This window comes from Pristiophorus japonicus, chromosome 26 (genome assembly GCF_044704955.1).
Source record: "Pristiophorus japonicus isolate sPriJap1 chromosome 26, sPriJap1.hap1, whole genome shotgun sequence".
In the NCBI taxonomy this organism is placed as follows: domain Eukaryota; kingdom Metazoa; phylum Chordata; class Chondrichthyes; family Pristiophoridae; genus Pristiophorus; species Pristiophorus japonicus.
In genome coordinates, this window is record NC_092002.1 from 24239523 (window position 1) to 24311611 (window position 72089).

Consider the following 72089-nt stretch of genomic DNA (forward strand, 5'->3'; position numbering starts at 1 on the left):
AGTTCGGAGCAGAGGCAGCGAGGGGGAGAGGTTAATGGAGGGAGTCCCAGAGTCTGGGCCCCGGCAACAGGATAGTGGAGTCACCGACCCCGGATAACTGGACACTGACCCCGGATACCGGACACTGACCCCGGGGATACCGGACATTGACCCCAGATACCGGACACTGACCCCGGGGATACCGGACACTGACCCCGGGGAAACCGGACACTGACCCCGGATACCGGACACTGACCCCGGGGATACCGGACACTGACCCCGGATACCGGACACTGACCCCGGATACCGGACACTGACCCCGGGGATACCGGACACTGACCCCGGACACTGACCCCGGGGATACCGGACACTGACCCCGGATACCGGACACTGACCCCGGGGACCGGACACTGACCCGGGGGATACCGGACACTGACCCCGGGGATACCGGACACTGACCCCGGATACCGGACACTGACCCCGGGGATACCGGACACTGACCCCGGATACCGGACACTGACCCCGGGGATACCGGACACTGACCCCGGGGATACCGGACACTGACCCCGGGGACCGGACACTGACCCCGGGGAGCGGACACTGACCCGGGGGATACCGGACACTGACCCGGGGGATACCGGACACTGACCCCGGGGAGCAGACACTGACCCGGGGGATACCGGACACTGACCCGGGGGATACCGGACACTGACCCGGGGGATACCGGACACTGACTCCGGGGATACCGGACACTGACCCGGGGGATACCGGACACTGACCCAGGGGATACCGGACACTGACCCCGGGAACCGGACACTGACCCGGTGGATACCGGACACTGACCCGGGGGATACCGGACACTGACCCCGGATACCGGACACTGACCCGGGGGATACCGGACACTGATCCCGGATACCGGACACTGACCCCGGGGACCGGACACTGACCCGGGGGATACCGGACACTGACCCCGGGGATACCGGATACTGACCCCGGATACCGGACACTGACCCCGGTGAGACCGGACACTGACCCCGGGGATACCGGACACTGACCCCGGATACCGGACACTGACCCCGGGGACCGGACACTGACCCGGGGGATACCGGACACTGACCCCGGGGATACCGGACACTGACCCCGGGGATACCGGACACTGACCCCGGATACCGGACACTGACCCCGGGGATACCGGACACTGACCCCGGGGATACCGGACACTGACCCCGGGGATACCGGACACTGACCCCGGGGATACCGGACACTGACCCCGGGGAGCGGACACTGACCCCGGGGAGCGGACACTGACCCGGGGGATACCGGACACTGACCCGGAGGATACCGGACACTGACCCCGGGGGGAGCGGACACTGACCCGGGGGGGAGCGGACACTGACCCGGGGGATACCGGACACTGACTCCGGGGATACCGGACACTGACCTGGGGGATACCGGACACTGACCCCGGGGACCGGACACTGACTCCGGGGATACCGGACACTGACCCGGGGGATACCGGACACTGACTCCGGGGATACCGGACACTGACCCGGGGGATACCGGACACTGACTCCGGGGATACCGGACACTGACCCCGGGGACCGGACACTGACCGCGGATACCGGACACTGACCCCGGGGGATACCGGACACTGACCCGGAGGATACCGGACACTGACCCCGGGGGGAGCGGACACTGACCCGGGGGGGAGCGGACACTGACCCGGGGGATACCGGACACTGACTCCGGGGATACCGGACACTGACCTGGGGGATACCGGACACTGACCCCGGGGACCGGACACTGACTCCGGGGATACCGGACACTGACCCGGGGGATACCGGACACTGACTCCGGGGATACCGGACACTGACCCGGGGGATACCGGACACTGACTCCGGGGATACCGGACACTGACCCCGGGGACCGGACACTGACCGCGGATACCGGACACTGACCCCGGGGGATACCGGACACTGACCGCGGATACCGGACACTGACCGCGGATACCGGACACTGACCCGGGGGATACCGGACACTGACCCCGGGGATACCGGACACTGACCCCGGATACCGGACACTGACCCCGGGGATACCGGACACTGACCCCGGGGATACCGGACACTGACCCCGGGGACCGGACACTGACCCCGGGGACCGGACACTGACCCCGGGGATACCGGACACTGACCCCGGGGACCGGACACTGACCCGGGGGATACCGGACACTGACCCGGGGGATACCGGACACTGACTCCGGGGATACCGGACACTGACCCAGGGGATACCGGACACTGACCCGGGGGATACCGGACACTGACCCCGGGGATACCGGACACTGACCCCGGGGACCGGACACTGACCCCGGGGATACCGGACACTGACCCCGGATACCGGACACTGACCCCGGGGATACCGGACACTGACCCCGGGGAGCGGACACTGACCCGGGGGATACCGGACACTGACCCGGAGGATACCGGACACTGACCCGGGGGGGAGCGGACACTGACCCGGGGGGGAGCGGACACTGACCCGGGGGATACCGGACACTGACTCCGGGGATACCGGACACTGACCTGGGGGATACCGGACACTGACCCCGGGGACCGGACACTGACTCCGGGGATACCGGACACTGACCCGGGGGATACCGGACACTGACTCCGGGGATACCGGACACTGACCCCGGGGACCGGACACTGACCGCGGATACCGGACACTGACCCCGGGGGATACCGGACACTGACCGCGGATACCGGACACTGACCGCGGATACCGGACACTGACCCGGGGGATACCGGACACTGACCCCGGGGATACCGGACACTGACCCCGGATACCGGACACTGACCCCGGGGATACCGGACACTGACCCCGGGGACCGGACACTGACCCCGGGGACCGGACACTGACCCCGGGGATACCGGACACTGACCCCGGGGACCGGACACTGACCCGGGGGATACCGGACACTGACCCGGGGGATACCGGACACTGACTCCGGGGATACCGGACACTGACCCAGGGGATACCGGACACTGACCCGGGGGATACCGGACACTGACCCGGGGGATACCGGACACTGACCCCGGGGACCGGACACTGACCCCGGGGATACCGGACACTGACCCCGGATACCGGACACTGACCCCGGGGATACCGGACACTGACCCCGGGGATACCGGACACTGACCCCGGGGATACCGGACACTGACCCCGGATACCGGACACTGACCCGGGGGATACCGGACACTGACCCGGGGATACCGGACACTGACTCCGGGGATACGGGACACTGACCCGGGGGATACCGGACACTGACCCGGGGGATACCGGACACTGACCCCGGATACCGGACACTGACCCCGGATACCGGACACTGACCCCGCGGACCGGGACGGGGCGAGCCGGGAGGGGGGCGGTTCCGCGAGGGGCGGGGTTAGTGCCGACCCCGCCCACCTGACCCGTCCTCAGGCGGACGGACCAATCAACGCGGCGCGTCGAGGTGCAGTGTGGGAACTTTAGTTCCGGCTCCCAGCAGCCTTCGCGCGGCGGAAACCATGGCGCCGACAATCCAGAGCGCGCAGCGAGACAACGGCCATCGGTAGGTAGGCCCGGGGGGAGGGTCCGGAGAGAGGGTCCGCGGGGGGTGGGCCCGGAGAGAGGGGGCCCGGGGGGGGAGGGTCCGCGGGGGGAGGGTCCGGGGGGGGTGGGCCCGGAGGGAGGGTCTGCGGGGGGAGGGCCCGGAGGGAGGGTCTGCGGGGGGAGGGCCCGGAGAGAGGGTCCGCGGGGGGTGGGCCCGGAGAGAGGGTCCGCGGGGGGTGGGCCCGGAGAGAGGGTCCGCGGGGGGTGGGCCCGGAGAGAGGGTCCGCGGGGGTAGGGTCCGCGGGAGGTGGGCCCTGAGAGAGGGTCCGCGGGGGGAGGGTCCGCGGGGGGTGGTCCCGGAGAGAGGGTCCGCGGGGGTGGTCCCGGGGAGAGGGTCCGCGGGGGGTGGTCCCGGAGAGAGGGTCCGCGGGGGGTGGGCCCGGAGAGAGGGTCCGCGGGGGAGAGCCCGGGGAGAGGGTCCGCGGGGGAGGGCCAGGGGAGAGGGTCCGCGGGGGAAGGGCCCGTGGAGAGGGTCCGGGGGGGGTCAGCGGGGCTGTGTGAGGGCCCGGTGGGGTTCAGGGAGGGGGCCCAGGTGTTGGGGGAGTGTGTGAGGCCCCGCGGGTGGAGAGACAGTGTGGGCCCGGGGGGCGGGAGAGAGTGGGTGTGAGGCTCTGGGGGTGGAGAGAGTGGGTGTGAGGGTCTGGGGGGTGGAGAGAGTGGGTGTGAGGGTCTGGGGGGTGGAGAGAGTGGGTGTGAGGGTCTGGGGGGTGGAGAGAGTGGGTGTGAGGGTCTGGGGGGTGGAGAGAGTGGGTGTGAGGGTCTGGGGGGTGGAGAGAGTGGGTGTGAGGGTCTAGGGGTGGAGAGAGTGGGTGTGAGGGTCTGGGGGTGGAGAGAGTGGGTGTGAGGGTCTGGGGGGTGGAGAGTGGGTGTGAGGGTCTGGGGGGGTGGAGAGAGTGGGTGTGAGGGTCTGGGGGTGGAGAGAGTGGGTGTGAGGGTCTGGGGGGTGGAGAGTGGGTGTGAGGGTCTGGGGGGGTGGAGAGAGTGGGTGTGAGGGTCTGGGGGTGGAGAGAGTGGGTGTGAGGGTCTGGGGGTGAAGAGTGGGTGTGAGGGTCCGGGGGTGGAGAGAGTGGGTGTGAGGGTCTGGGGGTGGAGAGAGTGGGTGTGAGGGTCTGGGGGTGGAGAGAGTGGGTGTGAGGGTCCGGGGGTGGAGAGAGTGGGTGTGAGGGTCCGGGGGGGTGGAGAGTGGGTGTGAGGGTCCGGGGGGGTGGAGAGTGGGTGTGAGGGTCTGGGGGGGTGGAGAGAGTGGGTGTGAGGGTCTGGGGGTGGAGAGAGTGGGTGTGAGGGTCCGGGGGTGGAGAGAGTGGGTGTGAGGGTCTGGGGGGGTGGAGAGAGTGGGTGTGAGGGTCCGGGGGTGGAGAGAGTGGGTGTGAGGATCTGGGGGGGTGGAGAGAGTGGGTGTGAGGGTCCGGGGGGGTGGAGAGAGTGGGTGTGTGGGTCTGGGGGGGTGGAGAGAGTGGGTGTGAGGGTCTGGGGGGGTGGAGAGAGTGGGTGTGAGGGTCTGGGGGGGTGGAGAGAGTGGGTGTGAGGGTCTGGGGGGTGGAGAGAGTGGGTGTGAGGGTCTGTGGGGGGTGTGAGGGTCTGTGGGGGGTGTGAGGGTCTGTGGGGGGTGTGAGGGTCTGTGGGGGGTGTGAGGGTCTGTGGGGGGTGTGAGGGTCTGTGGGGGGTGTGAGGGTCTGTGGGGGGTGTGAGGGTCTGTGGGGGGTGTGAGGGTCTGTGGGGGGTGTGAGGGTCTGTGGGGGGTGTGAGGGTCTGTGGGGGGTGTGAGGGTCTGTGGGGGGTGTGAGGGTCTGTGGGGGGTGTGAGGGTCTGTGGGGGGTGTGAGGGTCTGTGGGGGGTGTGAGGGTGTGAGGGTCTGGGGGGTGGAGAGTGGGTGAGGGTCTGGGGGGTGGAGAGTGGGTGTGAGGGTCTGGGGGGGTGGAGAGTGGGTGTGAGGGTCTGGGGGGGTGGAGAGTGGGTGTGAGGGTCCGGGGGGTGGAGAGAGTGGGTGTGAGGGTCCGGGGGGGTGGAGAGTGGGTGTGAGGGTCCGGGGGGGTGGAGAGAGTGGGTGTGAGGGTCCGGGGGGGTGGAGAGTGGGTGTGAGGGTCTGGGGGTGGAGAGAGTGGGTGTGAGGGTCCGGGGGGGTGGAGAGTGGGTGTGAGGGTCCGGGGGGGTGGAGAGTGGGTGTGAGGGTCCGGGGGGGTGGAGAGAGTGGGTGTGAGGGTCCGGGGGGGTGGAGAGTGGGTGTGAGGGTCTGGGGGTGGAGAGTGGGTGTGAGGGTCTGGGGATGTGGGGAGACTGCTTCAGAAGGTGTTCAGCCCCCAGCTGTGCGGGACTGGGGTAAGCAGCCCCCCTCGCGCCTCCCTTTCCCTCCAGCCCCACAACCCCCGAGATGTCTGCGTTCCTCTAATTCTGCCCTCCTGAGCATCCCTGATTATAATCGCTCCACCATCTGTGGCCGTTCCTTCTGTTGCCTGGGCCCCAAGCTCTGGAACTCCCTAAACCTCTCCGTCTCTCCTACCCCCTTAAAGACACTCCTTAAAACCGACCTCTTTGACCAAGCTTTTGGTCACCTGCTCTAATTTCTACTTATGTGGCTCGGTGTCAAATTGTGTTTGATAATACTCCTGTGAGGCGCCTTGCTTTAAAGGCGCTAGATAAACACAAGTTGTCCTCCCAGTCCTTTTCCCAAACTCCCTGCTGACAGTATCGGTTCCGCAGATTGGGCCTTCACCGGGTCTTGGTGAGTTCCGGGGTACTGGTCAGCGCATTGGTGAACACCAAATCCACCACCGTCTCTGCTCCAGCGGCATTAGATGTTATTCTCTCCCCCTCCCATATCCTTCACCATCCCCCCCTGCTCCATCCATCCAATCTCCACACAATCCGGGCATCCCAATGTCCTGCAGTCATGTCTGCCCAATCACCTCACCTTGTGCTGGTCTGCAGCAGTTAGCGAGTAATATTTTGCCCATTGCTACCCAGTTGTATTCCAGTGTCTCCGTTCCTGATCTATCCTTGGGAGCAGGACAGACCCCCTCAGCTTGGCCACCCCGTGCTGTCAGCCAGATTTCAGATAGCAGAGGGTGGAATGGCCCACATTTTGCCGGAGCCTGGCATCTTGTGGTGTGCCCAGTTAGTTTGTCCTTTCTTCCTTTCACCTCATACAATTTGTGCCACAAATTGCTCGAGCTTACAACGCAGGTCATGGGGGCGTCTGGCACCACGTCGGGACCAACAGGGTAGCTCCTTAACCAATGAGCTTTAAAGATTGAGGAAAGGAATCATTGGATTAAGAGTGAAGAAAGCGAGAGAAAGGAAAAGTGAAAAAAAAAGTTAAAAAGCTTAGAATTAGTACAAAAGGAGGCCATTCGCTCCATTGTTCCTGTTCCAGTTCTTTGAAAGAATTATTCAATTAATTCCGCTCTCCTGCCCTTTCCCTCTGCGGTATTTTCCCCTTCAATTATTTATCCAATTCCCAATTGAAAGTTGTTATTGAATCTGCTTCCACCACCCTTTCAGACAGCGCATTTCAGATCATTATATCTCGCTGCGTAAAAAAAAAATCTCATCTCCCCTCTAGTTCATTTGCCAATTACTTTATATCTGTGTCCTCCGGTTACCAACCCTTCTGCCAGTGGAAACCGTTTCTCCCCAGTGCAAATTCAACTTAAAGGCAATGAATTTCTTGAGTGTATTCGGGACAGTTTTCTGGAACAATATGTTGAGAATCAGCCAGGTTAAATTTAGTGATGTAATGAGGTTGAATTAAACAACAATCTTAAGGTGAGGGAACACCGAGCCAACAGTGACCATAATATGATTGAATTCGATATTGTCTCGCGAGGTAGAAGGACGCGTCATGAAGCAAGGTTTGAAAATGAGGTAAAGCAGACTTTGGAGGAATGAGGCAGGAACTGACCACAATAGACTGGGCAGAAGTGTTAATGGATCAAAGCACAGATGAACAGAGAGAGGTGTACAGATCAGTATCGGTAGAATACAGGACATGTATATAACCTTCAAGGGCAAGAGCTCTACCGTGGTCAACAAGAGAAGTGAGAGAATGAAACTAAAAGATACGAAGGCAAAGAACGATGGAGATTGGGGGAGATATAAAGAACAGCGAAGGGATACAAAGAAAGTGGTCAGAGCTGCAAAAAGAGAATACGAGAAAAAGCTTACGAGGGATATCAAGCACAACACTGAAGGTTTCCACCAATAAATTGAGAAAGAGGGTAGCTAACTAACTCGATTTAATACAAGTGAAACAAATGGTGATGGAGAAATGATTGAGACTAAAGATTGACCCAATCTCCAGGACCCGATGCTTTCCACCCAGGCCTTTAAAAGAAGTAGATGAGGAAATTATTGTCATGTTAGCCATGATCTTCCAAAACACACTCCATTCAGGAATTGTCCTCTTGGCTCAGAAAACTGGCGGTGCCCCTCTATTTAAGAACGGTAGGGGAGATAAACTAGAAAATGATAGGTCTATTAGACTAACGCCTGTTGGGGGAAAGTCACTGGGATCTGTCATTGGAGTCAGAGTGACTGAGCACATGGACAAATATGAGCTGATCAGAGAGCCAGCATGGATGTGTAATGGGCATGTCATGTCTAACAATCTTGGTTGAATATTTGGGAGATGTCACTAATGTGGTAGATAAGGGAGTGTCTGTGAATGTTATTTTTATGGACTTCCAGAAGGCATTTGATAAGGTTCCACATGAAAGATGAACAAAAATGAGAATGCATTGATTGGAGGAAACCTGTGGACTTGGATAGGGAATTGGTTAGGAGATAAGAGACCGATAAATGGGGATAATAGATATCTACTCCAATTGGCGGGATGTGACTGATGGTATCCTCAGGGATCAGTGTCGGGGCCTCAGCTTCTCACTATTTATCGTTGATTTAGATGAAGAATACAGAGCCGGATATCCAGGTTTGCTGACAACACCTAGCACAGTAAGTGGTGTAGCTGGGAGTGGGAAGTCGCAAAGGGACATTTACCGATTCAGTGAGTGGGCAAACCTGTGGCAGATGGAGTTCAACGTGGGACGTGTGAGGTCATCCACTTTGGACCCGAGAAAGATCGATCCGGGTAGTTTCTAAATGGCACAAAGCTGGGAACTGTGGGGGAGCCGTGAGATTTAGGGGGCCAAGTATAGAATCACTAAAAGCTGCAGGAAACAAGGGCTGGAAAATAGACAACAAGGGAGTTTGGCACCACTAAAAGGTATATACTTCAATTCAAGGAGTATAGGGACTAAGACAGATGAGACATTTAGGAGTACGATATTATAGCTATTACTGATACCTGCCCCTCTTTCAGCCATGTATGACAGCTCAACATTCCTGGTTACAGGGTTTTCAGACGGGATAGAGAGGGGGGTAAAAAAGGAGGGGAGAGGCGCAGTATTAATTAAAGAAACAATTACAGCTGTGAGAAGGGATGATATGAGAGGGGGTCATCAAACAAGGCTGTATGGGTTGAATTGAAGAACAAAAAAGGAGCGATCACACTACTGGGAGTGTACTTATAGACCCCCAAACAGTCAGAGGGAGATAGAAGAACAAATATGTCGGCAAATTGCTGCAAAGTCCAAAAACTATAGAGCTGTAATAGTGGGGGATTTCAACTGGGAAAAAGGTAGTGTGAATGATGGGTGGTGCGGAATTCCTAAAATGCATTCAGGAGGACTTCTTCAGCCAGTATATAACAAGCCCAACAAGGGAGGGGGGCGGTTCTGGACTTGGTTTTGGGGAATGAAGAGGGGCAGGTGGAAGGGGTATCAGTGGGAGAACATTTTGGTGCTAGTGATCATAATTCAGTAACATTTAGGGGAGTTATGGAAAAGAACAAAGATGGACCAGGAAAAATAGTTCTCAATTGGGGTAAAGCCAATTTTGCTGAGCTGAGATGGGAATTGGCCAAAGTGACTGGAAACAGTTACTTGAAGGTAAATCAGTGTCAGAGCAGTGGGAGGCATTCAAGGAGGAGATCCTGAGGGTACAGAGCAAGTATGTTTCCTTAAAGAAAAAGGGTGGGGCTAACAAATCTTGAGCCCCCTGGATGTCGAGGGACATACAGGGTAAGATAAAGAAAACAAGGGAGGCTTATGACAGATACCGAGAACTCAACACTGCAGAGACTCGGAGTATAAGAAGTGCAGGGCCGCAATTAAAAAAGACACCAGGAAAGCAAAGAGAGCATGAAAGAATGTTCGCAAGTAAAATCAGGGAAAACCCAAAGATGTTTTATAAATACATTAAGAGCAAGAGGATAACTAGAGAAAGATTGGGGCCTATTAGAGACCATAAAGGAAATCTGTGTGTGGAGGCAGAAGACGTGGGTATGATTCTTAATGAATACTTTGCATCTGTTTTCACAAAAGAGAGGGGCAATGCAGACTTTGCAATGAGGGAGAAGGAGTGTGAAATATTTGATGAATTAACCATTGTGAGTGAGGAAGTATTAAGAGGCTTAGCAGCTTTGAAAGTGGATAAATCCCCAGGCTCGGATGAAATGTATCCCAGGCTGTTAAGAGAAGCAAAAGAGGAAATAGCAGAGGCTCTGACCATCATTTCCCAATCCTCTCTGGCTACAGGTGTGGTGCCAGAGGACTGGAGGACTGCTCATGTTGTACCTTTGTTGAGAAAGGGATAGACCGAGTAATTACAGGCCAGTCAGCTTAACCTCAGTGGTGGGAAAATTATTGGAAAAAATCCTGAGGGACAGCATAAATCTTTATTTGGAAAGACACGGATTAATCAAGGACAGTTAGCACGGATTTGTTAAGGGAAGGTCGTGTCTGACTAACTTGATATTTTTCGATGAGGGCAGTGCGTATGATGTAGTGTAAATGGATTTTAGCAAGGCTTTTGATGAGGTCCCACATGGCAGACTGGTCATGAAAGTAAAAGCCCATGGGATCCGGGGCAAAGTGGCAAGTTGGATCCAAAATTGGCTCAGAGGCAGGAAGCCAGTGTAATGGTTGATGGATATTTTTGTGACTGGAAGACTGTATCCAGTGGGGTTCCGCAGGGCTCAGTGCTGGGTCCTTTGCTTTTTGTGGTATATATCAATGACTTGGACTTGAATGTTGGGGGTATGATTACGAAGTTTGCAGATGGCACTAAAATAGGCTGTGTGGTTGATGATGAAGAAAGCTGCGGACTGCAGAAAGGTACCAATGTACTGGTCAGGTGGGCAGAACAGTGGCAAGTGGAGTTCAATCTGGAGAAGTGTGAGGTAATGCATTTGGGGAGGTCTAATAAGGCAAGGGGATACACATTAAATGGTACGACACTGAAAAGTGTAGAGGAACCAAGGCACCTTGGACGATGAGGGGAGACCTGATTGAGGTGTATAAAATTATGAGGGGCCTGGATAGAGTCGCTAGGAAGGACCTGTTTCCCTTGGCAGAGGGGCCAACAACCAGGGGGCATAGATTGAAAGTAATTGGGGGGAGATAAAGACGAGATATGAGGGGAAATTTATTTACCCAGAGGGTGGTGGGGGTCTGGAACTCACTGACTGAAAGGGTGGTAGAGGCAGAAACCCTCACCAAATTTTAAAAGTACTTGGATGTGCCCTTGAAGTGCCGTAACCTGCAGGGCTACGGACCAAAAGCTGGAAATGGGATGAGGCTGAATACTCTTGGTTGGCCGGCGCGGACATGATGGGCCGAAATGGCCTCATTCCGTGCTGTAAATCTCTTAAGATTCTATGAAAACCCCTCATAATTTTGAACACGTCTATTAAATCTCCCATTAATTTTCTCTGCTCTAAGAATAATCCCAGCTTCTCTAGTCTCCACATAACTGAAGTCCTTCATACCTGGTACCAGTCTAGTAAATCTCCTCTGCACCCTCTCCAAGGCCGTGACATCCTTCCTGAAGTGTGGTGTTCAGAGTTGGACACAATACTCCAGCTGGGGCCTAACCTGTGATTTATAAAGGTGCTGTATAACCTTCTTGCTTTTCCTATTCCTCGATTAATAAAGTCCCCTCAGCAACTTGTCCTGCTGCTTTCAAAAATTGTCTCAACTCCCAGATCGCTTTGTTCCTGGACCCCCTTTAAAATTGTACCATTTAGTTTATGTTGCTTCCCCTTATTCATTCTTCCAAAGTGCATCATTTCACACTTCTCTGCATTAACTTTCATCTGCTGCGTATCTTCCCAATTCACCAATCTGTATATGTCCTCACTGAGTTTTGTGCCATCTGCAAACTTTGAAATCATGCCCTATACAGGTATACCCAAGTCACAGTTAATTTTGTCCTGGATAATTGTCTGAAAGTTTGTCCACCGCTGACGTTTGGGTCACTGGCCTGTAGTTGCTGGGTTTATCCCCCTTTCCTTTCTTTGAACAGGTGTGTAACATTTTGCAATCCTCCAGTCTTCTGCACCCAGCCCCGTATCCAAGGAGGGTTGAAGGATTGTGACCAGAGCCTCTGCAATTTCCACCCTTGCTTCCCTCAATGCCCTAGGATGTTGAACACTGCCAATCTTTTAAGTACTTCCTCTTTATCTATGTTTATCCTATTCAATATCGCCACTACCTCTTCATTTACTGTGGCATTGGCAGCACCACATCTCTAGTGAAGATGGGTGCAAAGTATCATTTCATAGAATCATAGAAATTTATAGCATGGTAGGAGGCCATTTCGGCCCATCGTGTCCATGCCAGCCGACCGACCAAGAGCTATCCAGCCTAATCCCACTTTCCAGCTCTTGGTCTGTAGCCCTGCAGGTTACGGCACTTCAAGTGCACATCCACATACTTTTTAAATGTGGTGAGGGTTTCTGCCTCTACCACCCTCTCAGGCAGTGAGTTCCAGACCCCCTCATATCTCCTCTAAACCTCTCCCAAATTACTTTAAATCTATGTTCCCTGGTTGTTGACCCCTCTGCCAAGGGAAACCGGTCCTTCCTATCCACTCTATCCAAGCCCCTCATAATTTTATACACCTCAATCAGGTCTCCCCTCGGCCTCCTCTGTTCAAAGAAAACAAACCTCCAATCTTTCCTCATAGTTAATTACCTCAGCCATGCCCTGTGCCTCCACAAGAAGTTCTCCTTTCTGGTCCCTAATCAGCTCCACCCTTCCATTGACCATCCTTTAACTATTTATAAGTTTATAAAATACTTTATTGCTCCCCTTTATGTTACCTGCTAATCTTGCCCCTCTCATTTCCTACTTTAGTTCTCTGCACGCTGTGTTCATAGAAACATAGAAAATGGGTGCAGGAGTAGGCCATTCGGCCCTTCGAGCCTGCACCACCATTCAAAAGATCATGGCTGATCATTCCTTCAGTACCCCTTTCCTGCTTTCTCTCCATACCCCTTGAATCCTTTTAGCTGCAAGGGCCATATCTAACTCCCTGTTGAATGCTTGGTTCTCTGCTGTATTAGGAATCTGACAGCATTTCTGTTTTGTTTTGATCTATATCTTTAGTCATCCAGGGAGCTTGAGCTTTGCATACTTTCCCCCTCATAGATCGCAGCCAGACGAGGCACATTACGATCTTCTTTGTTCATTTACTGTTTTACCTGGCACACTGCTTCCAATCCGGTCTCAACTCTGAGATTGGCCCTCCTCCCGTTGGGTATTTTTATGTTTGATTTTTCCTCCTTTCCAGAACTATACTAAACCTGATATTGTGGTCACTGTTCCAACGCCTCTCCCACTGAAACGTGCTCCACTTGCCCCACTTCATTCCCCAGCACTAGACCCTCATTGGGCTGCAAACAGACTGATCAAAAAGGTTCTCCTGTACACGTTTCAGGAATTCCTCCTGTCCTTTGCCCATTACACTGTTATTTTCACAGTCTGCATTCGGATCATTGAAGTTCTCAAACATCACCGGGCCATTGTCTGAAATGTGCTTTCAGGTTTGCTGCTCTATTTTGTGGTCTATAGTTTACACACAGCAGCAGAATCGCTCCTGTTCTGCTCCTTAACTCGAGCCAAAATAGATTCTGTCTTTGAATCCTCAAGCACGGCATCCCTTACCAGGGCTGAACAGTCCCCGTGTTTGAGCCAGGTCTCCAATAATGCAACTGTGTTATAACCCCATGTGGCAACTTGAGCCTGCAGCTCACCAACCTATTTACCACACTCTGTGCTTTTATGCATATGCACTCTAACCCTGCCTTAGGCTGATTTACATTTCCCCCCTCTCTAATCCCTCCTCTTTTTGGACTGCTCTTAATTCTAATGTTGTTTGTCTCTCCCAGTAGTGGTAATGTAGGGCACAGTATATATCAGGAAATTAGAGGGGCATGTAACAAAGGTAATACAGTAATCATGGGGGACTTTAATCTACATATAGACTGGGCAAAGCAAATTTGCAGTAATCGTGTGGAGGACAAATTCATGGAATGTATACAAGATGGTTTTCTAGATCAGCATGTTGAGGAATCAACTCGGGAACAGGCTATTTTAGATTTAGTTTTGTGCAATGAGAAAGTGTTAATTTTCTCTTGGGCAGTCCCTTGGAGTTGAGGATGATTTACTTCCACACTAATGAGTTCTCAGGTGACTGAGTCCAATACAGGACCTACAGTCTCTGTCACAGCTGGGGCAGACGGTGGTTGGAGGGACGGGTGGGTGGGGGGCTTGGGTTGTCGTGCATTCCTTCCGTTGTTTGCGCTTGGCTTCCACGTGCTCCCGGTGAAGAGACTCAAGGTGTTCGGTGCCTTTCTGGATGCTTCTCCATTTTGAGCGGTCTTGGGCCGGGGATTCCCAAGTGTCGGTAGGATATTGCATTTTTTCAAGGAGACTTTGTGGATGTCCTTGATTAATAACCTTGGTTAATCTCCTTGGTTAATAACTTTGTAGTAAAGGGGCCTTTAGGGAAGAGTGACCGTAATATGATAGAATTTTATATTAACTTTGAAAGTGATTTAATTCAATCCGAAACAAGAGTCTTAAATCTAAACAAAGCAAACTACGTAGGTATGTTTGCGAGTTGGCTAAGGTAGATTGGCAAACTACATTAAAAGGTATGACGGTAGACAAGCAATGGCTAGCATTTAAACAATTGATACATAATTTACAACAAACATACGTTCCTTTAAGGCACAAAAACCCCACAGGAAAAGTGATCCAACCGAGGCTAACGAGATAATATTCGATCAAAGGAAGAGGCTTATAATGTTGCCAAAAAGAGCAGTAAGCTGAGGATTGGGAGGATTTTAGAATTCAGCAAAGGAGGACCGAGAAATTGATAACGAAAGGGACAGTAGAATGAGAGTAAACTAGGGAGAGACAAAAACAGTCTAAAAGTTTCTATAGGTATATAAAAAGGCAAAGATTAGTGAAAGTAAATGTGCGTCACCCTCGAAGAACTCCAGCAAATTTGTCAAACATGATTTCCCTTTCATAAAACCATGCTGACTCTCTTTGATTGAATCATGTTTTTCCAAATGTCCCGCTACTGCTTCCTTAATAATGGACTCCAGCATTTTCCCAACCTCAGATATTGGGCTAACTGGTCTATAGTTTCCTGCTTTTTGTCTGCCTCCTTTTTTTATACAGGGGTGTTACATTTGCGGTTTTCCAATCTTCTGGGACCGCCTCAGAATCCAGGGAATTTTGGTAGATTACAACCAATGCATCCACTCTCTGTAGCCACTTGTCTTAAGACCCTAGGATGTAAGCCATCAGGTCCAGGGGACTTGTCCACCTTTAGTCCCATTATTTTATCTAGGACTACTTCATTAGTGGGTTGGGGGGACGTTGGGGGGGGGGGGGGCGCAGGCAGCGGGGGGTGGTGGGCAAATGTAACCTTCCGCTGAGAGTGCAGTTGGATTTATAATTGATGTAATACGTCAGCAGATTAAAGGTTTTATTATGGAGAGGTAGATTCCGCCTGGCCAAAAACTGAACGTGGCAAAAAGCCACAACCCAGACCAAGTTATGTTTTAGAAATCGGGGCATAAAGTTCAGTGTTAAAGAAGTAATGACAAATGTGTACAAACCATTGGTGACACAACAGTTTTGGGAGTATCATAGAACAGACATTGAGACCATCGAGAGTGTTCTGCAGCTTCACAGGATCAGGCCAGGGATGGGAAACTATGTGGAGAGCCTGGAGATACTGGGACTGTTCCCGGTGGGGCAGGGAAGGCAAAGCGGAGATTTAATGTGTTTTTTTAAAATTCTGACTGGACAAAAGCAAAAGGAGTCAGTGTTGAGGGGTCTTCAATTTAAAACGATCCCCAGAGACGGGTTGGGAGAGATTTCTTTATGCGGAAATGTTTTTTAACTTTGCCACAGTGAGAGGTTGTGGCAGAGCATTGCACGTTTAAAAATTGGTTAAACATTTGAGTCCCAGCAAGTTGGAGGGGTCTGAGGAGAGTAGGGAGGTGTCATTGGTTGGAGGGCTCTGCCCATCCCCCCCCCCTGCCCATCCCCCCCCTCTCTGCCTGCCCCCCCTCTCTGCCCATACCCCCGACCCCCCCTCCTTCCCTGTAGCAAATAGCTGGCACAGGCACTGTGGGCCGAATGGCCCTCTGCAAACCTGTGATGTGGGTAAGGAGCCTCAGTGCTGATGCAACCCGACGGGGAAAATACTGCAGTCCGTGGTGAGCTCAAAGTTCACACCACGTGAGTGAGTGCTAAACATTGAATGAGATGGAATGATTGGTGTTTGCGGAAGGTTTGTAACTGCTGGCTGTTTGCAGGGCCACGACTGCACACTGACTGACTGTTGGCAAACTGAAGCTTGGCTCGATATTTGAGGAGTCTGACTCTTGTGTGTTGTTTCAGGTCCAGTGCACATCGAGCAGCACCCGAGAGGTAAGTGACTCCGTCCAGGCTCTGAGCATTGCCCTTATCCAGCACAACTTCAAGCTGCACTTCCTCACCTTAGCACATTTCTGCACTCCTTCTGTATGACTTGCACACCTGTTGTACCTGTCAGGAAAGGTTGAGGTTTGTTTCTCTAGAAAAGGCATGACTGAGGGGTGAGCTGATGGAGGATTTTCAGATTATGAAAAAGTTTGATCGGGTAGACACAGATGTTTCCTCTTGTGGAGGAGACCAGAACTAGAGGCTATAAAGACAAGATAGTCACTAATAAATCCAATGGGGAATTTAGGAGAAACTTTTTTACCCAGAGAGTGGTGAGAATGTGGAATTCACTACCACATCGAGTGGTTGAGGCGAGTAGCTCGGGTACATTTAAGTGAAAGCTAGATAAACCCGTGGTAGAAGAGAATCGAAGGATATGAAGAGGGGTGGGAGGAGGCTCCTGTGGGGCATAAACACGGCACAGACCTGTTGGGGGGAGGCCCCCAGAAAACAGAGTTGGCAAACTGTAACTAGTGGGATGCCGCAGGGATCAGTGCTGGGGTCTCAGCTATTTACAATCTATATTAATGACTTGGATGAAGGGGCCAGTGTAATGTAGCCAAATTTACTGATGCTACAAAGGTAGGTGGGAAAGCAAGTTGTGAGGAGGACGCAAAGAATCTGCAAAGGGATATAGACAGGTTCAGTGAGTGGTCAAACATCGGGGGATATAGACAGGTTCAGTGAGTGGTCAAACATCGGGGGATATAGACAGGTTCAGTGAGTGGTCAAACATCGGGGATATAGACAGGTTCAGTGAGTGGTCAAACATCGGGGGATACAGACAGGTTCAGTGAGTGGTCAAACATCGGGGGATATAGACAGGTTCAGTGAGTGGTCAAACATCGGGGATATAGACAGGTTCAGTGAGTGGTCAAACATCGGGGATATAGACAGGTTCAGTGAGTGGTCAAACATCGGGGGATATAGACAGGTTCAGTGAGTGGTCAAACATCGGGGATATAGACAGGTTCAGTGAGTGGTCAAACATCGGGGATATAGACAGGTTCAGTGAGTGGTCAAACATCGGGGGATATAGACAGGTTCAGTGAGTGGTCAAACATCGGGGGATATAGACAGGTTCAGTGAGTGGTCAAACATCGGGGATATAGACAGGTTCAGTGAGTGGTCAAACATCGGGGATATAGACAGGTTCATTGAGTGGTCAAACATCGGGGATATAGACAGGTTCAGTGAGTGGTCAAACATCGGGGGATATAGACAGGTTCAGTGAGTGGTCAAACATCGGGGGATATAGACAGGTTCAGTGAGTGGTCAAACATCGGGGATATAGACAGGTTCAGTGAGTAGTCAAACATCGGGGATATAGACAGGTTCAGTGAGTGGTCAAACATCGGGGATATAGACAGGTTCAGTGAGTGGTCAAACATCGGGGATATAGACAGGTTCAGTGATTGGTCAAACATCGGGGGATATAGACAGGTTCAGTGAGTGGTCAAACATCGGGGATATAGACAGGTTCAGTGAGTGGTCACACATCGGGGATATAGACATGTTCAGTGAGTGGTCAAACATCGGGGATATAGACAGGTTCAGTGAGTGGTCAAACATCGGGGGATATAGACAGGTTCAGTGAGTGGTCAAACATCGGGGATATAGACAGGTTCAGTGAGTGGTCAAACATCGGGGGATATAGACAGGTTCAGTGAGTGGTCAAACATCGGGGGATATAGACAGGTTCAGTGAGTGGTCAAACATCGGGGATATAGACAGGTTCAGTGAGTGGTCAAACATCGGGGATATAGACAGGTTCAGTGAGTGGTCACACATCGGGGGATATAGACAGGTTCAGTGAATGGTCAAACATCGGGAGATATAGACAGGTTCAGTGAGTGGGCACACATCGGGGGATATAGACAGGTTCAGTGAGTGGTCAAACATCGGGGATATAGACAGGTTCAGTGAGTGGTCAAACATCGGGGATATAGACAGGTTCAGTGAATGGTCAAACATCGGGAGATATAGACAGGTTCAGTGAGTGGGCACACATCGGGGGATATAGACAGGTTCAGTGAGTGGTCAAACATCGGGGATATAGACAGGTTCAGTGAGTGGTCAAACATCGGGGATATAGACAGGTTCAGTGAGTGGTCAAACATCGGGGATATAGACAGGTTCAGTGAGTGGTCACACATCGGGGGATATAGACAGGTTCAGTGGTCAAACATCGGGGGATATAGACAGGTTCAGTGAGTGGGCACACATCGGGGGATATAGACAGGTTCAGTGAGTGGTCAAACATCGGGGATATGGACAGGTTCAGTGAGTGGTCAAACATCGGGGATATAGACAGGTTCAGTGAGTGGTCAAACATCGGGGGATATAGACAGGTTCAGTGAGTGGTCAAACATCGGGGATATAGACAGGTTCAGTGAGTGGTCAAACATCGGGGGATATAGACAGGTTCAGTGAGTGGTCAAAAATCGGGGGATATAGACAGGTTCAGTGAGTGGTCAAACATCGGGGATATAGACAGGTTCAGTGAGTGGTCAAACGTCGGGGATATAGACAGGTTCAGTGAGTGGTCAAACATCGGGGGATATAGACAGGTTCAGTGAGTGGTCAAACATCGGGGGATATAGACAGGTTCAGTGAGTGGTCAAACATCGGGGATATAGACAGGTTCAGTGAGTGGTCAAACATCGGGGGATATAGACAGGTTCAGTGAGTGGTCAAACATCGGGGATATAGACAGGTTCAGTGAGTGGTCAAACATCGGGGGATATAGACAGGCTCAGTGAGCGGGCAACAATTTGGCAGACGGAGTATAATGTGGAAATTTGAGGTTATGCACTTTGGCAGGAAAAATAAGTAAAATTATTATTTAAATGGGGAGAGATTACAAAATGCTGCGGTACAGAGGGATCTGGGGGTCCTTGTACATGAAACACAAAAAGTTAGTATGCAGGTACAGAAAGTAATCAGGAAGGTAAATGAAGTGTTGGCCTTTATTGCAAGGGGGCTAGAGTATAAAAGTAGGGAAGTCCTGCTACAACTGTACAAGGTATTGTTGAGGCAACGCCTGGAGTACTGCGTACAGTTTTGGTCTCCTTAATTAAGGAAGGATATATTTGCATTGGAGGCAGTTCAGAGAAGGTTCACTCGGTTGATTCCAGAGATGAAGCAAGGTTGTGCCTATACTCCTTGGAGTTTAGAAGAATGATAGATGATCTTATTGAAACGTTTAAAATTCTGAGCGGGCTTGACAGGGTAGATGCAGAGAGGATGTTTCCCCTCATGGGAGAATCTGGAACTAGGGGGCATAGTTTCAGAAAAAGGGGTCGCCCATTTAAAACAGAAATGAGGAAAATTTTTATTCTGAGGGACGTGAGTCTTTGGAATTCTCTGCCCCAGAGAGCTGTGGAGACACGGTCATTGAATATGTTTAAGGCAGAGATAGACAGATTTCTGAACGATAAGGGAGTAAAGGGTAATGGGGAGCGGGCGGGGAAGTGGAGCTGAGTCCATGATCAGATCAGCCATGATCTTATTGATTGGTGGAGCAGGCTCAAGGGGCCAGATGGCTGACTCCTCCTATTTCTTATGTTCTTATAGGCCGAATGGCCTGTTTCTGTGCTTGCATGTTAAGTAATTCTCTGTAATTGTTTCTCTTGCTGTGCACTAACGTGTTTTCCTTTGGGCCGCTGACGGTGTCTTTCATAAGTTACAACAGAGGGTCTCTGGGGGGATGTATATTTACAGGGCTCTGCCACCAGCCTATGTGAAGATTTTTCTCTCGACCCTTCTTCTGGCTCTCAGTGCTGGTCTGATCACTGGCCAGTGCTGAGCGACCACAGGGTGCAGTCTTTTAGTCTGCTTTTGCCTTTGTTGCTGTGGCCACTTGTTTTAATCCCAGCCTTCTACCTTGACCAGTTTACAGTCTCTGCCTGCAGGCTGTTTGAACTGCCCCAAGCTGTTTTAAGCTCCATGCTCGGTTTGACGTGCCCGTCTTACTGTGCTGTGTGGTTTACTGTGGTCCGCAGTGAGCCAACGCAGCCAGCTGCTCGACCAAGGACGGCATCGCTGCTGAGCCTGACCCTATCCTCGCCCCACGTCAACACGCATTTCCCAGCAGGAGTCACTGGATTGTGTTCAGGAGCAGGACACAGAACCAATTCCCCCGACCCAAACCCCCCCCACCCCACCTCATCTTCACTGAGGCCAATTGTGAACCCAGCTGGGAGGAGCTGGTCTGGGAGCTCATGGGTGAGGGCCAGTAATATTCCTTGTCTGTTGGGGGGCAGCAATATTCTCAGTCTGTGTGGGGGGAGGGGTGGGGGTGCAGCAGGGGCAGTGATATTCCCAGTTTCTGATCGTGCGCAATCACACGGGATCTCTCCGGCCATAGCCTCTGAGCTTGTGTTTTGGAAGCTGGGAATGTTTTCGTCGGGCTGTGGGCATGCAGTCTTCATTGCGTCACCAAACCTCTGACTGCACTCTGCACTGCATTCTGTGAGCCTTGGGCGGTCCCAAGGGCCCGAGCCTGGGGATTCCAGTAACTGTATTGTGTTGTGACTGAGTGTTCTTTATATTTATTTCCCAGGTCCGGAGTTGTGTGCAGGGTGAAGTATTGCAACTCTCTGCCAGATATTCCCTTTGACCCAAAGTTTGTGACGTATCCATTTGACCCGAATAGGTACGGTAACAGTTGTTTGTGTTGGTCTGCAGGTTTAACCTTTCTCTCTCCTCGCTGACAATGTCTCTTCCTGCACACCATTTACTGAAGTGGGGCTGCGGACAGCCTCAGGACACTAGCCTGTTGGAGGGGGAGGGAAAAAAGACACTTGGATAGGCCAGCGAAGCGCGCAAAGGACTTGATACACCCCCTTCCCTTCATTGAGAGAAAGCCACTCCTTCCGCAAGAAGAGCAGAGCAGCGAAAGACACCAACAGCGGCCAAAATCTGGGACAGAGAACTGAACAGTGGGGAGCACGGTGGGGGGGCGGGCAGTGCTGGGGGGGGGGCGCAGGGGAGCGCAGGCCGTGTCCGGGGGGGGGGGGGCAACACGGCCCGTGCTGGGGGGTGGGGGGGGAGGAGCATGGGGGGAGGGGGGTGCAGGGGAGCGCGGGCCGTGTATGTGTGCATGTTCTCCTGGTGAACATTTCTCCCTCGACCACCAAAAGCAGATGAATGGGTTGTTCACCATATTGCAGGATGCTGCGGTGTGTCGATTGGCCGCTGTGCTTGTTGCCATTGGTTGTGTGCAATGCGCCTGGCTGATTTTGAGGCTCTGATGCTCTGTGTAACTGTCAGACTGTTCCATTGAGGTTGATTGATTTAAATAATTGCTTTTTTTAGTTGTGTTGGGGCAAGTGCACTAAATAGTTTGAGTGACGTAGACAGGGGTACAGGGCACAATCTTGAAATTGCAGATGACTCCAAACTAAGAAGTGCAGTAAACAGTGAGGGGGATTGTGCTGGACTACAAAAGGACACAGACAGGCTGGTGGAATGGGTGGACACGGGGCAGATGAAATTGAACAGAGAAGTGTGAGATGATATATTTTGAGAGGAAGAATAAGAAGAGACCATACACACTAAATGGTACATTGTGAGGGGTGCAAGAACAGAGGGACCTGGGGGTGCTTGTGCACAAACCTTTGAAGGTGGCAGGATAGGTTGACAAAGCAGTTAATAAAGTATATGGGATCTTGTGATTTATAAGTAGAGGCATAGAGTACCAAAGCCAGGACATTATGCTAAACCTTAGCTCCCAGCTGGAGCATTGTGTCCAATTCTGGGCACCATACTTTAGGAAGGAGGTGAAGGCTTTGGAGAGGATAGAGAATAGATTTACTAGAATGGTTCGAGGGATGTGGGATTACAGTTAGTGGATAGACTAGAGAAGCTGGGGTTATTCTCCTTGGAGCAGAGATGGCCGAGGAGATTTGACAGAGATGTTTAAAATCTTAACTGGTTTAGATAGAGTAAATAAAGATAAATTGTTTCCAATTACCGAAAGGTTCAGATTTAAAATGATTGGCAAAAAAACCTGAGGCGATAAGAGGAAAACGTTTTTACGCAGCGAGTGGTTAGGATCTGGAATGCACTGCCAGAATCAACAGTAGTCTTCAAAAGGGAATTCATCAAATACTCGAAGGAGAAAAGCTAGCGGGGATATGGGGAAAGAGCGGGGGAGCGGGTCTAACTGGATCGCTCGTTGAAAGAGCCGGTACAGACTCAGTGGGCCGAATGGCCTCCTCTGTGCCGTAATATTCTATGACAACACTGAACAATTTATCTTGTGTATTTCCCAGGTTTGTACAGTATAAAGCGACCTCTCTGGAAAAACAACATAAACATGAGCTGTTAACGGAGCCAGATCTGGGAGTTGTGATCGATCTCATTAACCCAGATACGTACCGGATCGATAACAATGGTAAGGCCCGGGGCTGTCTACAGCAACACAGTGTTCATATCTCTGCTCCCTGTCCATCTGCTGCTGGGACTGTCCCCGGCCCCACACTTCGGCACCCAGCACCAGCTGCTGTGCATTGCTCCGGCTTCTGGTTCTGTATAGTTTTCACGTTCAACAGCCCAAGATATAACATCGTAACCAGATTGCATCCCTTGTTTAACCGGGAGCCGATGGGTGAATGGCCCTTGGTGCGAGTTAGGATACGGGCAGCAGAGTTTTGGATGACCTTGGGTTTATGGAAAGGACAATTGGGGTTTGTGGCAAGTTCAACAGAGCTGGCACAGTGAAAGTTAGCAGTCCAAAATTCACTTATTCTGTTACATTCGTGTTCCTTGGGGAATTCCATGTGTGTTTAAGATAAATGCTCACAGAACTCTTTCGTATGACCAGCAAGAGCGAAGGAATCTTGCTCTTGGCCACTTTGCTCCTTGAAGAAGGAAAGCAAATGAATATAAATCACCGGCCCAAGGTGATTGTGGACAGGCCGGTCCCTTCTGTCACTCGCCCATAACATTTGACCTCTGACACCATGTCACAGACTGACGGTGCACAATGGTGACATTCATCCGCATTGCTCGTTCTGAGTTGAATGGCGGCCGCCAATCGAGAGTCTGTCCTCATTCCACCTACACACACAAGGTTGGCACATTTACGTGTGACACTTTTTACCTTGTTACTGAGAGTGATCCCGGCCCAGGGTGTTTGCAGTGTGAGGGGTGCTGTCCTCTGATTGTGTCGCCTCCTCTCCACAGTGATCCTCGACAGTGCAGATGAGAAATTACTGGAGGAAGAAATTCAGGCACCATCCAGTTCAAAAAGGTAAGTGACTAGGGGCCAGAGCGCTGACTGGGAGTGACCAGGGAGTGACCGGGGGGGGTCAGAGTACTGACCAGGGAGTGACCGGCGGGGTCAGAACACTGACCGGGGGGTTCAGAACACTGATCAGGGAGTGACTGGGGGGGGGGGGGGGGGGTGGTCAGAGCACTGACCGGGAGTGACCAGGGGTCAGAACACTGATCAGGGAGTGACTGTGGCGGGGGGGGGGGTCAGAACACTGACCGGGGGGGGGGGGGGGGGGGGTCAGAGTGCTGACCGGCACATGACCTGTTTTAGTGATGTGTGACTTGAACTAATAGAAACAGCATCTCCAATGGAGCCACGTGGGCTATGTGCAATAGTGTTAATTGTTTGGGATTGCCATCTCCCTCGGTGGAACACCCACTTGGGAACATCGTATTGTGGGCCAAAAGTAACTTCCAGCTGACAATCCGGACAGCCCAAGTTACTGATCATACTTTGCACAGCCTTTGGAATTAAACCGTTACTCTCTGATTCTAGCAATACAAGTTTTTAAAAAATTCAATCGAGACAAACTCCATTTTCGCAATGCACACACAGCCTTGGCGGGGCAGTAATTACATAGTTGTGCTATTCTTTCAGGTCACAAGGATGATAATGGTGCTGGCTGTAGCAAGTAAATTTAGAGCAGTGGCGAGATGGAATGATGTACTCGGGCAGCGTGAGCTTTTGGTGCTGTGTATGGGGAGGGGTTGAGGCCTCCTAGTTCTAGCTGACTCTGGCTGGAGTGTCTAGAACTAGAGGTCATAGTCTCAGGGTAAGGGGTCGGTCAAGCAATTTCTTCAATCAGGCTTGTGAATCTTTGCATTTCTCTACCCCAAAGGGCTGTGGATGCAGAATCGTCCATTCGAGGCTGAGATAGACAGATATTTAGTCTCTCGGGGAACCAAGGGATATGGGATCGGGCGGGAGAATGGAGTTAAGGTCGGTGATCAGCCATGACCTTATTGAATGGAGGAGCAGGCTCGAGAGGCCGTAGGGTCTACTCCCACTTTCCCACATTACAACAGTGACTACACTCTCAAAGTACTTAATTGGCTGTAAAGTGCTTTGAGACGTCTGGTGGTCCTGAAAGGCGCGATATAAATGCTCGCTTTCTCGTGTTCTTTCTCTCTCTCTCTTGTGTTCTTTCAGGTTGAGCAGCAGTTATGTGAGTGGTACTGTGTGTGTGGTGTGACCGAGTGTGTTTTGGTGTAGGTCACAGCAGCATGCGAAGGTGGTGCCGTGGATGAGAAAGACTGAATACATCTCCACAGAGTTCAACCGATACGGGATCTCCAATGAGAAACCAGAAGTCAAGTAAGTTGATGTGGGACTGCAGCTCGGGCTGATTGTTTGAGAGGGACATTTAGTCTGTGGTTAAACCGCGACCTGGGGATCGTGGTGATGTCTTTGCTCATTTGCAGTTGGCTGTCAGCCAAGAGCACTTTTAAATAAAACGTCTTTTTGAAATTAATTTAACCAAACAGTAGGTTAGCGTTAAATTTGTTTGGGGAAGAAGGAATTGGGGGCAAGATAGAGAATGGCGGTCAGAGGTCCCTGAGGCACGCTGGCTGTGATTGGCTGTTCCCTGGGACACTGTCTGTGATTGGCTGGTCCCCGGGACGCGCCCGCTGTGATTGGCTGGTCCCCGGGACGCGCCCGCTGTGATTGGCTGGTCCCCGGGACGCGCCCGCTGTGATTGGCTGGTCCCCGGGACGCGCCCGCTGTGATTGGCTGGTCCCCGGGACGCGCCCGCTGTGATTGGCTGGTCCCCGGGACGCACTGGTTTGGGTGTTTGGGGATTACTGGCCCTGTGTCAGGTGCTGGGCAGAGAATATTACGGACTTAGTACAGTCCTACAAAACCAGCATTCAGAGTGGTGACTTCTAAAGGTGATCAGGCCAAGGTGGCATCCCCCAGTGTGCTGGAAATTATTATAATCTGACCTCTAGATTGGCCATTCTCTATCTTCCTCAAACAAATATAACGCTTACCTACCGTTTGGTTAAATTAATTTCAAAAAGATGTTTTATTTAAAAGTGCTCTTGGCTGACAGCCAGCTGCATTGGAGGCTGTCCAGAGAAAGTTCACTAGGTTGATGCCGGAGATGAAGGGGTTGACTTGTGAAGGTAGGTTTGGCCTATAGACATTGGAGTTCAGAAGAATGAGAGGTGATCTTATCAAAACATACAAGATAATGAGGGGGCTAAACAAGGTGGATACAGAGAGGATATTTCCACTGATAGGGGAAACTAAAACTAGGGGATTTAGTCTCAGAATAAGGGGTCGCCCATTTAAAACTGAGATGAGGAGGAATTTCTTCTGAGGGTTGTAAATCTGTGGAATTCTCTGCCCCAGAGAGCTGTGGAGGCTGAGTCATTGAATATATTTAAGGTGGAGATAGACAGATTTTTGAGCGATAAGGGAGTGAAGGGTGATGGGGAGCGGGCGGGGAAGTGGAGCTGAGGCCAAGATCGGATCAGCCATGATCTTATTAAATGGTGGACGAATGGCCGACGACTCCTATTAAGTTCTTATGTTCACCTGAATATCAGTTTAGATTTGTGTAACAGCTACAGGGTTCTCACCAGCTGCGTATCAGTAGTGGGACTGTAACACGAGGTGTAGTTGCTGTTCTGGTGTTTGCGGTATAAGTGTTCTGTAACTTGCACCGGTTCTGTCACTGTTTCATCTTCTTTCCTCCCCCAAAACTAGGATTGGTGTATCTGTCAAACAACAGTTCACAGAGGAGGAGATTTACAAGGACCGAGACAGTCAGATTGCAGCAATTGAAAAGACTTTTGTGGACGCGAATAAAGAGGTAGAAAAACTATTCAAACAGGCAGCACCAGCCCCCATCCTGTGAGTGTGCTAGACTCCCAGCGACCCCCATCCGGAGGGAAAGTATATTATACCTCCCCGCATGACTATCAATTGCATCTCTCGAGGAAGTTTAGCAAACTGTGCCCTAATTCTCTCCCCCACCCAGGACCAATGTTCCCTCTCAATCTTTGGGCCCACTTGGCCCCTTTAACGGGCTGCGAGGTGGCACAACGTAAAGGCAACATTCCCCAGGAGTGTACCAAAATAAACCCGTCTCCATGAGGGAGCGCCCAAACTATAATCTTTCCCCGAGGGGCTGTACTCCGGAGAGAGTAAAGCAATCTATAACCTTTCCCTGAGAGAGTAAAGCAATCTATAACTTTTCCCCGAGAGAGTAAACCAATCTATAACCTTTCCCCGAGAGAGAGAACCAATCTATAGCCTTTCCCCGAGAGAGAGAGAACCAATCTATAGCCTTTCCCGAGAGAGAGTAAACCAATCTATAACCTTTCCCCGAGGAAATAAACCAGTCTTTTATCTTTCCTGAGTGGCTGTACCAAGCTACTGAGGGAATATGACAAACGAAGATCCCTTGTACCGTGTGCCCCATTTATACCCCACCCTATGGGGACGAAACCAGATCACAGTCCAGCAGCAACTGAATGAAGAAACTTCAGGTTAACTGTTTGGCCCTGAGCTTCTCGGTGCAGCTGCTGACATTCAAACCAAGGGCGCTTCTGTCAGCAGGGTGGGTGTGTTCCCAGCCTGTGTAACCCGTGAGTTGATTTGCGTGTGTGGGCTGTTGTTTACTTTTGTGTCTCCACATCCCCTAGGTCACTCAGCATTACAGTAAGCCCCGGGTCATTCCTGTGGAAGTCATGCCTGTGTTCCCTGACTTTAAGGTAAGGGCGATGGACGTGCTTTATCTATTAGGTGTTGCACGGCTTGGGGCCAATATTGTCCCCAATGGAATGTTGCATTTTGTGACCGTGTGCAGTTGGCTGTGGCAGGGGCTTCTGGGTGCTGGCTGGTATGGTGGAATGGGTATCGGGGATTACCGGTGAATCTTGGAGATGCCAGTGTGTCTCTGTCGTCAGCAAATTTTGAGATTGTGCTCCTTATACCCAAGTCCAAGACAGCGATATAGGGCTGACAGCTGGGGTCAGTCATTTATCAGCAATACCCATTTACCATCAACTGTTCCTCTTCAACTAATTCTCTCTCCATGAAGCTACATTTCTTCTTGTTCCATACGCCTGGATTTTTCTAAATCATATTGACAAAATCTTCCTGATCACCACCTGAAAATCCCGAAACACTACTTCTTTTAAAGAAGTTGGGAATTGATACAGGGCTCTGGGGAGAGCTCGGGGCAGTGGGATGAGTTTGGGATTGATCATAGAATCCTAGACATTCACAGCATGGAAGAGGCCATTTCGGCTCATCGTGTCCTCGCCGACCGACCAAGAGCTATCCCACTTTCCAGCTCTTGGTCTGTAGCCCTGCAGGTTACGGCACTTCAGGTGCACATCCAACTACTTTGTAAATGTGGTGTGTGTTTTTGCCTCTACCACCCTTTCAGGCAGTGCGTTCCAGACCCCACCACCCTCCTGGGAGAAGATATTTTCCTCATATCTCTAAGCCTCCCTCCAATTACTTTAAATATATGCTCCCTGGTTGTTGACCCCTCTGCCAAGGGAAACAGGTCCTTCCTATCCACTCTATCCAGGCCCCTCATAATTTTATACACCTCAATCTGGTCTCCCCTCAGCCTCCTCTGTTCCAAAGAAAATAGACCCAGCATCTCCAATCTTTCCTCATAGCCAAAATTCTCCAGACCAGGCAACATTCTTGTAAATCTCCTCTGCACCCTTTCCAGTGCAATCACATCTTTCCTGTAATGTGGTGACTAGAACTGCACGCAGTACTCCAGCTGCGGCCTAACCAATGTTTTATACAGTTCAAGCATAACCTCCCTGATTTTGTATTCCACGCCTCGACTAATAAAGGCAATTATTCCATGTGTCTTTTTAACCACATTATCTGCCTGGCCTGCTACTTTCAGGGATCTGTGGACCTGCACTCCCAGGTCCCTTTGTTCTCAGTGTCCTACCATTTAATGTGTATTACCTTGCCTTGTTAGACCTCCCCAAATGCATTACCTTACACTTATTTGGATTGAATTCCATTTGCCACTGTTCTGCCCACCTGACCAATACATTGATATCTTCCTGCAGTCTGTAGCTCTCCGTTATCAACCACACAGCCTATTTTAGTGTCATCTGCAAACTTTTTAATCATACACCCAACATTCAAATCCAAGTCATTGATATATACCACAAAAAGCAAGGGACCCAGCACTGAGCCCTGCGGAACCCCATTGGATACAGCCTTCCAGTCACAAAAACATCCATCAACTATTACCCTTTGCTTCCTGCCTCTGAGCCAATTTTTGATCTAACTTGCCACTTTGTCCTTGATCCCATGGGCTTTTACTTTCGTGACCAGTCTGCCATGTGGGACGTTATCAAAAGCTTTGCTAAAATCCATATACACTACATCATACATCATCATCATCATAGGCGGTCCCTCGAACGAGGATGACTTGCTTCCACGAGTTCACAGATGTTTTGATGAAGGACCCGATGTTCCAGTCCTGAACTCCAATTGAGGGGGTGGAAGATGCCTGTGCGTGGATTTTTTTTTAACGTGTGGTGACCATTGCATACCAGCCACCGCACGGGCTTGACAGAGATAGGTCTTGGTCCAGTGGCGAGGGTTAACCAGGACAACGAGAGACCTGCTCTGCTGCACGGACCTAGTGCGCACACATCGCAGTGTGGGCTGGTCCGTGCTCCCCTGGGCCCTCGGCTCTTCTGGGCTCCGTACCCTCATCTGTCACACCTCCACCAAGCTATTACATCATACACACTGCCCTTATCACCTCTCCTGGTTACCTCCTTGAAAATTTCAATCAAGTTAGTCAGACAGGACCTTCCCTTAAATCCGTGCTGACTGTCTTGGATTAATCCGTGTTTTTCTAAATGAAGATTTATCCTGTCCCTCAGGAATTTTTCCAATAATTTTCCCACCACTGAGGTTAGGCTGACTGGTCTGTAATTACTCGGTCTATCCCTTTCTCCCTTTTTAAACAAAAGTACAATATTACCAGTCCACCAGTCCTCTGACACTACTACACCTGTAGAGAGAGGATTGGAAAATGATGGTCAGAGCCTCTGCTATTTCCTCTTTTGCTTCTTGTAACAGCCTGGGATACATTTCATCTGAGGATTAATCTACTTTCAAAGCTGCTAAGCCCCTTAATACTTCCTCTCTCACTGTTTATCTCATCTAATATTTCACACTCCGCCTCCCTCGTTGCAAAGTCTGCATCGTCTCTCTTTTGTGAAAACTGATGCAAAGTATTAATTAAGAATCATACCCACTTCTTCTGCCTCCACACACAGATTTCCTTTATGGTCTCTAATAGCCCCCAATCGTTCTCTAGTTATCCTCTTGCTCTTAATGTATTTATAAAACATCTTTGGGTTTCCCCTGATTTTACTTGCCAACGTTCTCTCATGCTCCCTCATTGCTTTCCTGGTATCTTTTTTAATTGCACCCCTGCACTACTTATACTCAAGTTTTTGTAGTATTGAGTTCTCGGTATCTGTCATAAGCCTCCCTTGTTTTCTTTATCTTACCCTGTATGTCCCTCGACATCCAGGGGGCTCGAGATTTGTTAGTGCCACCCTTTTTCTTTAAGGGAACATACTTGCTCTGTACCCTCAGGATCTCCTCCTTGAATGCCTCCCACTGCTCTGACACTGATTTACCATCAAGTCGCCGTTTCTAGTCCACTTTGGCCAAATCCCATCTCAGCTCAGCAAAATTAGCTTTACTCCAATTGAGAACTTTTATTCCTGGTCCACCTTTGTCCTTTTCCATAACTCCCCTAAATCTTAGTGAATTATGATCACTAGCACCAAAATGCTCTCCCACTGATACCCCTTCCACCTGCCCTCTTCATTTTCTAAAACCAAGTCCAGAACCGCCCTCTCCCTTGTTGGGTTTGTTCATACTGACTATGGGAAGAGTGTGGGGCCATGGGATTAGTTTTGGATTGATACAGGGCTATAGCGAAAGTGAGGGACAGTGGGATTAGTTTGGGGATTGATATACAGGGCCACGGGGAGAGAGCGGGGCAGTGAGATTAGTTTGGGATTGATACAGGGCTATGGGGAGAGAGCAGGGCAGTGGGATTAGTTTGGGATTGATACAGGGCTATGGGGAGAGAGCAGGGCAGTGGGATTAGTTTGAGATTGATACTGGGCTAGGGGAGAGAGCAGGGCAGTGGGATTAGTTTGGGAATTCCCTTTAACAAAGGGCCAAGTGGCCTCCTTCTGTGCTGTGTACTTTTATGATTCTAAGATTCTGGTGCATTCCTTTTATCTATTCAGTCAGCCACTTGTCAAAAACATCCAAATACATTTGTCAGATATAACTTGCCTTTAATAAACCGCTTGGTCTTTTAGTGGTTTACGCTGTGTCCCTGGCCTCCTTTCTCCCCATTAACTTGGAGGTTTTGCCTCACCGAGTTTCCATTTTATTTCCTCTGCTCATCCATTCCTGTTTCAGTTTGTTTCTTTCCCTTTGATATATATTAACCCTTTGCGTTCCATTGCCCTCCTTAAACTGAGATAATGTGCAAAGTCCTGGAGTGGGGTTTGAACCCACAAGCTCGGAGTGCTGCCCACTGAGCCACGCTGACACTTTCTCTGTCGGGGCACATTGCAGAGGGGTTATGAGGTCTGGAGTGAACAGCAGCTGTAAACATTTTGAGCCTGTGGCTCCGAGCTGGGGATTTGGAGCCTGGGATTTGGAGCTGTAGCCCGCACTCCGATCTCCAGTTGCACTTTACACAAGGGCTGCTTCACTTTGTTTCTGTTCGATACACACACATCCTTTGATAGAGTCCCACATAAGAGACTGTTAATTATTGGAATTGAAGGCAAATGATTGACCAGGTTAGGAAATTGGCTGAGTGGCAGGAGACAGAGAGTAGGGACAATGGGTAGGTACTCTAATTGGCAGGATGTGACTAGTGGTGAGCCCCAGGGATCTGTGTTGGAGCCTGAACTATTTACTGTATTTATTAACGACTTCGATGATGGCGCAGAAAGTCATATATCACAAAGATAGGTTGCATTGTAGGCGGTGTAGATGACAGCATAAAATTACAAAGGGCTATCGGCAGATTAAGTGAATGGGCAAAAATATGACAAATGGATTTCAATGTAGACAAGTGTGAGGTCATCCACTTTGGACCTAAAAACGATCAAACAGCATACTTTCTAAATGGTGAAAAGCTAAAAACAGCAGAAGTCCAAAGGTACTTGGGGGTCCATGTACATCGATCATTAAAATGTCATGAACCGGTACAAAAGGCTAATCGGATGCTGCCTTTATATCTAGAGGACTAGAATACTGTGAGGTAGAAGTTGTGCTGCAGCTGTACAAAGCCCTGGATAGACCACTCCTGGAGCACTGAGCAATTCTGGGCACCACACCTTAGGAAGGATATATTGGCCTTAGAGGAAGTGCAACGTAGGTTTACCAGAATGCTACCCGAACTTCAAAGGTTAGGTTACGAGATTACGCAAACTAGGGTTGTATTCCCTGGAATGTAGAAGGTTGTGAGGTGATCTGATCGAAGTTTTCAAGATATTAAGGGAAACCGATGCGGTAGATGGAGACAACCTTCTGGTTCGGGACTGGGAGGCAATCTAAAAATTACAGCCAGACCTTTCAGGAGTGAAATTAGGAAACACTTTGACACATAAAGGGTGGGAGAAGTTTGGAACAATTGATGCTAGGTCAATTGTTAATTTTAAATCTGAGATTGAGAGTATTTTATTAACCAATGGTATTAAGGGATTGGGCGAAAGGCGGGTATATGGAGTTAGATCGCAGATCAGCCATGATCTCATTGAATGGTGGGACAGGCTCGAGGGGCTGAATGGTGCTCACAGTTAGGGAATGCTCGCAATCCTGCTTGACTTCCATTCTGATTGTTGAGGATGGTTTCAAATCTCCACTTCTTTCTCTTTTCCATAGATGTGGATTAACCCGTGTGCACAGGTCATATTTGACTCGGACCCAGCACCCAAAGAGATCGCTGGTCCAGGGGCGGTGGAGATGATGTCCCAAGCTATGATCAGGTGAGGTGCTCCGACTTGCTGCTGGTGCAAAGGAGGAGGTTGTGAGCTGTTGGCTTAATGTGCATTGAGGCTGCAAACTGAGCTTACCTCATCACAACTACGCAGTGATTGGGTATCAGTCAAAGGATGGGATCGCATTGGTTCTTCAGGGGATTCCTGCCTGGCACAGCGGCACTACAGAGCAACGCAAAGGAGAGAAAGCATTTAAGTCTATGAAGGGAAATGGCTCAGAATTAAGGCAGATTCAATAGCAGAAGTCAGGCCAGGAGTGTAAGAAGCAGTAGAGATTGATGTTTTAGGATTCTAAAGATGCTGGATAATGCTGACCTTGTCCAGAAGAGTAGAACCAGAAGACATGGCCTGCGCTTCAAGGGTGGTAAACTGCTTTATTCTCAGTTAGTCTGGTCTGGGTAAGTGCTGCCCCCAAGTGAGCCAATAACTCTCCCAACCTACCTCTCCACTGCTGGTGGAGGCTGTAGACCATCACTGGTGTGTTAACATGCAGCAGGTCAGGCAGCATCTGTGGAGAGAGTAACAGAGTTAATGTTTCAGCTTAATGACCTTTCCTCAGAACTGGACAAAGTTAGAGATGTAAAGGGTTTTAAGCAAGGGCAGGGAAAGGGGTGGGTGAGGGGAAGATCTGATAGGATGGCGGGCAGAAGTGACCAAATGCATGATGGTGCAAGGCAAAAGGGGATGGTCATGGGACAGGTAATGAAACTAAAGACGGGTGGAGAGGAGCTGTAAACAGAGCAGCCCCTGCCATGTGAACCAGCGGGCACGGTGGTTATGATGGGGAATTGCTGAACACGGTGTGGAGTGGGGGAGGTTGTGCCTGAGGTGGATCAGACTGAAATGTGAGTGTTTCTCTCGCTCTCTAGGGGTATGATGGACGAGGAAGGAAACCAGTTTGTCGCTTACTTCCTGCCAAATGAGGACACCACAAGAAAACGCAAGAGAGACAATGAGGAATGCATCGATTACATGCCCGAGGACGTGTAAGTCAGTAGATTACTTTTTTCTTGTGGTGAGCATTCAGAGTAAGACTTCACGCTGAATCGCAACGAGAATTCTGAAAATCGGGAAGTCCCTAGTTAAGAACCAGAGGCTGCGCTAACTGCAGGACCTGAGCACAGTTACATCCCGAGATGGAATAAGTACATGGCTGGTTGAGGTGTTTCCAGGGCAGATGCAGAATGGGTTAGATACAGAGAGAAGGAGGTGGGATGAGATGGTTCCTGATCCCAGTGTAAAGGGTGTGGATGAGATGGTTCCTGATCCCAGTGTAAAGGGTGTGGGTGAGATGGTTCCTGATCCCAGTGTAAAGGGTGTGGATGAGATCATTCCTGATCCCAGTGTAAAGGATGTGGGTGAGATGGTTCCTGATCCCAGTGTAAAGGGTGTGGGTGAGATGGTTCCTGATCCCAGTGTAAAGGGTGTGGGTGAGATGGTTCCTGATCCCAGTGTAAAGGGAGTGGGTGAGATGGTTCCTGATCCCAGTGTAAAGGGAGTGGGTGAGATGGTTCCTGATCCCAGTGTAAAGGGTGTGGGTGAGATGGTTGTTCTTCCCATGCTTAATGAGTTTCTGCATTTTCAGGTACGAGTACAAAATCTCCAGGGAGTATAACTGGAACGTGAAGAATAAAGCCAGCAAAGGATATGAGGAAAACTATTTCTTCATCTTCCGCGATGGAGACGGGGTGTATTACAACGAGCTGGAGACCAGGTGAACTGAACGCTGAGAATCGACCAACTGTAGGGCGCAGACAGGCACAGGCATAGCCATTCCCGAGCACTCCAGCTGGTGACAGGCACTTGGACCTTGGTTACTTTGCCCACATCTGTTCCCTCGCCCGTCCCTAAAGGCCCCAGATTAATGGTCATTTCCTCACTCCTGGCACAGCCTCTACACACAGGAGCTCCTCGTTTCTGGGGATTTCAACCTATCTGTAAATTCCACTTGTCCTCCACTCCTCCAGCCACTTCCATCGTTATTCTGTGCATCAATTCCCCCAACTACACCCTGCGTAGGCTGCCCTGCGATCTCGCTCTGTCCTCCCCACTCCATCCTCCCTCTGCCTTTCCTTCCTGAGCGACCTCCATAGCTCCACTCTAAGCCATCCCAAAGTCGGCAGCACCTCTCTTGCATGGCTCCATCCTTGGCTCCCTCCTGTTCCTCCTACATGCTGCTCCTTGCTGAGGTTCATCATGGTACAGTTTGCTGTGTTCGAGGCACCACAGCTCTGAACATTTTTTAAATGGTGACAAACTTTTAAATGTTGTTGAGAGATTTGGGTGTCCTTGTGCAAGAAACACAAAGTTAGCATGCAGGTGTACAGCAAGCAAGCAAGGAAGACAAATGGCATGTTGGCCTTTACTATGAGGAAGTCTTGCTACAACTGTACAGGGTCTTGGTGAGATCACACCTGGAGTGCTGTGCACAGTTTTGGTCTCCCTATCTAAGGAAGGATATACTTGCCTTGGAGGCGTTAAAACGGAGGTTCACAAGGTTGATTCCTGGGATGAGAGGACTGTTTTTGATGAGCGATTGTGTAGAATGGGCTGATACACTCTGGAGTTTAGAAGAATGAGAGGTGATCTCATTGAAATATACAAGATTCTGAGGGGGATTGATGGGGTAGATACTGAGAGGCTGTTTTCCCCGGGTTGGGGAGTCTAGAACGAGGGGCCACAGTCTCAGGATAAGGGATCCGTCATTTTAAGACAGAGATGTGGAGGAATTTCTTCACTCAGAGGGTTGTGAATCTTTGGAGTTCTCTGCCCAGAGGGCTGTGGCGGCTCAGTCTGAGTATATTCAGTGCTGAGAGAGATAGATTATTGGAGTCATGGGGAATCGGGGGACATGGGGAATCGAGGGACATGGGGAATCGAGGGAACATGGGGAATCGGGGGACATGGGGAATCGGGGGACATGGGGAATCGGGGGACATGGGGAATCGGGGGACATGGGGAATCGGGGGAATATGGGGAATCGAGGGACATGGGGATGGGGTGGGAAAGAGGAGTTGAGCTCAATGATCAGCCATGATATTGAATGGGCTGGAGGGGCCGAATGGCCTACTGTGTTCTGCTAATGGGCTGTGTCTGTTTCTGCAGAGTGCGTCTGAGCAAGCGGCGTGCGAAGGGAGGTCACGGTGTTCAGTCAAACACCAACGCAATGCTGGTGGTGAAACACAGAGACATGAATGAGAAAGAGCTGGAGGCACAGGTAGGTGATGCTGCTCCGAACTCGCCAGCTCGCTGGCACAACACTTCAACCTTTCTCAAGTACAGCAAAATAATAGCTGCGGGTCCTTCACCGTGCTGACAGTGTTGAGTAAGGTCTAACCCTCAGCATCACGGCAGCCCCCACTGATTGCTTGCCGGTCGTTCACTGATGGACCAAAGGGGCGGGGCCTAATGAGTTTGATTCCTGCCCCAGATCCCAGATTGGCCATAAACCAGCAGCCCGTACTTCAGCAGCCTTTTATTGCATTGGCGAGAGGGGGGGAACGAGAGATATCCAGGTGGTGCAGTGCTTGGAGAGGGGTGAGGGGCCGCGTGTGGGTGAGGGGCCGCGTGTGGGTGAGGGGCCGCGTGTGGGTGAGGGGGCGCGTGTGGGTGAGGGGGCGCGTGTGGGTGAGGGGGCGCGTGTGGGTGAGGGGGCGCGTGTGGGTGAGGGGGCGCGTGTGGGTGAGGGGGCGCGTGTGGGTGAGGGGGCGCGTGTGGGTGAGGGGGCGCGTGTGGGTGAGGGGGCGCGTGTGGGTGAGGGGGCGCGTGTGGGTGAGGGGGCGCGTGTGGGTGAGGGGGCGCGTGTGGGTGAGGGGCCGCGGGTGGGTGAGGGGCCGCGGGTGGGTGAGGGGCCGCGTGTGCAGGATGGGTGTCTGTGTGGTGGGTATCGGGTGGGGGGGGGGGGGCTGAGTTGTGTCTGGCTGTGTGGGGTGTCCGGCCACACTGGGGACCCAGAATCCCGAGGCTACCTTTTCCCGGAGAGGTTTGCCTGATGGTCTTTGTGCTGTTACTTGACAGGAAGCCAGAAGGGCCCAGCTGGAGAATCACGAGCCAGAGGATGAAGAGGAAATAGATCATGGCAAAGGGCTCCCAGGATCAGGTAATGGCTTTGTGTCCGGAGCGAGTTTCATTTCATTGATCAGTGAAGGTGAGGGGAAATGGCGCACACTATTAGTAATGAAATCGGCAACTTGCAGCACTCCCCCCAATAATCAGATCACATGCCCGGCCCCGGGCTCCCAAACTCGCACCCACCCCCCTACCCCCCTTCTCTCTCCAGCCCGGGGTCCCAATCTCGCACCCCCCCACCCCCACCCCCACCCCGGGGTCCCAATCTCGTCCCTCTCTCCGGCATCCCTCTCTGGCCCTGGGATTTCCCCCTCCCCCTCCCCCTGGAGTTATAAAGTATGTTTTAATATGTTTTTGTCTTTTTTTAAATACTTGCGCCTGTAACAGTAGGCTATGCGCCTACTTTTTCAGGCGCAAGATTTTTGCGGATATTTGTAAGTGTAAATGTCGGAAATTTCCACTTACAAGTGTCCTCGCTCCCGCGATGCGGCCATCTGTCAAGCCAGAAACTTGACCGATCGGAAATGCCGGTTTCTAGCGCATGCGCATTGTGCGCTGGAAACTGGCATTTCCGATGTGTTCCCAAGTCCGTAGGATCTCCGTACGGACCCAGGGAGGCCGGAATTGTTGGCCCACTATTTTTGGTTTCTAGATGTTTTTCTATTTTCTCCTTTATTTTCCCTGGTCTATAGTTCTCTGGAATGTTCTATCCTCCTCCTTAAACATAGTTATTCCGGTCACTATCCGCCAGTCTGGCACTACACCTTTTTCTAACGGTGTGTAGTCGGGCCTCTGCTATCTCTCCTTTTCGTGAATGCAATCCATCCGGACCAGGGATTTTATCCTCTTGAGTTTGATTAGTTTATTTAATATATCCCCTCTTTATTTTGAATGCACTTATTACTAATCTCATCGTCCAGTGTCATGTCCACCTGTTCAATCTCTCTGGTAAATACTGAAGCAAAATAATGATTTAATATTCCTGCCACACCTCTATCGTTACCTGTGGTATTATCCCCACTATCCCATCCCAACCTTCCTTTTTTTTTATTGATGTGCCTGTAAAATATTTTACTATTTTGTTTTCCGTTCCATGCTAATTTAATTTCATAGTTCCTCTTTGCCTTCCTAATTTTTTTGACTTCTCTCCTAATCTTTTCGTATTCTCCCTTATCATGCACACACTATTGTCTACGCATTTAATGTATGCCTCTTTCCTTGCCCTCAATTGTTCCCTTAAGGCTTTATTCATCCATGGAGTCTCGATAGTATTTATTTAGTTTGTTCTTTTAGCGGAATATATTCCTGTACTCTATTTGAACACTCCTTTAAATGTTTCCCATTGCTGTTCTACATCATTTTTTGCCAATATTGTTGCCCATTTTATTTTCCCAAGTTCTATTCTCAGCCTCAAAATCAGCGTTTCTCCAATCTATTACCCTGGTTTTTGTCATACTCCTGTCCTCCTCAATTTATCACCTTAAAGTGTATTTATATTATGGTCACTATTAGATACATAACATAAGAAATAGGAGCAGGAGTCGGCCATTCAGCCCCTCGAGCCTGCTCCATCATTTAATATGATCATGGCTGATCTGATTATGGACTCAGCTCCACTTCCCCGCCCGCTCCCCATAACCCTTTACTCCCTTATCGCTCAAAAATCTGTTTCTCTCTCTGTCTTAAATAAATTTAATGACCTAGCCTCCACAGCTCACTGAGGCAGAGAATTCCATAGATTTACAACCTTCAGAGAAGAAATTCCTCCTCATCTCAGTATTAAATGCCCCTTATTCTGAGACTAGTTTTAGTTTCCCCTGTGAGTGAAAATATCCTCTCTGCATCCACCTTGTCGAGCCCCCTCATTATCTTATATGTTTCGATAAGATCACCTCTCATTCTTCTGAACTCCAATGAGTATAGGTTCAACCTACCTTCATAAGTCAACCCCCTCATCTCTGGAATCAACCTAGTGAACCTTCTCTGAATAGCCTCCAATCCTTCCTTAAATACGGAGACCAAAACTGTATGCAGTACTCCAGGTGTGGCCTCACCAATACCATGTACAGTTGTAGCAGGACTTCTCTGCTTTTATACTCCATCTCCCTTGCAATAAAAGCAAACATTTCATTTGCCTTCCTGATTACGTGCTGTACCTACATACTAACTTTTTGTGTTTCACGCACAAGGACCCCCAGGTCCCTGTACTGCAGCACTTTGCAATTTTTCTCCATTTAAATTATAATTTGCTTTTCTATTTCTATTGCCTAGATGTTCCCCTACTTTTACTTATCTGCTCTGGTTCATTCCCCATTACTAGGTTCAATAGCGAATCCTCCCTTGTTGGCCTTTTTACATACTGAGTTAGAAAGGAGTCCTGTACACATTGTAGGCACTCCATTCCTTATCCCCTTTACTTACCACTTCTTTCCAATTGATATCAGGGTAGCAGAAATCCCCCATGATGAATATTCTGTTTTTTTTCCTCATTTCCCTAATTTGTCTGCATATTTATTCTCCACCTGCCTTCCACTATTAGGTGGCCTGTAGACGACACCTGTTAGTGATTGATCCTTTATTATCTGTTATCTCTATTCATATGGATTCTATTGTCGCTGATAGCTGCGTCACTTTTTCTACAGCCATTATTTTATTACTAATACGTACAGCTGCTCCACCTCCCCTTTCCCCCTCTCTACCTTTTCTAAATATGTTATACCCCACAATGTTTAATTCCCAGTCCTGATTTTTCTGTAGCCATGTCTCAGTAATCCCTACTAAAGCTGGTTCCTCGCAATGCATGATTGTCTCCAACGCCCTTGTTTTATTACTGATACTGTGTGCATTGCTGTACAAACAGTTTAACTCATTTTTAATAGGATTTCCTCTCGCTTTATGTTTAAACCTTTTAGACTCCTGTTCTATAACTCTCTTTAATCCCTTGCTATCAATGTCCTCCCTTGCTTTATTCTTTCCTATGCTCTCACTTTCTGTTTTGTTTATTTTTAGGCTGGTTACATTTCTTGTAGATCCCTGCCCCCATCTTACTGGTTTAAAGTCAAATCCCTATTTACCCTTTCCGCTAGGACCCGGGTCCCATCCCGCTTCAGGTGGAGCCCGTCCCATCGGTACAACTCCTCCCTGTCCCAGTACTGGTGTCAGTGCCCCATGCAAAGGCAGCCCTCTTTCCCACACCAGCCCTTTAGCCACCTGTTAATTCTCCTGCTTTATGCCAATTTGCACTTCGCTCGGGCAATAATCCAGAGATTATTACCTTCGAGGTCTTGCTTTTATTAGTGCCTAACTCCTGATACTCTTTCAGCTGATGGTCGCCAATTAGTGTGTGATTTATTGAAGGGCGTTCTCTCAGCTCCTTTCGGTGTATCGACTGCCAAAACAGTCAGTGTAAATCACCGCATGCACACATGTCCCAAACCCCTGATCCTTTGTGGAATTTTGTTGTTTCCAATAATACTTCGTGGTTACAATAGTTTTTAGTGTGTTGTGTATTGAGTAGTGATCCTGCACGGGTACACCTCTGCTCAGTGTGGCGGGGGTTCTGGGGGGGCAGTGTGGCGGGTGGTTCTGGGGGGGCAGTGTGGCGGGCGGTTCTGGGGGGGGGCAGTGTGGTGGGCGGCTCGGGGGGGGCAGTGTGGCGGGTGGTTCTGGGGGGGCAGCGTGGCGGGCGGTTCTGGGGGGGCAGCGTGGCGGGCGGCTCGGGGGCAGTGGCGGGCGGTTCTGGGGGGGCAGTGTGGTGGGCGGCTCTGGGGGGGCAGTGTGGCAGGCGGCTCTGGGGGGGCAGTGTGGCAGGCGGCTCGGGGGCAGTGTGGTGGGCGGCTCTGGGGGGGCAGTGTGGCGGGCGGTTCTGGGGGGGCAGTGTGGCAGGCGGCTCGGGGGCAGTGTGGCAGGCGGCTCGGGGGCAGTGTGGTGGGCGGCTCTGGGGGGGCAGTGTGGTGGGCGGCTCTGGGGGGGCAGTGTGGCAGGCGGCTCTGGGGGGGCAGTGTGGCAGGCGGCTCGGGGGCAGTGTGGTGGGCGGCTCTGGGGGGGCAGTGTGGCAGGCGGCTCGGGGGCAGTGTGGTGGGCGGCTCTGGGGGGGCAGTGTGGCAGGCGGCTCGGGGGGGCAGTGGCGGGCGGCTCTGGGGGGGCAGTGGTGGGCGGCTCTGGGGGGGCAGTGGTGGGTGGCTCTGGGGCAGTGTGGTGGGCGGTTCTGGGGGGCAGTGGTGGGTGGTTCTGGGGGGGCTGTGGTGGGCGGCTCGGGGGCAGTGTGGCAGGCGGCTCGGGGGCAATGTGGCGGGATCTTGCTCTCTACCTAACGGCTGCATTGTTTCTCCATTAGATGATGAGAAAGACCGAGAAAGTGGCAGTGAGAAGGCGGTCAGTGTGGACGAGCACTCGGGCAGTGAAAGTGAGCGGGACGACGAGAAGGCGGAAGAGAAAGCCAGCAACAAGAGTGGGAGCGACGCGGAAAGCAACAGTGGGGACGAGCGGCAGGCTCGCGAGGCCCGTGATAAGGAGGAGATCTTCGGCAGTGAGGACGACAGCGACAATGAGGATCGGCAGAACGAGAGTGGCCAGGAGGAGAGCGGCAGTGATGATGAGCAGCAGAGTGAGGAGGAGGAGCGACGCAGCCGCAGCAGGAGCAGGAGCGCCTCCAACAGCGGCAGTGAGCACTCTGACAGTGGGCGCCATCGCCCTGCACAGAGCGGCAGTGAGCAGGGGACCGATTCCAGCGAGAATGAAGGAAGTGGCAGCGAGAGTGACTGAACACAGCTCAGCCCTGAGCTGGCTGCCTGCAGTGCATTCTGACGGACTGGGACATAGTCTTCTAGATTCACTGAGACTTTGGGACTTTAGTGACCCTCCTTTCCCCTGTCTGTGTGTTTACGCAGTTGGTGAGTATTGCGCAGTTCTGTACATTTACGCCTTGAGTAACTGACTGGGGAACCTAGAGGGTGTGGAAGGGTGTAATATTTGGCTAACTGCTGCTGATCATTTTTCTAAGCATTTGTATAAAGCTGCAACATTCTATGACATCCCTAAATAGAGATTAAAAGCCCATCTGTTACACCTGACACTGTGAACGATGGAGTGTGTGAGGGAGACATTTGGGGCCACGAGTTCCCATCTTTACCACACCGCACTCGAGAATCGAAATCTTTCTGTTGGAGAGAAACACGTCGAATTTTGTACTTCACGTTTGTCTGAAATCGGCACAGGACGGAACTTTGTGGAAGAGTTTTAGCGATTGTAATTCTGGGTGTGAGTGGAACTTGCTTGTTGCGGGTTGAACCTGGCTGTATGTTTTATGATTGGGTATAAATGCTCCTTTTATTCCGTGGCTTTGTGTGCTCTCTGCATCGTGTCCAGTTTGATGATACTCTTCACCGCGATTGGGAGAGTTGGGCAGAGTTTTGAAGATCAGATGCAGCAAGCTGCAGGTATGGGTTACCCTGCTGTGAATGGGCACATTACCAGCCTGCCCTTCACACCGATGGACAGAGGCTGCACAGCTCGATTAGCTACTGTGACTGCATTAACATCAGCCCTGGACCTTCGGGTGAAAGCTTGCCCAGCAGGAATTGTACCCATTGACAGTGAGCATTAAAGGCCAGTTAAGATGCATGAGGGGAAAGGCATTGTTTTCATTAATGTGACATAATGTTGACAGTGGATCCAGCTACCTGACCGAATCATGTAGCCTAGCTAACAGTGTCAGCTTGGCCCAGTGGGAGCGCACTCACCTCTGGCCCCACTCCAGCGACTCGAGTACCGAATGTGATGCGGGCACTCCAGCACTGTGCTGTGCTGTCCTCCCGCTAGATATAAAAGTAATTCCACGCAGGGAGCTGTGTTAGTTCCATTGCTGTCTGTGGGACCTTGCATTGTGCAAATTAGCTGCTACTCCCGAGAACTGGGACTGCACTCCAAACGGACTCATTGCCTGTGAAGAGCTTTGGGATTGTGTGCAGTGTTGGGCTCTACACTATATGAACACTGACGTTGGAGCTGATTCATTGGAACAGTGGAGATTATACTGTGATTTGATCACGGTTTTTTTAAATATGAAAGGATGGGCGAGTGAAGATATAGACGCGGCCTGTTCCCAACGGTTGAGGATCTCGAATGAGGGAACAGATACAAGATTAAATGCAAGAGATTAGGACAGAGGGTTATGGGGCTGTGGAGTTCAAGTTTGGAGTAGAGAACAAGTGAACTGGTTTGCTCGGGCATATCGAAACACACCACCTACTACAAGTTCTGGATGACGGGATTACTATGGACAGATCTGGCATTGACAATATTTCTCGGGCTGAACCGTATAGTGTTTAATAAAGTTCAACCACACCACTAGTAAAGCAGTACACAGTGGTGTAATACAGTTCAAAAGTACAACCCTGGCTTGTCCAACAAACCTCTGCTGTGTCAACTTACCACGGCCTAACATATAATATACAGTACACAATAAAATAACCTTCCCAGACTATACCCTATTGTTTGGCTCGGACATACAATGCCCCTTCACACAGCTAAGTGGTGTTAAGGCTGTGCAGGTGTGGACACTGCTCACCCCGATTGCCCGTGGACTTGCAGCTTCCCGTACGCTGCAGCTCCTGGCTCTACCGCCGATACAGTATTCCAGTCCCAGTTTAAGTTGCGGTATGTATTGGGTGAAAAAGCAAGACTCCGCTCTTGGTGATGTTCCGTCCTCCCGTCCCGTGGCGGAGTGCTGGTTTCTTGGTGAGGGTGATGAGCCGAGCAAAGTAGCGAAAGAGAGAACTCTTAAAACGGCTCTTTTATCCCCCAAAAACCCGAGTCACTCTCGGCGGCTGGGCTGTGATCGATGCCTTTCCTTGGGCTTTGTTTGAGTGGAGTGGCCTGCCCTTCGAGAGAATGTCCTGTAAATGGTCGATGATGGGTTTTGATTCCAGCCGATCTTGGATTGAGTGGTTTCCCACCTGTTGGGACTTGCCCATGTAGATACAATGTCTTTAATAGGTGCTGGGTTTTGATTCCCAAACCGATCTAGTTAACTGGTTCATTTCCATACAGACAATGGGCCAGCTATCTCCTGCTATTCACCAGTTGGGAGTTGATTTCTCGGGAGACTGTTTCCCCAAAGGATTCTGTTTATACAGCAATCCCCCTTGATTGGTTGGAATCTCCTGTCCATCACAGTTCACCTGGGCCACTCCCATCTTTACAAACAGGCTGCTGAACTTTCAGCAGAGATGTCCTTGGATCCAATGTCATTAAAGTCCGTGGGAACTGAGCTGAATGCTACAGAACTTAACCACGTCTTGCAATTACAGATTTGAACATCAATAAAATGGGTCTTTTCCCAAGCATGGTTAAGTAGTTTGCAATATAAGTTTTGTTCCCTCCCTCCAAAGCTATAACTCAGCTCCATTTCCAAAGATAGCGTTAGGAACACCAATTTTAATTTGATACGGTAAGGTTTTAAAAATGGTCCATGGTGCTGTGCTTAAAACAAATCCTAACTTGCAAAAACGGCATTATGGGTGGGTTTGACTCCAAGTGACATCAGAAGAATGGTACTTAAATGTCCGTTATCTGTTAAGGATGGCGTTGTACCATTGGTGAAACTTGTAGAATTAAGTTAGCTCCAAAAAACAATGTTAGCTCAAAAGACTGGAGCTAAATGGTGTGGAACTTTGGGCCCATTATATATATATTACCTTTCACATACATATCTGGCGGCATAATCACTTTCCATCATAGACATAACTGCTATGTATAATCACTTGATACCTTTCAAACTAATAACTAATCACTTGTTACGATTGAAATATGTAAATAATGATCTGTTTCCAGTTGTAACCTGTCAATGACCTGTGCTCGCTGACCGACATTGGCTCCCGGTCCAGCAACACCTCCATTTTAAAATTCCCATCCGTGTTTTCAAACTGCTCCATGACCTCACCTTCCCTATACATTGAATATGCAGTCTCCAGAGAATATAACCACTACACCAGCACAGACATGCCGATCCAGGCCGACTTGAACAACCTATCACCAGCTCGCCTCAAATCTAACAGGCCGTTTTGGACCGTCGCCACCTTGCTTTGGAGATGCTGCCACCTTCTCCATATAAGGTAATGAGGGGGCTCAACAAGGTGGATACAGAGAGGATATTTCCACCCATGGGGAAACTAAAACTAGGGGACATAGTTTCAGAATAACGGGTCGCCCATTTAAAACAGATGAGGAGAAACTTCTCTGAGGGTTATAAATCTGTGGAATTCTCTGCCCCAGAGAGCGGTGAAGGCTGGGTCATTGAATATATTTAAGGTGAAGATAGATTTTTGAGTGATATGGGGAGCGGGCGGGGAAGTGGAGCCGAGTCCATGATCAGATCAGCCGTGATCTTATTGAATGGCGGAGCAGGCTCGAGGGGCGTATGGCCGACTCCTGTTTCTATTTATGTTCTTATGGAAGATTAAAGCATCCCCATCATAGAAACAGAAATTTACAGCGCAGAAGGAGGCCATTTGGGTCCATCGTGTCTGCGCCGGCTGACAAAGAGCCCTTGGTCAGCAGCCCAAAAGGTTACATATCATCATCATCATCATAGGCAGTCCCTCGGAATCGAGGAAGACTTGCTTCCACTCCTGAAGTGAGTTCTTTGGTGGCTAAACAGTCCAATACGAGAGTCACAGGTGAGATAGATAGTCGTTGAGGGAAGGGGTGGGTGGGACTGGTTTGCCGCATGCTCTTTCCACTGTCTGCGCTTGATTTCTACATGCTCTCGGCATTGAAACACGAGTTGCTCAGCGCCCTCTCTAATGCACTTCCTCCACTTAGGGCGGTCTTTGGCTAGGGACTCCCAGGTGTCAGTGGGGATGTTGCACTTTTATCAGGGAGATTTTGAGGGTGTCCTTGTAGAGTTTTCGCTGCCCACCTTTGGCTCGTTTGCCATGAAGGAGTTCCGAGTAGAGTGCTTGCTTTGGGAGTCTCATATCTGGCATACGGACAATGTGGCCTGCCCAGCGGAGCTGATCGAGTGTGGTCAGTGCTTCAATGCTGGGGATGTTAGCCTGAATGAGGACGCTGATGTTGGTGTGTCTGTCCTCCCAGGGGATTTGTAGGATCTGGCGGAGACATCGTTGGTGATATTTCTCCAGCAACTTGAGATGTCTACTGTACGTGGTCCATGTCTCCTGAGCCATACAGGAGGGCAAGTATTACTACAGCCCTGTAGACCATGAGCTTGGTGGCAGTTTTGAGGGCCTGGTCTTCAAACACACTTTTCCTCAGGCGACCGAAGGCTGCACTGGCGCACTGGAGGCGGTGTTGGATCTTGATGACTGGGGGGACAGTGCTGTCCGGTGAGGACAGGCTGGTGGAGGACCTTTGTCTTACGGATGTTTAGCGTAAGGCCCATGCTTTCGTACGCCTCAGTAAATACGTCGACTATGTCCTGTAGTGCAGCCTCTGTGCGCAGACGCAGGCGTCATTTGCATACTGTAGTTCGACGACGGAGGTTGGGGTGGTCTTGAACCTGGCCTGGAGACGGCGAAGGTTGAACAGGCTCCCATTGGTTCCGTAGTTTAGTTCCACTCCAGCGGGGAAGCTTGTTGACTGTGAGGTGGAGCGTGGCAACGAGAAAGATTGAGAAGAGGGTTGGGGCGGACAACATCCCTCAACCAACGGTGGTCAGTCTAGTAGCATTAGGATGGCAATAGTGGAGCTCAGCACTGACTTCATCTCCAGGGGCTGGAATACAAAGAGGTGGATGTTGTGTTACAGTTACATAACATAAGAAATAGGAGCAGGCGCAGACCATTCGGCCCCTCGAGCCTGCTCCGCCATTCAATAGCATGGCTGATCTGATCATGGACTCAGCTCCACTTCCCTGCCCGCTCCCCATAACCCCTTATTCCCTTATCGTTTAAGAATCACAAAGGCTAATGGAATGCTGGTCTTTATATCTAGAGGAGTAGAATACAAGGAGGGGTAGAAGTTATGCTGCAGCTGTACAAAACCCTGGTTAGACCACACCTGGCGCACACTGTGGAAGGATATATTGGCCTTGGAGGGAGTGTAGCGTAGGTTTACCAGAATGATACCTGGACTCCAGGGTTAAATTACAAGGAGAGATTACACAAATTAGGGCTGTATTCCCCAGAATTTAGACAGTTAAGGGGTGATCTGCTCAAAGTATTTAGGATATGAAGGGGAACAGAGGGGTGATCGAGAGAAACTATTTCTGCTGGTTGGGAATTCTAGGACTAGGGTGCAAAGTCTAAAAATTAGAGCCAGACCTTTCAGGAGTGAAATTAGGAAACACTTCTGCACACAAAGGGTGTTAGAAGTTTGGAACACTTCCGCAAACAGCAATTGATGTGAGATCAAATGTTAATTTTAAATTGGAGATTGATAGATTTTTGTGGGCCAAAGGAGTCCATTGTGGGACCTACAGTCTCTGTCACAGGTAGGGCAGACAGTGGTTGAAGGAAAGGGTGGGTGGGGAAGCTGGTTTGCCGCAGGCTCCTTCCGCTGTCTACGCTTGATTTCAGCGCCTCGTTCAGTGCTCAGCAGGAGCTTAATGTAAGCGTGGCAGCTCCGACCTGCGCGAGACCATCAGCGGCAGGTCGGGGCCATAAAAGGAGTAGTGAGCGGTGGCCATGGACAGTTTGGTGGCGTACCACGGCAAGGTACAGCGCGAGCTGGTGCAGGAGGGCGACGGCAGTGAAGAGGGATGTCATCAAGGTCCAGGTGATTGGAGCGTGGGCAGGGGCGGCGACGTCGGGGCAAAGGAGCGGATAGGATCGGGGCCCAGGACAGGTGTGAGTTCAGGGCCCAGAAGAGGCGAGGGCCCAGGGGCAGCACGGGCCAGCCCACACTGTGATATGTGAGCGCACTAGGTCCGTGCAGCAGAGCTGGTCTCCAGTCATCTTGGATAACCCTTGCCACTGGTCCAAGACCTCGCTCTGTCAAACCCGTGTGGTGGCTGGTGTGCAACGGTCACCACATGTTTTTTAAAAAAATCTACGCACCGGCATCTTCCACCCTTCAACATGTAGTTCAGGATCTAGAATATTAGGTTCTTCATTGAACCACCTGTGAACTCATCTGTTTTTGGCGTGGAAGCAAGTCATCCTCGTTTTGAGGGACTGCCTATGATGATGATATGGAGTTAGATCGTGGATCAGTCATGATCTCATTGAATGGCGGAACAGGCTCGATGGGCTGAATGGCCCCTTGTTCCGATGTTGTATGAAGCTCTGGTTAGACCCCACCGGGAGTAACTGCATTGAGCCAGAGAATGCGAAAGGGAGAGAGAGAGAGAGAGAATGAGAGGGCGTGGGGTACAGGGCCTCCTCAGGAAGGAAACATTAGTCTTCGATGGGATGCAGCACAGATTCACCAGAATGATACAGGGGTAAAATATATGACACCAAATTGGTGCCTGTGTTTGCCTTGCTAACAATGACTAGAATTCATATTTGTTGGCTGTGAAGCTCTCTGAAAGAAAAAGAAAAGCTTGCATTTCAATAGCGCCTTTCATGACCTGCAGACGTCCCAAAGTGCTTTCCAGCCAATGAAGTAGTTTGTGAAGTGTAGACATGGTTGTAATGCTGGGTTAGCTGTGATCTGTGGCTTTCTGCTGCTCCCTGTCCTGCTCTACATTCCGTCCCATTGCTGCCCAGTGCCCTTTACTCAGTGCCTTTCTGCCTCTCCTCCTCCACCATTCATTCCTTCCTTCCTTCCCCTTCCTCCCTCCCTCCCTTCCTTTTCTTTCTCATTTCATTTCTTCTGTAGGAGTGAGAGAGTGGTCACAGGAAGAATACACCAAAATCAACTTCTCAAGCTGATTGATAAAAGCTACCGCAGGCCATTCAGCCCATCTTTAACTGGAGCAACCTATCCCTTTCCCTACCCTTGCCCTGAATCCCACAGGGTCCTAGTGCTGGTGTTGTGCGATGCCTCCGGCAGCATTGAGCCTCATCAGGGGCTGGGTGATTGGGCGAGCAAGCCTGCAGCGACCAATCCTGGGGCACGGAAATCCACAGCAAGAGGTCAGCGCAGGTCAGATTTTAATATAACGGTGGCAATCAGGCCCCACACCTAATGTCACGTCCTTCTGTCGAGCCGTGCCCAGCATTCACTGTACAAACCCTGCCTGGATATCTGAGGGCCGGAAATACAAGGGCAGAGTCTCGCTTTACGTCAGCACAGATCGGGCATTGAGGGCCAGAGCACCTGACCTGTCCCCCTCCCGATTATCTGGCCATTAAAATCAGCGCCCGGGAATAATCAGGAGCACCAGCAATCCGGCGCCATCACTGGGCGAGACTCGGAGCCAGGATGGGAGAGTCACAATGTCGGGGCTAGAAACACACTGAGCGATGATGTCAGTTAGTTTTGTCTCGATTCTTTAGCCGCTGTCATGGTGGACGCCAATAGACAAATGGATGCCACTGGTGCAGGCAGACTGACACCCAGACTGAAGGATGAACAGTTCTAAATTGATTGAGTGAGAATCAATAGTTGATGATCAGGAACACATACAGTCAGCTTATCCATGAAGGGTATTGTTACACTCATAATAAATAGTCAGACTGAGTACTATGTGTAATGAACAATTGTGACCTTGGCTCCTTTATTAAGATTCCAGGGTGCAGGTACCTCGGGGGTGGCCTGCTTATATACTGTGCTCTCAAGGGATGCTGGGATCCATTGCAACTCCAACAGGTAGGCCCTCTGGTGGTCAGGTGTGATGCAGGTTACAAGGGGTTAAATACATGACATCACTCCCCCATGAAGTCAGCAGTACACTTATTTACAAGGTGAGACGATCTGCGGCTTTGCGCTCCCTTGTTGATCATCCCTGTACAAATGCGGGTGTGGGTGTGTTGGTCAGTTGTTCACTGGGCTGTTGGGCAGCCGGCCTTGCCGGGCTGCTGAGGATGGTGAGTTCGGCTTCGTGGTCAACCATGATGTCAATTGCCACTTGTGTGTGTGTTGGAGGACCAAAGTTGGTGATGTCCTCTTCAGGTTGTTCGTAACTGTTGGTGAACCGCAATTTGATTTGGTCCAAGTATTTTCTGTGCGTTTGTCCATTGGTCAGTTTGACCTGAAACACCCTACTCCCCTCTTTGGCTGTGACCGTGCCAGCGAGCCATTTGGGACCATATCCATAATTGAGCACAAACACAGGATCATTGATCTCAATATCGCATGACAGATTTGCACGGTCATGGTACACACTTTGTTGATGCCGCTTGTCCTCCACGTGATCATGTAGATCAGGGTGGACAAGAGAGAGCCTTGTTTTAAGTGCCCTTTTCATGAGCAGCTCAGCTGGGGGAATCCCTGTGAGTGAGTGGGGTCTGGTGCGGTAGCTGAGCAGTACTCGGGACAACCGGGTCTGCCGGGAGCCTTCTGACACGCGTTTCAAGCTTTGCTTGATGGTCTGAACTGCCCGTTCTGCCTGGCCGTTGGATGCAGGCTTGAACAGGGCAGATGTGACATTTGATCCCGTTGCGGGTCATGAATTCCTTGAATTCAGCACTGGTGAAGCACGGCCCATTGTCGCTGACTAGGACATCAGGCAGGCCGTGCATGGCAAACATGGTTCGTAGGTTTTCAATGGTGGACGTGCTTACAGACATTATCGCACATTCAATCCATTTTGAGTAAGCATCCACGACAACCAAAAACATTTTGCCTAGGAATGGGCCGCATAGTCTGGATCCTTGACCACGGTTTGAATGGCCATGACCACAAACTTAGCGGTGCCTCTGCGTGCATTGCTCAACTGAGAACCAGTGTTGCACTGGCGCACACATGACTCTAAATCGGAGTTGATGCCAGGCCACCACATGTGGGATCTGGCTATGGCTTTCATCATTATGATGCCTGGATGGGTGTTGTGCAGTTCGCAAATAAATGTGTCTCTGCCTTTCTTGGGCAAGGCTACGCAATTGCCCCACAAAAGACAGTCCACCTGCAGGGACAGCTCATCTTTGCATCTGTGGGACGGCTTAAACGCCTCCTGCATCTCCACTGGGACACTGGACCAGCTCCTATGGAGGACACAGTTTTTTTTACCAAGGACAGTAAAGGATCCTGGCTGGTCCAGGTCCTGATCTGGCAGGCCGTAACGGGGGACGTCTCGTTCTCAAATGCTTCCATGACCATGAGCAAGTCTGCTGGCTGTGCCATTTCCACCCCGGTGGTGGGTAATGGTAGCCAACTGAGAGCATCTGTGCCCGGTCTGTGGCGGATAACATAGTTGTATGCCGACAGCTTGAGCGCCCATCTTTGGATGTGGGCAGAGGCATTGGTATTAATCCCTTTGCTCTCCAACAATAGCAATATGAGCAGCTTGTGGTGAGATTCAAGTTCGAACTTGAGGCCAAATAATTGCTGGTGCATTTTTTTTTACCCCGTAAACACACGCCCGAGCCTCTTTTTCAACTATGCTGTAGGCCCTTTCAGCCTTGGACAAACTCCTGGATGCATACACAACTGGTTGCAAAATTCCCGATTCATTAGCCTGTTGTAACACACACCCGACCCTGTATGACGACACATTTCAAGCTAACATCAATCGTTTACATGCGTTATACAGGACAAGCAGTTTGTTAGAACACAAGTTTCTGGCTTTCTTAAAGGCAGCCTCTTGTGAATTCCCCCGTACCCAGTCGTCTCCCTTGCGCAGTAGTACATGTAGGAGTTCTAGCAAGGTGCTTAACCCAGGTAGGAAATTACTGAAATAGTTGAGGAGCCCCAGGAATGACCGCAGCTCTGTCACGTTCTGTGGCCGTGGCGCGTTCTTGATGGCCTCCGTCTTGGCATCGGTGGGTCTGATGCCGTCTGCTGCGATTCTCCTTCCTAAGAATTCGATGTCCTGAGCCAGGAAAACACACTTCGAGCGTTTCAACCTGAACCCCACGCGATCCAACCAACTAAGAAACTCCTTCAAGTGCTCCATGGTGTCCCGACCTGTAACCAATATGTCGTCTTGGAAGACCACTGTGCAAGGAACCAACATTAGCAGGCTCTCTGCTGGAAGATCGCTGCGGCCGACCGAATCCTGAATCCCGAACCGGCACCGGTTATAGATGAACAGACCTTTGTGCGTGTTGATGCAGGTGAGGCCTTTCAAAGACTCCTCCAGCTCCTGCGTCATTTGGCCAAGGTCAGGTCCAGCTTAGTGAACATCTTCCCTCCAGCCAGGGTCGCGAATAGGTCGTCTGCCTTGGGTAGCGGGTACTGGTCCTGTAAAGTCCTGTCCCTGCAGTACAGACTCTCTCGAGGCACATGCTGAAGTCAAGATCACTCGGGACCTGCATTTTTATTACACAGCTCTCGAATGCCACACTTGCCTGAGACCTGTCTTTATCTACCTGTCTGGGACAGGTATCCAGTGTCTCCTGCAAGTGCACCCCTGGTGGAAAGGTAAGCTAGTGGTTACAGGTCATCTCCAGTTCCAGTCATGTATAGCATGGTAAGATAGTTATGTACAGTAGTGTGAGATACATGACATCCCCCAAGGTCTTATTGTCTTTATAGGTTCAGTCTCTCAGGTGGTCTACACTCTCGCGTGGAGCATTTTAGTTGTGGTTCAGTTGTTTGCCTTGGTGCCTGTTTTTCTTTCAGTGTGATTGTTGGTATCTCGCCTGGGCTGTCTGTTGGGATTGCCCTTTCCTCAGGTTGTTCCCTCTGTCTGTCCACTAGGTGTGGTGTGAGTTCCACATTGTAGTCTGCCTCTGGTTCAGCAGTGTTGGTAAATCTACTTTTGACTTGGTCTACATGCCTCGGGCAGGTTTGACCATTGTTCATTTGTACCACCAGTAGTCTGTTTCCTTCCTTGCCTGTTACTGTCCCTGCAAGCCATTTGGGACCCTGGCCATAGTTTAGCACAAACACTTTGTCCCCTATCTCATTCCACCTCCCCCTTGAATTTTGGTCATGGTACTCAGCTTCTGGCGCTTTGCCTCAACGATTTCATGCATGTCTGGGAGAATTAATGAGAGCCTTGTCTTTAAGGTCCGTTTCATCAATAGTTGCGCGGGGGGATCTCCAGTCACTGAATGCGGACGAGATCTGTATGCCAGCAGCAGTCGCGACAGGCGACCCTGCAGCATGGGGCCTTGGATTCTGAGCATGCCTTGTTTAATGATCCGCACTGCTCGCTCCATCTGGCCATTGGAGGCCGGCTTGAACGGTGCCATCTTAACCTGATTTATGCCGTGGTCACTTAGAAAATCTTGGAATTCTGCGCTGGTGAAGCATGGACCATTATCACTGACCAATATGTCAGGAATTCAGTGCGTTGCAAACATGGTTCCAAGGCTCTCCACAGTGGTGGAGGTGGTGCTCGAGTTTAAAATGGTGCATTCGATCCACTTTGAAAATGCATCTACAATTACGAGGAACATTTTGCCCATGAATGGGCCCGCATAGTCTACGTGCACCCGCGACCACGGTTTGGTGGGCCAGGGCCAGGGGCTCAGGGGGGCCTCCCTGGGGGCATTACTGAGTTGGGCACAAATGGTGCACCGTCGGACGCAGAGCTCCAAGTCCGCATCAATGCCAGGCCACCAGACGTGGGATTTGGCTATGGCCTTCATGAGAACGATTCCCGGGTGCTCGCGGTGGAGCTCCCGGACAAATGACTCAGCTGCCCCACATCAGGCAGTCTGCTTGTAGTGACAGCTCATGCACGCGCCTATGGAAAGGTTTGATGATCTCAGGGCAGGCATCGCGAGCCTCTTCCCAGTCACCAGTTAAAACACATCTTTTTACTAAGGATAACGAGGGGTCGCTGGTCGTCCAGGCTCTGATTTGGTGAGCTGTCATGGGCGAACCTGTGGACTCAAAGGCATTGATTGTCATGACTATCTCTCAGTCCTGTTCATCAGACCCTTCCGTGGTCACCAGGGGTAGCCTGCTAAGCGTGTTGGCACAGTCGACTGCCAGGTCTGTGTCTTATGGTGTAGTCGTACGACGCCAGCATGAGTGCCCACCGTTGAATGCGCGCCGAGGCGTTGGTGTTTATTGCCTTGCTCTCGGATAGTAGGGATGTGAGGGGCTTGTGGTCGGTTTCTAACGTGAACTTGGCCCCGAAAAGGTATTGGTGCATCTTTTTGATACCGTACACGCACATGAGCGCCTCCTTCTCCACCATTCCGTACCCACGCTCCGCCCGCGAAAGTGACCTGGAGGCATAAGCTATGGGTTGTAATTTACCCACACCATTGACATGTTGTAAAACGCACCCGATCCCGTACGCTGACGCATCACATGTAAGAACTAGCTTTTTACCTGGATCAAAGAAAGCCAAAACACTGTTGGAACATAGAAGGTTGCGTGCCTTATTGAAGGCGCGTTCCTGGGCGTCCCCCCAAAACCAATCGCATCCCTTTCTAAGTAGCATGTGGAGAGGCTCTATCAGCGTGATTAAGTTCTGCATAAAGGTCCCAAAGTAATTGAGTAGGCAAAGGCGTGCAGTTCTGAGAGATTCCAGGGCCTGGGCGTCAGGCGAATTGCTTCTGTTTTGGACTCTGTTGGGCGGATTCCATCAGCGGCAATCCTTCTGCCCAAAAATTCAACCTCGGGCGCGAGAAACAGGCACTTGGATTTCTTAACTCTTAGGCCTACCCGATCCAACCGCTTCATTACTTCCTCCAAATTACGGAGATGAGAGTCGGTGTCCCTGCCCGTGATAAATATGTCGTCTTGAAATACAACCGTCCCCGGGATGGACTTGAGCAGACTCTCCATGTTGCACTGGAATATGGCAGCTGCTGACCTGATGCCGAAGGGGCATCGATTGTACATGAAAAGGCCTCGATGTGTGTTGATGGTGGTTAGTAGCTTAGACTCTTCGGTCAGTTCTTGCGTCATATACGCAGATGTGAGATCTAGTTTTGAGAAAAGATTTCCTCCAGCCAATATGGCAAATAATTCCTCCGCTCTGGGCAGCGGGTATTGGTCCTGTCGGGAGACTCTGTTTATGGTAGATTGGTAATCCCCACAGATTCGTACGGATCCATCAGGCTTCATGACTGGGATGATGGGATTTGCCCAGTCGCTAAATTCCACGGGTGAGATAATGCCTTCCCGCAGAAGCCTGTCCCGTTCAAGTTCAATCTTTTCCCTCATCACATAGGGCACAGCTCTGGCCTTGTGATGGACCGGTCTAGCATCCTGTGTGATGTAGATTTTGACTTTAGCCCCTTTGAAGGTGCCCACAGCTGGCTGAAAGAGATGTTCAAATTGACTTAGAACTGTTGAGGAGATCCGTTCCTCTAACAACATGGCATGAACATCATCCTAGCTCCAGTTTGGTTTTGCCAGCCAGCTTCTCCCCAGCAGTGCTGGGAGATCTCCGGGGACAATCCACAGGGGAAGTCGGTTCACTGTCCCTTTGTGTGTGACTGAGAGCATGGCGCTGCCAAGGACTGGGATGATTTCTTTGGTAGAGGTCCTTAGTTTGGTGTCGACCCTTGTGAGTTTTGGTCTGTCTCTTTTGTGCGGCCACAGCTGTTCAAATTGTTGAGCGCTCATGAGAGATTGACTCGCTCCCTTATCCAGCTCCATGTTGACTGGTATCCCGTTGAGTAGGACCCTCATCATTATTGGAGGCGTCTTGTTGTAAGAGCAGTGGCCATTGATCGTGTTGTCCCGCTGTACCTCGGTGTCCCAGGTACTGTCCCCACCGTCTTCTGGTCCGCTTTCCGACCCTTCCGATTCGTATACCAGCTGAGCTGCCGTTTTTCTGCACATGCGGGCCAGATGCCCTGTATAGTCGCAGTTTCTGCAAACAGCATGCTGAAATCGACACCCCCTTGACGAGTGCCTTCCCCCACATCTCCAGCACAGACCGCTTCCATTGTTTCCAAAGGATGAGCTGCATCTGGCTGATCTCTCTTGAGCTTCTTTCAGTTTGTACTTGATTGCTCGCATTGTGGGTTGATGTGTGAACGGCCGTTCATGTGGCGCTTGATGGCTTCTGGCGCCACTGCCTGCTGTTGAGGGCCTGCTCTCCTGCCTTTGTATGTGTGTGGGGGTAGCAGCTTGTTTCACGCTGTCAGCCCCTTGTTCTGATGTTTCGTTAGTTGTCGTACCCGCAGTGTCGATCAACCTCGTTTCTTCTTCTCCTGCCAAGAATGTCTGTGCGACCAGTGCTGCTGCCTCTAGGGTCAAGTTCTTGGTCTCTGAGCTTTTGGAATATGCCTGCGTGGCCTATTCCTTCAATAAAAAAGTCTCTCAGTACTTCCCTCCTTAGTTCATCGGAGAACTCACAAAAGCTAGCCAACCTCCGAAGTTCCACCACGAAGTCGGGTATGCTCTGGCCCACACAGCGTCTGTAGTTGTAGAACCTGTGTCTGGCCATGTGTAGGCTGCTCGCTGGCTTCAGGTGGTCTTTCACCAGTGTGCTCAACTCTTCAAACGACTTGCTTGCTGGTTTCTCGGGTGCCAGCAGGTCCTTCATTAAAGCGTATGTTTTCGAGCCATAGCTGGTCAAGAGATGGGCTCTTCTCTTGTCTGCCTTATCGTCGCCTAACCAGTCTTTGGTTACGAAGCTTTGCTGGAGCCTTTCTATAAAGTCCTCCCAATTATCTCCAGCATTGTATTTTTCATCTGAGCCGTTGGTCACCATTCTGTGGATTCTGTGATCCCCGTAACTCGTCCCCACTGTAAAGTCCTGTCCCTGCAGTACAGATTCACACAAGGCACATGCTGAAGTCAAGGCCACTCAGGACCTGCACCTTTATTACACAGCTCTCGAATGCCACACTTGCCTGAGACCTGTCTTTGTCTACCTGTCTGGGACAGGTATCCAGTGTCTCCTGCAAAAAAAGTGGTAAGGTAAGCTAGTGGTTACAGGTCATCTCTAGTTACAGTCATGTATAGCATGGTAAGATAGTTATGTACAGTAGTGTGAGATACATGACGGGTCCTGCAGTGAAAAACGGTTAATCGTTACGGTTAGAATTTGCGGGGACTATAAAGTATCATCCTCCTTGAGTACCGGAACAATCGGACTGGCCCAGTCATTGAATTCCACCAGCACGATGATGCCTTCATGTTGCAGCCTGTCCAGCTCGATTTCCACTTTTTCACGCATCATGTACGGTACCGCCCGAGCCTTGTGGTGGATGGGTTGCGTACCGGGAACCAAATGGATCTGCACTTTTGCCCCCAAAAAGCTTCCAATGCCTAGCTCGAATAATGAAGGGAACTTGCTTAGAACCTGGGTATATGCGGTGTCGTTGACGGACGAAAGCACTTGGATGTCGTCCCAGTTCCAGCGGATTTTCCCAGACAGCTTCAGCCATCCCCTGGCACAATCCACAGCGGGAGTTCGTGTACTGCTCCATCATAGAGCCTTTGACTTCAGCGCTGCCAATTACAGGGATTAGTTCATTGGTGTAAGTCCTTAGTTTGGTGTGCATGGGCCTGAGCTTGGGCCTGTGTGCCTTCTTTCCCCACAGCCTGTTGAAGGCCGTATTAGAACATAAGAATTAGGAACAGGAGTAGGCCATCCAGCCCCTCGAGCCTGCTCCGCCATTCAATAAGATCATGGCTGATCTGGTCGTGGACTCAGCTCCACTTACCCGCCCTCTCCCCGTAACCCTTAATTCCCTTATTGCTTAAAAATCTATCTATCTTTGACTTGAAAACATTCAATGAGCTAGCCTCAACTGCTTCCTTGGGCAGAGAATTCCACAGATTCACAACCCTCTGGGAGAAGAAATTCCTTCTCAACTCGGTTTTAAATTGGCTCCCCCGTATTTTGAGGCTGTGCCCCCTAGTTCTAGTCTCCCCTACCAGTGGAAACAACCTCTCTGCCTCTATCTTGTCTATCCCTTTCATGATTTTAAATGTTTCTATAAGATCACCCCTCATCCTTCTGAACTCCAAGGAGTAAAGACCCAGTCTACTCAATCTATCATAAGGTAACCCCCTCATTTCTGGAATCAGCCTAGTGAATCGTCTCTGTACCCCTTCCAAAGCTAGTATATCCTTCCTTAAGTAAGGTGACCAAAACTGCACGCAGTACTCCAGGTGCGGCCTCACCAATACCTTTTACAGTTGCAGCAAGACCTCCCTGCTTTTGTACTCCATCCCTTTCGCAATGAAGGCCAACATTCCATTCGCCTTCCTGATTACCTGCTGCACCTGCAAACTAACCTTTTGGGATTCATGTACAAGGACCCCCAGATCCCTCTGCACCGCAGCATGTTGTAATTTCTCCCCATTCAAATAATATTCCTGTTGTTTTTCCCAAGGTGGATGACCTCACACTTTCCGACATTGTATTCCATCTGCCAAACCTTAGCCCATTCGCTTAACCTATCCAAATCTCCTTGCAGCCTCTCTGTGTCCTCTACACAACCTGCTTTCCCACTAATCTTTGTGTCATCTGCAAATTTTGTTGCACTACACTCTGTCCCCTCTTCTAGGTCATCTATGTATATTGTAAACAGTTGTGGTCCCAGCACCGATCCCTGTGGCACACCACTAACCACTGATCTCTAACCGGAAAAGGACCCATTTATCCCGACTCTCTGCTTTCTGTTCGCCAGCCAATTCTCTATTCATGCTAATACATTTCCTATGACTCCGCGTACCTTCATCTTCTGCAGTAACCTTTTGCGTGGCACCTTATCGAATGCCTTTTGGAAATCTAAATACACCACATCCATCGGTACACCTCTATCCACCATGCTCGTTATATCCTCAAAGAATTCCAGTAAGTTAGTCAAACATGATTTTCCCTTTCATGAATCCATGCTGCGTCTGCTTGATTGCACTATTCCTATCTAGATGTCCCGCTATTTCTTCCTTAATAGTCTCAAGCATTTTCCCCACTACAGATGTTAAACTAACCAGCCTATAGTTACCTGCCTTTTGCCTGCCCCCTTTTTTAAACAGAGGCGTTACATTAGCTGATTTCCAATCCGCTGGTACCTCCCCAGAGTCCAGAGAATTTTGGTAGGTTATAACGAATGCATCTGCTATAACTTCCGCCATCTCTTTTAATACCCTGGGATGCATTTCATCAGGACCAGGGGACTTGTCTACCTTCAGTCCCATTAGCCTGTCCAGCACTACCCCACTAGTGATAGTGATTGTCTCAAGGTCCTCCCTTCCCACATGCCTGTGGCCTGCAAATTTTGGCATGGTTTTTGTGTCTTCCACTGTGAAGACCGAAGCAAAATAATTGTTTAAGGTCTCAGCCATTTCCACATTTCCCATTATTAAATCCCCCTTTTCATCTAAGGGAACAACATTTACTTTAGTCACACTTTTCCGTTTTATATATCTAAAAGCTTTTACTATCTGTTTTTATGTTTTGCGCAAGTTTACCTTCGTAATCTATCTTCCCTTTCTTTATTGCTTTTTTAGTCATTCTTTGCTGTTGCTTAAAATTTTCCCAATCCTCTAGTTTCTCACTAACCTTGGCCACCTTATACCCATTGGTCTTTGATTTGATACTTTCCTTTATTTCCTTGGTTATCCACGGCTGGTTATCCCTTCCCTTGCCGCCCTTCTTTTTCACTGGAATATATATTTGTTGAGCACTATGAAAGAGCTCCTTAAAAGTCCTCCACTGTTCCTCAATTGTGCCACCGTTTAGTCCTTGTTTCCAGTCTACTTTAGCCAACTCTGCCCTCATCCCACTGTAGTCCCCTTTGTTTAAGCATAGTACTCTCGTTTCTGACACAATTTCCTCATCCTCAATCTGTATTACAAATTCAACCATATTGTGATCACTCATTCCAAGAGGATCTTTTACGAGGAGATCGTTTATTATTCCTGTCTCATTACACAGGACCAGATCTAAGATAGCTTGCTCCCTTGTAGGTTCTGTTACATACTGTTCTAAGAAACAATCCCGAATGCATTCTATGAATTCCTCCTCTAGGCTATTACTCATTATGGACTGACTTGCCCCCGTGTCCAGCTCCATAGACACTGGAATGCCATTCAGTTCAACTTTCAACATTATTGGTGGGCATTTCGTCGTGAACGTGTGTACCCGTACACCTCTGCCTCCTCCGTATGAGTTTCCAATTCCGTCTGATTCACTATAGATCGATCTTCCTCTGCCACGTGTTGGTTTGTCGGGTTTGCAGCTCACCTGCACATTCGTTGGAGGTGTTCCATTGTTCTGCAGCCATTGCACACATAGTGCTTGAAGCAGCATTGATGGGGCTGATGATCACCTCCGCAGCGCCAACAGGATGTTAACTGCCTTGCGCTAACACATGATGGTGGACTCTGGGTCAATTGAGATTGGGCCACAGCAGCTGGCGTGGATGTTCTGCCCTGTACATTTCTGCTCAAAACCGACGTTACTTTATGCACAGTACTGGCCGAAACATTTTTGTTCTGCGAGATCTGTTTGGTGTTGTCGCTGGTCGATATAAATGCCTGGGCTATCGTTATGGCTTTACTCAGATTCAGAGTTTCAACAGTCAACAGTTTGCGAAGGTTTGTCTCATTTCCGATGCCAAGTACAAAAAAGTCTCTGAGCATTTATTCTTGGAATCCCTCAAACTCACAATGTCCTGCAAGGCGCCTTAGTTCGACGACATAGCTCGCCACTTCCTGGCCCTCTGATCGTTGACACGTGTAGAACTGATATCTCACCATCAAAATGCTTTCCTTAGGATTTAGGTGCTCCCGGACCAGCGTACACAATTCTTCATAGATTTCTCTGTTGGTTTTGCCGGGGCCAGAAGGTTCTCAGGCCGTGGGGCACCAACCAGCTAAAGTAAGGCGAGGACTGCTGGATCCAGGAGGTAAGTGCCGTTCCATTGTCTCTGCCTCACCTCCGACCGCCCCCAAGATCTCCAATTCCCCCCAAGACATACGATCCCTCGCCTGCAAGGACTCTGATCCCTCCCCCCGCCCCCGAGGCATCCGATTGCCTTCCCAGGCTCCTCACTCCAGCTCCGATGGTCCTCCGATCCTTCCACCCCAACGACCTCCCCTCCCACACTCATGCCCCAGTGCTCCGGTCCTGATCCTTCTCCCCCCCACCCCCCCCCCCACCGCCCAGCCCGATGCTCTGGCCCTGATCCTACCCCGCCCCCCCCAGCCCGATGCTCCGGCCCCAATCCTTCCACATCCTCCTCCTTTTGGCTGTTTTTGATGTGAATTCCTCAACTCAATCATTTCCCAACACAATACGAACAAATCTCTCTCAATAATTTCCTTCTGATGGTCCCTAATACATGTTGAGGTATCACATCGCCTTGGCTGCTTTTGTTCTGACATCTTGCACGTGATCTGTCAGCAAGGCGATAATCTGGTCACAAATCTGAGCTACAGTCTGTGATCTGTAGTAATCCGGTGGTGCATTGTACATGAGAAAACCGAGGAATGTCAGTGCGTTCCCTCTGACCTCAGGGAGCACATTCCTGAAGAAGGTGGCACAGCTCCTTATGTACAAACTGATCTGGTCGGGGAAGTGTTTGTCAATGTGCCTGGAGATGTTGCTTAAATAGTTCTCATAATCCAGGGTGGTCTCCTCCAAGGTAAGCTCTTGAAACATCTTGGATGTGTTTTCTGACTCCATTACTGGACCGTAGGAATCCTATTGGATCCCAGTCTCTGTGGTTTTAAATACAGAATGAAGCCCATCAGGGGACAGATCCAAAAGCAAATATTGCTTCAAAAGATGCTGTAGAGAGGCCATTGTCTCGGTGTGAAGCTTCTGTCTCTCAGCTATATCCATGTTTGTACTTTGGTCGGCAGTGCTGGTCTCCCAATCTGGCAAACTGAAGACACTATTTAAGCAGATGCTGATCAGCTCACTCTCACTGTTCAATGAAGGCTCCAGTTTTATGAGGGCTGCACAGGTGTCCATGGCAGACTTTTGAACCAAAGTGGTCATTGTCTCAGTTGGCTCAGCTGTGATCAGCTCCTGCATGCAGGTCATCAATTCTGCCTTTCTGGTCAAAGTGTAGGGGGGCATGTTCTTCACTTGGTTCAATAGCTTAGGCCAAGAGTGTCAGTGTTTTTGGCCAAACTCAGCTTGAGTGTCAAGTCCTTCACCTTAGATTTCAGCCCAAAAATCTTTGTGTTGAAAAGGCACAGCACGTTGTGCAGAATGTCGGTCTCGATTCTGGGCAGAATGAGGTCCCGAGGACAGCGTGACATAATCTGCCCATAGCATAAAATGAGCGTGCTTTTCACTTTCATTATGTGATTGTCACCCTGGTATTTAATAAGGTGGAAGAAACTTGATATCCACGAACTATTGAACTCCATGAAACCCTTCAGTGTTGTGAGCGTGGTGTCTAAGTGGGTTACAGCACAGTCACCAATTCCAGCAGCTACCCTGTCTCGCTCTAAATCTTCATTGTGGTGAACACTCTGAAGCATCTGATGAAGATTTTTCTGACAATGTCTTTGTCTTGGGTCAGTCGGAACACTCTCCCTAAACACTTGTACAGAAAACCCCTCTCTGTTGGATACAGGTGATAGGTGTGAATGCTGCTGGCCATTTCTTCAATGAGCTGGGCGATCCACACCTTATCCGCGATTGCCTCCAGAGTTTGGGACAAAACCCCCAACAGTTTCTCTTCCCACTCATTCTAGAGATTGGACTTCTGTGAATTCTGCTCGAGGAAGTTACATAAAATTGGGAATTCCTTGTCCCATACTCTCACTGTTGCTGGGTGGATGTCCATTGCCAGGAAATATAGCAAGCTGAGAGCAGGAATATCTCTGCCTGTTCCATGATACAGAGAAGACGACACAATCAATAGCCACATCAGCAGTGTAGGAGGCTCGGGAAGATTTGGATAGTCCTCGTAATTAAGAACAAATTGTGTATCGCTGGCCATCAGTCTCTTTATTCCAATGCAACATGAGGAACCGCAGATTATTGTAAAGGCATGAATGTACTTTTCTGTGATCACAAACTCCAGTAGGTAGGACCAGAGGACATCACCAATCGGTAATGTTCTCGCCATCAATTTCAGCAACCCTTTGCACAATCTCCTTAAATCCTTATCCGTAACTGTTATATATGTACACCTTGTTGGCGCTGCGGGGGTGATCATCGTTTCCATTCATGCCAATTCAAAGAGTACGTTTGCAAGGGCTGTGGAACAATGGGACACCTCCAATGAGTGTGCAGTCGAGCTCCAAAGCCTGTTAAACCTACAAACCATCATGTTGCAGAGGAGGACAGATCCACGGAGGATCACGACGAATCAGAGCGAGGAGGCAGAGGTACATGGGGTACACATTCACCACGAATTGTCCCCCGATAATGTTGAATGTTGAACTAAATGGACTCCAGGTGTCAATGGAGCTGGACACAGGTGCGAGCCAGTCCATCATGGGCAAACAGACTTTCGAAAGGTTGTGGTGCAACAAGGTCTCAAGGCCAGTCTTAACTCCAGTTCGCACGAAACTAAGAATTACACAAAAGAACAGATTCCTGTAATCTGCAGTGCTACCGTAAAGGTCTCCTATGATGGAGCGGTGCACAAGCTACCACTCTGGGTGGTACCGGGCGATGGTCCCACACTGCTCGGCAGAAGCTGGCTGGGAAAGATACGCTGGAACTGGGACGACATCCGAGCGCTATCACCGCTGACGACACTTCGTGTGCCTAGGTCTTAAACAAATTTCCTTCGCTGTTCGAAGCCGGCATCGGGAAATTCCAAAGAGCAAAAGTGCAGATCCACCTAATTCCGTGGGGCGCGACCCATCCATCACAAGGCGAGAGCAATACCATACATGATGAGAGAAAGGGTAGAGATCGAGCTAGACCGGCTACAAAGAGAGGGCATCATTTCCCCGATCGAGTTCAATGAGTGGGCTAGTCCTATCGTCCCAGTCCTCAAGGGAGACGGCACCGTCAGAATCTGTGGCGATTACAAAGTAACTATCAATCGTTTCTCCCTGCAGGACCAATACCCGCTACCAAAGGCCGACAACCTCTTTGCAACGCTGGTGGGAGGAAAGACGTTCACGAAGCTGGATCTGACTTCAACCTACATGACGCAGGAATTGGAGGAATGATCGAAGGCCTTCACCTGCATCAACACGCACAAAGGTCTTTTTGTTTATAACCGATGCCTGTTTGGAATCCGATCAGTGGCGGCGATATTCCAGAGAAACATGGAAAGCTTACTGAAGTCGGTCCCACACACCGTGGTCTTCCAGGACGACATCTTGGTCACAGTCGAGCATCTGCAGAACCTGGAGGAGGTTCTTAGTCGATTCAACTGGGTGGGGCTCAGGTTAAAACACTCAGTGCATTTTCCTGGTGCCTGAAGTGGAGTTCCTGGGAAAGAGGATTGTGGCGGATGGCATCAGGCCCACAAACGCGAAGACGGAGGCAATCGAGAACGCACCGAGGCCACAGACCGTGACGGAGCTGCGGTCGTTTCCAGGACTCCTGAACTACTTTGGTAATTTCTTACCAGGTCTCAGCACACTGTTAGAACCACTGCATGTCTTACTACATAAAGGGGGCGAATGGATTTGGGGCAAAAGCCAAGAAAATGCCTTTGTAAAAGTGAGAAAATTGTTACGCTCAAACAAATTGCTTGTGTTGTATGATCCATGTAAATGTTTGGTACCAGCATGTGATGCGTCGTCATATGGCGTCAGGTGTGTATTGCAACAAGCTAATGATTTCGGGAAACTGAAACCGGTTGTTTATGCATCCAGGAGTCTGTCTAAGGCTGAGAGAGCCTACAGCATGATTGAAAAAGAAGTGTTAGCGTGTGTCTGTGGGGTAAAGAAAATGCATCAATACCTGTTTGGGCTAAAATTCGAATTGGAAACTGACCATAAGCCACTTATATCCCTGTTTTCCGAGTAAAAGGGATAAATACCAACACATCGGCCTGCATCCAGAGATGGGCGCTCACGTTGTCCGCATACAACTACGCCATCCGCCACATGCCAGGCACAGAAAACTGCACCGATGCTCTCAGCAGGCTGCCATTGCCCACCACGGGGGTGGAAATGGCGCAGCCCGCAGATTTAGCCATGGTTATGGAAGCATTTGAGAGTGAGCAATCACCCATCACTGCCCGGCAGATCAAAACCTGGACAAGCCAGGACCCCTTATTATCTCTAGTCAAAAGCTGTGTGCTTCACGGGAGCTGGTCCAGTCTCCCAGTGGAAATGCAGGAAGAGATAAAGGCGTTCCAGCGACGCAAAGATGAAATGTCTATACAGGCAGGCTGCCTTCTGTGGGGCAATCGCGTAGTAGTTCCCAAGAAGGGCAGAGACACCTTCATCAATGACCTCCACAGTACCCACCCAGGCATCGTAATAATGAAAGCGATAGCCAGATCCCACGTGTGGTGGCCTGGTATCGATGCGGACTTAGAGTCCTGCGTTCACAGATGTAATACATGCTTTCAGTTAAACAATGTACCCAGGGAGGCGCCGCTAAGTTTATGGTCTTGGCCCTCCAAAGCATGGTCTAGGGTACACGTCGACTATGCAGGCCCGTTCTTGGGTAAAATGTTTCTTGTGGTTGTAGACGCGTACTCCAAGTGGCTTGAATGTGAGAGAATGTCGGCTAGCACGTCCACTGCCACCACTGAAAGCCTGCGGGCCATGTTTGCCACACACGGCTTACCCGATGTCCTGGTGAGCGACAATGGGCTGTGTTTTACCAGTGCTGAGTTCAAAGAATTCATGACCTGTAACGGGATCAAACATGTCACATCTGCCCCTTTTAAACCAGCGTCCAATGGTCAGGCAGCGAGAGCAGTGCAAACCATCAAGCAAGGCTTGAAGAGGGTAACTGAAGGCTCACTGCAGACTCGCCTATCCCGAGTCCTGCTTAGCTACCGCACGAGACCACACTCACTCACTGGGATCCCACCTGCTGAACTGCTCATGAAAAGAGCATTTAAGACAAGGCTCCTGTTAGTTCACCCTGATTTACATGAACAGGTGGAGAGCAGGCGGCTCCAACAAAGTGCATACCATGATAGCGCAAATGTGTCACGCGAGATTGAAATCAATGATCCTGTATTTGTATTAAATTATGGACAAGGTCCCAAGTGGCTTCCCGGCACTGTCGTGGCCAAAGAGGGGAGCAGGGTGTTTCGGGTCAAACTTTCAAATGGACTCATTCACCGGAAACACTTGGACCAAATCAAACTCAGATTCACGGACTATCCTGAGCAACCCACCTTGGACCCTACCTTTTTTGATCCCCCAACACACACACCAGTGGCAACCGGCACCATGGTTGACCACGAAGCAGAACCCATCATCCACAGCAGCCCTGCAGGGCCCAACACACCAGGCAGCCCAGCAAGGCCAGCTGCACAGCAGCCCAGCGAGGGCCCAACAAATGATTCAACAACACCAGCTTTCACACCGAGACAATCAACCAGGGCAAGAAGGGCCCCAGATCGACTCACATTGTAAATAGTTGACTTTTGGGGTGAATGTTGTTATATATGTGGACTTGTATTTCCTCTGTACAGCCACCAGAGGGCTCATTCCCCGGAGTCCCAAGGGATCCCGTAATCTCTTGGGAGCACAGGTATTTAAGGAGGCTTTACAGGTTCGAGAGGCACTCTGGAGACCTGCAATAAAAGACTAAGGACACACTTTACTTTGAGCTCACAACATTCAGTCTGACTCTTTCTCCACACACAACAGTAACCACGGCCGCCATTACGTTGCAGAGCTCCTCTTCACTTTCAGTATTCCCCGTTCTCCTCGGTGGGCAGAGCACACTGTTGGATGCTAAATTCCACAAGCTACTTTCCTCCCTCTAGATCCAAATAATTGTGAATGGCCATAGTGTATATCACTTGGGCAACTATTCCCTTCACTCTGTTACTCTCAGATGAAAATGTTGGTTGTACGCTAGTCAGAATCTGATTTTTCTGACTCTCCATGTTTGAATGGACAGTATCGAGAAGGTACTTCAGCACGGCCAGTGCCCCAAGTTGAACTTGGTCATTATCAACTGCCAGTTGCATCTGAAGGAACTTTAGTATCTGGCTTCTCAAAGCCGGAGCTAGAACTCTGAAGCAGCAAAGGATTTCCTTTAGCAGTTTCTCAGAAAGAGGGTTGCTGGTTGTTCCATCACAATACAGATCTGCTTCTGTAAACTGATCAGCAGACTCTGCAGTTGTGTCACTAGTACGTCACTGTCCCTCTCTATGGCAGTGTGCAGTGCACTGTGCAGACACTGAGTGACACAAAGATCGGGAGAGGTTTCCTTGTACATGGAGAGAATGGTTGGAATTAAGTTGGGGAGATTCTTGTGCATTTTGTTATCAGGTAGTAGGTGGATTATCCGGGCTACTGCTTTTATTACTGCTGTGCTCACCTTGGGCTCTTTCATGGGCAGCTATCAATTCAAAAGCAGATCATAAGCCGCAGAAATCTCATAGAAGAGCAACTCCTTCTTCAGTTTAGCTGTTGGGTTCACCTCTGTGTTGGACAGGTACATTAGAATGCTCTCGCTAAAAAGACTCCATGCAGTATAGAGAGTCCATTTCATTTCCCCATCGGTTATGCTATTAAACATGGGGAGCATGTTTTTCAAGACAGGCTTGAGCCGAGTTACTGTGCAATGCACGTTTGCTCTACACAGCCTTGCCAGTGTCAGCACCACGTATAAATGTTCTTTGGTCCATGACCCAATGCACACTGATTCTATGTGCTTGAAAATTTCAATGGGAAACCCGGCACCCAGACTAACCAGGAGGCAACTTGCCGCTTCCTGATGTTCAACATTCTCTGATCTGGTCACGTCCATCAAAGCCAAGTTGGTCAGTTTTTTAGCCAGCTGTACGTGTAAGTGTTGACGGTTAACCTTTATCACCAACGTCATAGCCGTTAGTAAGGTCGAACGTTGTACCGCTGGCAACTTGTTTTTGCTCAGATATTTATGACAGTACGTAAGGACGTATTTATGATTGATCCTTCCTAGTTCTTGCAGCGACTCAGTTTATCTAATTTGCACAAATTCATCTTCATCAGAAAACAAATTAATAATCATGGCCATCGAACGTTTTATTCTGTTTGTCACCATTTTGCTGGAATTCAAACAATTCTGTTGTTTCAGACAATGTGTCCTAGTGATGAACACACGTGTAACAAACCTCTGCTTTTACTCACGGATTATCAGAGTATTGCTGATGTTACATTGTTGATTTGATATTTCGATGTTTATTTGTCTCCCTAACATGGGCTCTTTCTCTCCTGTGAATGGATCTTCTCACACACAGAGATGTCCGTCCTATGCAGACTTTTCTTTGTAGATTCCAAATTCGATGGTCTTGAACTAGTTTAATGCTTTAAAGCGTTTGATTGATTGATTGTTTTAAAAAAATGTCTTTTGAAAACTCGCTCCCTCCTTCTCCTCGTGGTCAAACACACAGTTTAATTGCTGGATGACCAAGCAGCCGACCGCTTTATGTGAAAAAGGCGGTGTCATTTCACAAAATTCATTGTGACGTCTTGTGACTTGAGCTGTCACATGACTTGCCAGGTGATGACTTCACTGGTGAGGGTGACCTCACAATTGATTGCGTCGTGTATCTATGGGTTGATAAACTGCCTTTAAAATTATTTTTCAGAAAGCTAATGATAAATAATGGGTGCAAAAGCCAGTTTAAAAAATACTCTGTTTTTCTATTGTTCCTACCAAAGTGGATTACTTCAGTTCTCCACATTATAGGCTCAATTTTCCTCCGTTATTTGTGCCACTTTTTTTGGCCTAAATTTTTTTTTAAATCCCAGTTTCCCCAAAGTTTGTGCATCAGTGTAACTCAGTTAGTTGCAATTTTTTTCGGTTAGTTGTTTTTGCGTCACAGGGGACAGGAACTGATGTCTGCACCAGTTTTTCACAATTATGCATCAAAACATTGGCGCAGAAAGACGCCATTGTTTATATGCAAAGTTTTGGAGGGAGTCAAGAACACATTAAATATGCAGCATGAAGCTAATTTTTTCCAACTGAAAACACAAAATGGAAGTGTCATACAATTCTTTAATTTTGGATTTTTAAAAAAAGTGCCATGTCACCACCGATCATTTCCAAAGCGGGCTTGAAGGCCGGAGCGTTGGCCGGCAGAATCGGTCCCTCGCCAGGACACGGGCTCGGCTTCAAAAGAAGCCTGGGGGGTGGGGTTATGGAAGCTGAACTGAAGGGATGAGAACCCTTACACTATGCAGCAAGCAGCATCAAATGAAGCACCTAATCTAAGCAAGCCTATTGCACATGCTCAGACCAGGGTGTGATCCATACTAAGGCGTCAACCTTGGGGAGAGAGACAACAATGAAGCTTGTCCTGCTGTTTTGAGCTTCTTGAAAAGGTTCTATTTAATCATGGGGGAAATACTGACAATGCCATACCTTGTGCAAGCCTTCTGCATGATGGTGCTGCAGAGGAGACAATTGATTCGACGTCATCACATGAGGAGCCTCAGAGCACATAGGATGACGTCGGGTATATTGAGACGGGTATTCATACCTGCACCTCAGTGATGCAGACTGTGTCAGAAGGCTGCGTTTCCGCAAATAAGTTGTAAGTGAGATCTGTGAGTTGGTGAAAGCAGACCTGCAACCTAAGAGCATCAGAAGAACTGCTTTGTCAGTTGAAGTGAAGGTTACAGCTGCACTTTCATTCTATGCCTCCGGATTGTTTCCAGCTACAACGGAGGATGTGTGCTCCATCTCTCAACATGTAACACATGTCTGTATTCGCCAGGTGACGGCTGCATGTATGCACATAGGAATGACTTCATAAAGTTCCCCATAACCGCCCAAACAGTGCGTGAAAGGGCTGTGGGCTTCTCCAGGGATTGCTGGCTTGTCAAAGGTACAGGGCTGCATTCATTGTACCCACATCGCCTTGAGCACCATTGGAGGATTCCGAGAGGTACAGGAACAGAAAAGGCTTCCACTCCGTTAATGTGCAACTCTTGTGTGACGACATGCATCACATCATGTCCGTCAATGCAAGATACTCTGGAGGCACCCATGATGCATTAAACCTACACGAGAGCACCATATCTGCCATGTTTCAGCAGCAGCCAGAAGGGCAGAACTGGCTACTAGGAGACAAAGGATATGGCCTCGCCACCTGGCTCATGACATCCCTACGTGTAACCCAGACGGAAGCTGACTGGGAATAAAGCATGTCTCACATTGTGATGCACAGCATCATTGAGAGGACCATAGGCATATTGAGCAGCATTTCCGATGCCTGGACCATTCCAGAGGCTACTTGCTGTACTCTTCTGAGATATTCGGTCAGTTCACTGTTGTGTGCTGTATGCTGCATAACTTAGCCATCATGAGGCAGCAGCAGCTGGTAGTAGAAGACCCACCTGTGGTGAGAGAGGCTGATGATGAGGAGGAGAACGAGTACGGGTTGGGGGTAATATATTAGCGTGGATAGAGAATTGGCTAACTAACAGAAAACAGAGAGTCGGGATAAATGGGTCATTTTCCGGTTGGCAAACAGTGACTAGTAAGGTGCCGCAGGGATCAGTGCTGGGTCCTCAACTATTTACAATCTATGTTAATGACTTGGATGAAGGGACCAAGTGTAATGTAGCCAAGTTTGCTGATGATACAAAGATGGGTGGGAAATTGTGAGGAGGACACACAAAATCTGCAAAGGGATATAGACAGGCTAAGAGAGTGGGCAAACATTTGGCAGATGGAGTATAATGTGGGAAACTATGAGGTCATGCACTTTGGCAGAAATAATAGAAAAGCAAATTATAATTTAAATGGAGATAAATTGCAAAGTGCTGCAGTACAGAAAGACCTGGGGGTCCTTGTGCATGAAACACAAAATGTTAGTATGCAGGTACAGCAAGTGATCAGGAAGGCCCAGGGAATCTTGGCCTTTATTGCAAAGGGGATGGAATATAAAAGCAGAGAAGTCCTGCTGCAACTGTATAGGGTATTGATGAGGCCACACCTGGAGTACTGCGTATAGTTTTGGTCTCCGTATTTAAGGAAGGATATACTTGCATTGGAGGCTGTTCAGAGAAGGTTCACTAGGTTGATTCTGGAGATGAGGGGCTTGACTTATGAGGAAAGGTTGAGTAGGTTGGGCCTATTGGAGTTCAGAATAATAAGAGGTAATCTTATTGAAGCTTATAAGATAATGAGGGGGCTCGACAAGGTAGGTGCAGAGAGGATATTTCCACTCATAGGGTTTAATTAGGAGGGGGAAAGTAGAGTATGAGAGGAAGCTTGCAGGGAACATAAAAACTGACTGCAAAAGCTTCTATAGATATGTGAAGAGACAAAGATTAGTGAAGACCAATGTAGGTCCTTTGCAGTCAGAATCAGGTTTCATAATGGGGAACAAAGAAATAGCAAACCAATTGAACAAATACTTTGGATCTATCTTCACTAAGGAAGACACAAATAACCTTCCGGAAATACTAGGGATTCGAGGATCTAGCGAAAAGGAGGAACTGAAGGAAATCCTTATTAGTCAGGAAATTGTGTTAGGGGAATTGATGGGATTGAAGGCCGATAAATCTCCAGGGCCTGATATGCTGCATCCCAGAGTACTTAAGGAAGTGGCCCTAGAAATAATGGATGCATTGGTGATAATTTTCCAACATTCTATTGACTCTGGATCAGTTCCTATGGAGTGGAGGGTAGCTAATGTAACACCACTTTTTAAAAAGGGAGGAAGAGAGAAAACAGGGAATTATAGACCGGTTAGTCTGACATCGGTGGTGGGGAAAATGTTGGAATCAATTATTAAAGATGAAATAGCAGTGCATTTGGAAAGCAGTGACAGGATCGGTCCAAGTCAACATGGATTTATGAAAGGGAAATCTCCTAGAATTTTTTGAGGATGTAACGAGTAGAGTGGACAAGGGAGAACCAGTGGATGTGGTGTATTTGGACCTTCAAAAGGCTTTTGACAAGGTCCCACACAAGAGATTAGTGTGCAAAATTAAAGCACATGGTATTGGGGGTAATGTACTGACTTGGATAGAGAACTGGTTGGCAGACAGGAGGCAGAGAGTGGGAATAAACGGGTCCTTTTCAGAATGGCAGCCAGTGACCAGTGGGGTGCCGCAGGGTTCAGTGCTGGGACCCCAGCTATTTACAATATACATCAATGATTTAGATGAAGGAATTGAATGTAATATCTCCAAGTTTGCAGATGACACAAGCTGGCTGGCGGTGTGAGCTGTGAGGAGGATGCTAAGAGGCTGCAGGGT

General features: G+C 49.8%; 1 protein-coding gene across 1 annotated transcript; it reads left to right on the forward strand.

The window, feature by feature from the left end:
* Positions 1 to 3507: 3507 nt before the first annotated feature.
* On the forward strand, positions 3508 to 42213 carry paf1 (PAF1 homolog, Paf1/RNA polymerase II complex component). Its single transcript, XM_070867948.1, has 14 exons — positions 3508 to 3586; positions 16389 to 16418; positions 21037 to 21129; positions 22751 to 22872; positions 23664 to 23730; positions 24967 to 25068; positions 26467 to 26572; positions 27408 to 27476; positions 32692 to 32795; positions 33677 to 33793; positions 34393 to 34521; positions 35913 to 36024; positions 36825 to 36906; positions 41212 to 42213. Exons 1-14 carry the CDS (start codon positions 3543 to 3545, stop codon positions 41637 to 41639), a joined length of 1605 nt encoding a protein of 534 aa, XP_070724049.1. The 5' UTR covers positions 3508 to 3542; the 3' UTR covers positions 41640 to 42213.
* Positions 42214 to 72089: the final 29876 nt, after the last annotated feature.

Coding starts and splice junctions, on each gene's coding strand:
- paf1 (XM_070867948.1), top strand. CDS start 3,543: ATGGCGCCGACAATCCAGAGCGCGCAGCGAGACAACGGCCATCG. Junction 32,796..33,676: donor ATGTCCCAAGCTATGATCAG/GTGAGGTGCTCC, acceptor CTCGCTCTCTAG/GGGTATGATGGACGAGGAAG. Junction 34,522..35,912: donor TACAACGAGCTGGAGACCAG/GTGAACTGAACG, acceptor CTGTTTCTGCAG/AGTGCGTCTGAGCAAGCGGC.